This window comes from Bidens hawaiensis, unplaced genomic scaffold, assembly GCF_021521415.1.
Source record: "Bidens hawaiensis isolate Kalapana, Puna unplaced genomic scaffold, B.hawaiensis_p1.1 tig00010538_1, whole genome shotgun sequence".
Classification (NCBI taxonomy): Eukaryota; Viridiplantae; Streptophyta; class Magnoliopsida; order Asterales; family Asteraceae; genus Bidens; species Bidens hawaiensis.
In genome coordinates this window covers 398,196-470,284 of record NW_027491803.1, presented here as the reverse complement: position 1 = coordinate 470,284, position 72,089 = coordinate 398,196, and positions in this window count along the sequence as shown.

Genomic DNA, 72,089 nt, shown 5'->3' with positions numbered 1-72,089 from the left:
TCCGCGGTGGTCCTTGGTGCTCCCGTAATTGGAGGAGGCATCGGCAGCAAAGTTCTTGATGAGAGAGAAACTGAGGATGACATGATTGATGAAGCAGAGGTTGATTGTGAGGCTATTGATGGTGATATGGGTATGAAAAGTTAAATATTGATATGGTATTTTCTGGATTATAGCACCAATTGCCCCACGGTGGGCGCCAAATTGTTTTGGATAAAAATCACTCAAGGATAATGTATCCAAATTCGTTTAGTGAGGATTAGTGCTATGGTGATGAAAACAAGTATGTATCGATTGCAAACACAAACACACGGATTTGTTACGGGTAAAAGCCCTTGATCTGGTTCGGATCGACGGCACAAAAACCCCGGGTGATGACAAATCGTCTATCACCACTTTATTAATCAAAAAAGGGTGTTACAATTGTGGAGATTATGATAAGTTGTACAATAATTCTAAGTATGTGAGCTGTGATAGAGAGAATACTCAGGTGTGTGTGTATACAATGTGTCCTATAACTGATCATAATCTCAATTATATATAATAGATAATAACTCAATGGAGTTATTAATAATAAATGCTATTAACTAATTTTCCTAAAAATCCGCCTTTATCTTCAATATAAACGTAACAGCCACTTTGACCACGTGCTCCATCACTCAGGCTGCGAAATAAGGCGTAGATCAGGTCTTGGAGCCGTTACACTTGATAAATATCAACCTTCATATAAGAAATAACCGTTAATAGTACCAAATACCGAGGATCCATGATCCTGACATAGCTATGGAACTCTTCAGAAGGATAATTGATCCAGATACGTAAATATCTTCTTGACTACAAGTTAGTAGATAGACTGAGTCTTCTAATAGTTATACCTGCTAAATATTAGATTACACACGAGAACAACCGTTAGTAAATAATAAGTACCGTGGATCCTTGATCCTGACGGGATCTGGAACACACGCTAAGGATAACTGATCCAAAACATATGCCAGGATAACATATCCACAGTGTCAAATTTCTGTGCACTAACAATACTATTTCGATGCATGGTAGTGATTGAACCAAAGCATGCTCAACTTTAACAATGGCTTTACCTGATAACATATTTCATCAAGTTGGAAGTATCAAGATATGTGCTTCATTGTTCCAACATATTACAATGAGAAGTATGGGAAACAAAGAAGAAAGCAAGATAGTAATGTTAAAGTTTCAATTTCAAAACTTTAATTTATTGAAAGGTGAAAAATTTTAGGAGATGCTTATCCGATTTAACCATTTGATAGCCGAAATGTTCAAAATGAAGATGGAACCTACTGAATCGGATAAGATTGACACTGTGCAATATACTTTACTAAGTTCCTACTCAACATTTCTGAAGGTGTTAAAAGAAAAGAATTAATTCAAAAACGAAGATCTGTCTGCTTCAGAATTTATACAGAAAGTAAAAGCTAGAGAGTATGATTTAAAGTGTCAAAATTCCTCAAAAGAGATTCAAGATCTATATTTCTATGTAGGAAGTGTGCCCTTAAGTAGCACTACAGCTCTGATCATTGCATTTCTCACTCAAAATGCAAATGTGGGATCTTCAACTTATAGTGATCCAAATGTATGTTATATGGAATCTAGATACACGGGACACACTGAGAATTCTGGTGGATCTTCTTCTACAAACAACTTCACTCCACCACCAAACATGAACATGACAGAAGCAGAGCAAAAACTTCGTTTATGTGTGCTTTTATAACATCGTATGAGAATCTGGTGGGTAGAAAAATTGCAACGAGTGAATTAACCGATGAAGATTATGATCAAATAGATCCCGATAATCTGGAACTTATGGATCTTAAGTGGAACATGGCAATGATTGTAAGAAAAGTGAAGAAATCCATGCAAAGAATTGGTAAAGATTTACCAGCTTTAAACAAGAAAATTGGGTTCGATAATATGAAAGTCAAGTGCTTTAACTGTCAAGAATTTGGTCATTTCGCAAAAGAGAGTGATAAGACGATGAATGAATATAATGGACAGCGAAATTATGAAAGAAGTCATGCGAAAATGGGCAATGATGCTGACAAACCTTCTGGTGGTAAACCTTCTACTTTGGGATCACAAGCCTTGCTTTCGGCTGCTGATGGAACTGATTGGCCTCAACGATTATTGTGCAATGATAGTCAAGCTAACTTGGCTATGCTCGAGATAAATGACAGATTTCAAGATGCAAGTAGGAATGAGCTGTCATCTGACAATGAAACGGAATTAGATTCTGACTATTCGTTTCATATGCAACCAACTTCTTTCGCTTGCATGGCTAAGTTTGACGAGGTTAGTTCTTCTTCCTCTTCTTCTTTTAAATTATCTGCAACTGTGCCTTGTGTTGAATGTGATTGTTTTAAGCCTAATTTAGAATCGTTAAAAGAGCATAATGACACATTGGTAAAAGAAAATTGCTTCAATTAAGGATACATATAGACAATCACTAGAATCACAAATGAGATCTTGAGAGAAAATCGAAGCATTGTCTGTGAGTAACCATGACTTGAAAGCTGAATTGTTTGTCAAAATGAAAATTAACGATAAACAATTTTGAGAGATTTTGAAACATCGAACTAATATTACCGAACTAGAAATTGAGGTTCTTGATTTGAAAAGCAAGTTGGGAAAATTTAGAAATTCATCTTTTTCGCTTAATGAAATCATTGAAGTAACTGGCAAGTAAAAAGATTCCAAGAAAGGTGTAGATTTTGTTGAAGTACCAACACCATTTCATAATGATTACACTACAAATCATTTTACAGGAAAAGAGGACAATGTTGTTAATGAACTTGTTGTTGAGAAAAACTCTAAAATGGTTAAAAATGACAATTTGAATGCCCAATCCTCATGTAGTCAGGAATTGTGGACTGAAGAAATCACAAAATCTTCATCCATTTATCAAGGAACAATCTAAACCCGTTCCTGCGATTAAGGGGATTTTGAAAATACCGATGTCTTTTGATGATGAAACCCATATCATGTTTTCTGATGTGAATCCTCGAAAGGTGGTTCATGTTAATGAAAATTCAGGTAGTTTAAAGCCCATATTTGTTCCAACCGAACCTATTTACAAAAATGTTAATACAAAGTCGTTCAAGGTGCATACTTAAGACGAAAGTCTAAACGACCTATGGCTTATTCACAAGTGGCTAAACCACATTTGAATTCACTAAACTTTAAAACTTCAACTGAAACTCAAGAGGTTCCCAAGATTGAGGCCTGGGCTGCCTTTTTGAACTGATCATTTTTCATTCATGTGTAGAGTTCATCCAAGAATGTTTTAGGTGAAAACTGGATAATGGATAGTAGATGCTCTCGTCATATTACCGGAAATATTAACCTCTTAAAAATGTCAATAATATACAAGGAGGGTATGTAGCATTTGCACGTAATTCGGGTGGATTGATCACAAAATAAGGAGATGTGTCGAATGGAAGTATCACTTTTGAGAAAGTTAATTATTGTGATAAAGTTGATCATAATTTGTTAAATGTGTCACAAATTTGTGATAAGAAATACACAACCGTATTTAATAACAAGGAGTGCATAATACTAAAATCAGGATACGTCAATCCTTAGGATATGGTCGTTATGCGATTTCATCGATCGAATGATATTTATTTGCTAAACATGACTTCTAAGGTATCTACTTCTGTCGAGACGTGTTTTGTTTCTAAGGCAACTGAAAAGGACACGATTCTGTGGCACAGAAGGATGGGTCATATTCATGTTCGAAAAATAAATTATTTAATGGCAAATGATTTGGTTGATGGTGTTTCCTTGAAACATTTTAAATTAACTGACCACTATGTTGCTTGTAATAAAGGCAAACAAAAGAATAAGTCACACCCGTCTAAGTTAATCAATACCTTTGACACTCTACTAGAACGACTTCATATGGATTTGTTCGGCCTTGTGAATCGTGCGAGGTTCGCTGGTGATTAGTACTGTTTAGTGGTCAATAATGACTATTCAAGATATTCTTGGGTTTTATTTATGAGTTCAAAAGATCGAATACCCATTCTAGTTCAAAATTTAATCACGAAGATTGAATCACTATATAAACTGAAGGTGAGACATATTAGAAGTGATAATGGTACAGAGTTTATGAACAATGTATTGTATTTCTTTTGTATTCAGAAAGGAATTCATAGAGTATACAGTGCTCCTTATGTATCGCAACAGAATGGTGTGGCAGGGAGAAAGAATAGAACACTAATTGAAGTGGCTCGGACAATGCTTGCAGATTCTAAGCTTCCTGTTCAGTTCTGGAAAGAGGCTCGGACAATTAGATGAAGACATGATGCGTGCTTATCTTGAAGATCAATTCATACCTCTAGGATGTTCTGGTACTATTTATGTTGATGCTTCACAAGTTGATCTTCCTGATACGTCTAACGTGATGTATATCTCATCTGATGATGGTCATTTTGTTGATTCTTCCTCGGCTCCATTTCGTGAAACACATGAAATTGGTGGATCGTCTCATGATGTGTCTGGTCCCTTGGTTTCAGCTGGATCTTACTTAATCATGTCATAACTCACACAAATAGATGTGTCGACAAGAGAGTTAATGACGGGTTTCTATATTTAGAAAGACAACCGTTTGTTAAAGGCGGAATCAATAACAAACATACGGTTGCAAAATCAGTATTCAAAGGTAACCAACAAGAACAAGATTCACTCAAAAGATTTCTATTTATATAATATCAATCATACAAAGTGGATAATCGAATTAGGGTTTCTTGAAGGTTTATCCGTACTAAGACAGCCGTCACACACACAATATTCTATTCTTAATAAATGTGTCTGTCTGCCTTGTCCGTCTTGTCCCTCTCTCTGGCGGCGTGCCCTAAAACCTATTTATAGGCCTGCCACCCTAGGACAGCTTTCATTCCTTCTAGAAACCCCAAACGTATATACATATTTAAATTACATAATCAGAAAATAGTCTAAGTGTAAAACAAGTCTTCCGGGTAGGCTTTGCATCAAACTTCACATTCCGAGTACGCTGTGTACTCTGCCATCCTTTAGGACTTGGTAACATAGAAGTGTGCTCGGAATCAGTTTCCGGGTAGACTTTACTTGAAGAGTATTTTACCAAGTAAAATACTCACCGGGTAGACTTCAGTCTTCTTGAGTTTGCCAGACTTTTCCCAACAAACCCTTACGAGCAACCTTGTTCTTCAATGGTCCATTTCAACTCCTTGCTATAAAATAACTTAATAGAAAAGTGTACTCGGGAGTACTGTTACTTGCTTGAGTTGAACCTTTCCCGATGTTACTTAGTGATATTCCATTTCAATCATCAAGCTTGTTCGGACCACTATTATTAATGAATACCTTGTCCGGTCTTCCAATCACTTGGCTTCATGAGCTTGGTTAGCCAAAAGCTTACTTGGGAGTGAACTTTACTTGGCTTTGAAGAAAAGACTTGCTTGACAAAGTGAACCTTGCCCGGATTTACATAAATTAGTGAACCTTGCCTGGCAATGCACTAATTTGCAAACCCTTCTCGGATACCCACTAAAGAAGACTACTTGAAGATAACCTTGCCCGATAGACAAAATATCGTACCCGGCTAAGTAAAAGCTTGCTCGGATGTCTAAGGTGTGCCCGGATCCATACTTAGAGAATTATGAGGAGGTTGAGAAGATTCCAATCTTCCATGTACTTCATCTTGCTCAAATCTTTGACTCAACAATCTCCCCCTTAAGTCAATTGTTTGACTCAACAATCTCCCCCTAGATTGGAACACCTCAGCTGACCCAAAACATTTCTAAAGTTACTTACACTTAGTCAAAAATACACATCAAATTCAAAGTCAAATTTACATATTCAAATAACATAAACAAATTACATATTCAAAAGTTGTCCGAAGACATTACATCACAAAGCCTAAACTAGGAATTTTGTCTTTTCTATTCATTGTAGGCAGCTTGTCTTCTCATTGCCATTACAGATGCAACTCTTTCCCTAAAGATATTGAGAATTTGATAGTGAATGTGCCCTTCTGGAATCACCAAATCTCTTATATCCATCAAGTCTTCATTGTGCAAGTAGGTCAAATCTGCATCTTTCTTGATTATAGCCAGAACTTTTCCATCAGAATTTTTTAGTACATAGTGGCCAACATTTTCTTTGTATTCTATTTCAGCAATGATACCATTCCTTTGCAATGTGTAGTTGGGCTGTGTCATTCTTCTTTCAAGACTTATGCATGTGTTCATATTTGACAGTGGATTCCTATCTCTGACATTCATCACAAAATCTCTCTCAGCAATGTCCATTCCTTTAAATTTTTCTTTCCTCTTTGACTTGTGTAGCTGAATCAATTTCCAACTTCTCTTTTGACTTAGGAATGGGAATCCCTTCTTAGCCTCATCTAGTAAGAACTTTGACAGATTATTCATCTGTCTTCCAGCCATCCTACTTCTGTTTCAGTAATCATACAAGTTGAGGCTGGCCATTCTTTCTAGTTGTTCTTGAGTGTATTCATAGAAGTCACTCCTCACAACTATGTCTCTCAACGATCGGCTTTCCATAATTACTTTCAGCGACTCAGTAATAGAATCAAAGTAGAGTTCTCTTGGAAGATCCACATTGGATTGTGGTCTTGTTGTCCTTTCTTGCATAGATCTACTAGATTCACCTCTTCCCCCTTGTGGATACCTTCTTGAAATTGGTGGCCTGAATGGAATGGACTTCTTTGGTTTGCTAGGCCCCAAATTAAAAGTTTTTATGTAGATTGAAGTTACCATCTCAGGTGGGAGGTTGGCCAATTCAACAATATCTTATCCTGCCTGGTCTCTTAGAAGAAGCATCATCTTTTCTATACCAGGATTGTCAGACAATTCTGCAGGTATAAATCTTCCATCTATAAAGCTTCTGGGGTTTTCCCCTTCTCTTAGAGCCTTCCTCCACTCTGCCTTCTGAATGTAGAAAAGTTCTTTTAAATCTTCCTTTTCCAAGACATTGAAGTCTGCTTCACTCATTCCCCTTTGATTTATCATAATTTTCCTCAAAACATTTATCATTTCTTCATTTTCCCAAGGAATTATTCTTTCATCTTCAGATTCAGAATTTGGTTCCTTTGGGATGGATTTTTCAACAGTGGGCACTTCTTCTGATTTTTCCTTTTTAGCCTGTTTGTTTTGTTTTTCCTTTAAAGTTTGGATTCTTCTCTTCTTTGCTTGAGACTCATCAGTTGGTTCAGCCTGTTTGGTAGAGCTCTCAGTTTGGACTCTCTTCAATTTTTCTTTTCTTTTCAATTTGTTGTACTGGTCCAGTACTGATTCTCTGGATAGGTTCTCAACAATCTCAGGTTTCATACCTCTCTCCAGCAAATATCCACACATACCTCCAAACTTTTTCTTCAAAGATTCAATCTTTTCAAGTTTCTCATTTTCTTTAACACATTTTTCAATCACCTTCTCACTCTCAATGTTATAAAGATTTTGAAGTTGGTCAAAGTTGAAGTGAGACAGATTTTTCTCTGAATAGTTGTGCCTTCTGAGATATTCCCTGAATTTTTGACTTTCCCTGTTTTTATCTTCCATCTTTTTCTTCAAGGCATCTCTCTCTTTATCTAGTCTCTTTTGCAACTGATCATCATCAAGATCAGCCAAAGATTCAAAACTTATCCCATATCTTCTCAGCTTTACAACCAATGGATTATTCTTTTTGGCTTCTCTCATACTCAACTCAATGTTTGCCCTCTGTTCATCAGTCATTACAACTTGTGGGAACATAACATTAGTAGCTTTGACATTTTTCCCTTGATCATTCTCAGGATCATCATTATAATCCTCAGAATCCTCAGACTCATCCTCTCCTTCAGTTAAATCATTCATAGCATCAATCTTTGGTTCATCAGAGGGTGGATGATCTGGTTCACTTCTTATTGGCACATCAGGAACACCCTGAACCCTCTCACCTGGTTGCAATGTTTGTAGTGGGACAGCCCTTATAGGACTAGCATCATCTTCCGGAGTTTCAACAAAGTACTTGTTCTTGTCATCCCACTTTCCTCTCTTGGCAGATCTTTCATGCTCAGTCTGCTCGGATGCCCTCTTTCTTCTCATGTAGGTCTTAGCAAACCTATTGACTTTCTCAGCAAATTCTTCATGTAATTTTGAAAGTCTTTCTCTTTTCTGTTCAAGTGTTTCATGAGGTTCAGTCACATTCACCCTTTCTGACTAGCTGTCAGTTGGGTTCTTCTTCAAATCTTCTCTCACCTGTTCAGTCCATTTCTTGGTAGCCATTGAAGCAATGGACTCACCAATTTCTTCTTCAATCATTAGATCAGTATTCAATTTGGCAGGTTCAGCAGTTTCTGAGAACTTTCTTTCTTGTTGATTCTGGGATTGAAACATGCTAACCACCATAGCTAGGGAATTGTCAGCTTCCTCAGCTCTGTTCATCATAATCAATGTTTCAATTTCTTCTTGATCAGCCACATCATCAATAATTTCTTTTGCAAGTTTGGCTTGTTTAATCACGATTTCATGTTCTTCCGTTTCTTCAGGAGTTAGAGATTGAGCCAGTATCTCCCTATCCCTTGTTTCTCTCAAGATATTCTCTTGTTCTCTTAGGGAATCAGCAGCAGCAATAGCATCATCTTTAAATAGTACATCCTTTTCCGAATATGCTTTGACAGGCTCTTCTTCAGTGACTTTTGCTTTTCCCTTATCAATTCTTCTTCTCACATCCTCTTCATCTTCAGACTGTACATAGTCATCAATCTCCTTCTCAAGTGCTTCTAACTCAGGGTCATACTCTACCCTCTTGGAGCTTTCAGGTTGTTCAGTTTGATTGATAGGCTCCTCAGTAGCAGTATTCCTGTCATTCATCACTTCAGTTTCTACTCTAGTTTGAGTGTCAGTTAAGACATCAGTATCTATATCAGTAGCAGCTACATTCTCCTCAACATTGGTCTTTTCAATCACATCCTCTATCTCAACATTCTCTTCACTCCATACTACTCTCTCAATCTCATCATTCACATCATACTCCTGTTCTGCAACATCAGACATATATGCTTCATAATCAATCTCTTCAATTATCCTCTCCTCACTATCCTCATCCTCACTATCATACATATTCAAAATCAATTTTAAACTATCAGCAGTCTCCACAACTGTTACATTTTCTTCACCATTCACACCAGAGACAGTTGGCCCATACTCATTCTCCCCCTGTTTTGAGGCAGCTGAGGTCTTCTCAACCTCCTGCACCAGGGCTTGAATTTTCAAGTTTGCTTGTACCAACTTCTCTAACAGCATCACATTTTCATTAGTCACCTCCTCATTTCTTCTTCTCAACTCAGCATTTTCTATCATTAAGTCAAGATTTCTTTGAAATGTGTCTGTATGTGAGGTTGTAGGTGGTGATGTAGAAAAAGGTTCAAACACAGGTTGTTCTGTGGTGTGAGTTTGGAAAATGGGTGGTGGTGGTGATTGTGTATGAGGTGGGCTTGAAATGAATGGATCAGTATGAATTGGGCTTGTTGTTGATGGTGTTTGTGGTGGTGGAGATGTATGTGTTGATGATGGTATAATTGGTTGGTCAATGTGTGGTGGTGACTGTGGTGGTGTTGGAATAGGTTGTTCTATTTGCTCAAATTGCTCCCCCTGATCAGGTGCAGCAATATCCATAGCTACTCCATCTCCTCCTTCATCTCCATCTACATCATCATCTCCATCATCAGAGTCTCCATCATCATCACTCTCAACATCATCTCCTCCTTCCTCCTCTGAGCTTAACTTAGGCACTGGCATCACCTCCAAGTTATGATCTAACAGCCATGGCAAAATTTCAAATGGAACTTCAGAATTGAATCTGTTAGCCACACCCGGATTCTTAATTCTCTTGTATGTGTCAGGGTTCTGCAGTAGGTGTGTAATTCCCATAGTTGGTAAATCTTGTAATTCTCTGTTAAAGATTATCTGCAAGAACCTTGGGTATTGCAATAACCTATCCTTCTCAGCCTTTTTCAAGTTTGAAACTAATCCCTCAAAGATCATCTTTGAGAAATTAAAGGGCAAATCATAAATGATTCCAACAGTGGCATTTGCTAGACCACGACTCATCAAGGTCCATGATCCTTTCCTTGGAGCAACCCCTATATCACATGGTGAATGAGGAATCTATACAGCATTGGAAGCATCCCCTTTTGAAACTGCCCATCATGTACAGTTCCCTGATAACCCATCGTCTCTTCAAAGATCCTCATCAGGTGATCAGTGTTGAAATTAATATGATTATGATCATCATCATTCAACCGTAAACATCCTCTGATCATCCTTTCTGTCACATGTATCTCATGACCAGCAACAGATGCTTCAATTCTTTTCCCGTTGATATCTTCAACAAGTTCCGCAGATCTCCAGAAATCCAGTGAATGATTTCTGTAGATGACAGGATTATCAGTGAAGGCAAAACTGACATTTGACCGAGCCATCCATGTAATCATTATTTCCATCGGCTCGTTGTCAGGTGTGACTTGCAAGAGTGCACACATATTATACTTCTTCTCGAAGAAGTACTTAGGTTGGTCTTCTTCTGCTATATTTGAGCATCACGAACAAACATATTCAAAATGCAATTAGACATAAAGCTCATTACTTTAAGTAATTTCAAGTCATAAAAATAAATAAAAAAAATTAAAATCATCAAGAACCTGTTCTTCGACAAATTTATAACCTATACAAAGAAACAGAGTATTAGTAATCAGATACATAATCAAATCCCATTATAGTCTAATCGTGATCGGAAAACACATTAATGTTGCTTACCGAGTCGGGATCAGAGGGCTGATTCAAGTTAGGGTTTGGATTAAAGTTGAATGCGATAAGTCGGTTTAGGTTACTTTGCGAGTAAGCAGTTGCAGTGGAAGGAGAGAGAGGGAAAAGTAATGTTGAAAATTTTGCCTAACTCCCTCTTATATACCTTTTGAAAGTGGGTTTTAAATGCTTTTTGTCATTTAGTGAGTTATTAGCTATCACACAGTAACATTATCCACTTGATATATTAAAACATTTCTTTATACTTTTAGCAAACCTTACTCGGAAAATTTTAATATATCCAAAGTCTACTCGGTATACTTCCACTTACACAAAGCTTACCCGATTAAAATAAAAACATTAAACCTTGCTTGGTCAAGCTAAGTAATTTAAAAGTCAAGACACTATGAAGAAAGCTTACCCGAAACATTAGATTTCTTGAGAAATTAATCAAAATGCATATAATCAAGTATGAAATATCAAATAAGCATCCTTACTAGGAATCAATTAAGATCCCCATATAAATTTCTTGAATTCAAATTTAAAAGACCTGGTCTAGCATAAACCCTAATTAAATAAGAATCATAATCAATCAAACATACTAAAAACATATTAAATCAAGTATACTTGGAAGCATAGTGTGCTCGAGCAACCTTTCTGATGTATAGTGTGCCCGAACAATATTCTTATGCAAAGTATACCCGAATAACCATCCTATAGTACAAAGTGTGCCTGGAAAAGGACTTCTAACAGACAGTGTACTCGGAACGTCAAGTTTTGAAATTACCAAGTATATTGAGGTAACAGAAGTGTACCCGAAATATAAAGTGTGCCCGGAGAGCAAAGTTTGTCCGAAAACACTTGTAATTTCAAAGAAAACATAAACACAAATATCTCAAAGCATGCTAGGAATGCACATATTCAATCATCAGGTATGCCCGAGAACTAAACTAAACAGTTTAGCATACTCAAGAAACATCAACATATCAAACCATACTCGAAAATGACAAACTTAAATAATAATATCTAAGTGTGCCCGGAAAGGTTAACAAACCTTTCTTAACACATATTCACACAAATCACAGAGCTTACTCGGTGCACTAACTTAAGTTCACAAAGTTAGCTTGAAGTAACAATCAGCATATAAAATGCAAAGCTTGCCGGAACAAGAGTTTCTTGTTAAAAGCTAGCTATAACACATAATCATCTCAAGACTTCAAGCTTGCTCGGGAAAGTGTACTCTACCCGGAAAGTGTAAACACTTCAAAGCATGCCCCAAAATCATAAACTTAGTCAATAATGACTAAGCTTGCCTGGAAAGGTCATAAAGCATCAAACCTTACCCGAAAATACATATTCAAACATATTCAACTTTTTTCTACCCGGAAAAGTTATAAAACATCAAACCTTACCCGAACTTACATATTCAACCTACTAAAGGCAAAATGCAACACCTTTTTGACTTAAACCACTTTGTCAAAATATATTTTTCATTACAGATCGTAGTTTAAGAGCAAATGGTGCATTTAGAGATCAAATTTCAGTTGTATTTCTCTTCAAAACTGTTTCTTCCATTTTCTGAAAAGAACTCAAGAATGGGATCATATTGACTAAGTAGCTTTCTCAATACTTCATTCTCTGCATTATTATGACAACATAGATAGGTTAACAGCAGGTATAAACTTAGCATGAAGTTCATCTCTTTGGTGATACATTTAAGGTTCAATTAGAAGCATAATGCATTAATGGTCAACATTGTGCTATGATGCCTCATATCTCTTCTCAAAGCTTACTTGGCATTCCCCAGATCACCCCAATTTGACTCCAACCTCCTGTATTTGGTCAAAAAGCTTGTTTTTGTTTGACATAACTTATTGAATCTTTTTGTATTTTTGATTTTCAAACATATATAGAGGTTTTACTCCTAATGATTTTCGTCCCATCTCGTGCTACAACACTTTATATAAATGCATTACGAAGATTATCTCGGTTCGTATGATGAAGGGTTTGGAGTCGTTAATTGATATCAATCAGTCTGCGTTTGTTCCTCGGCGTAGAATTTCTGATAACATCCTTTTGACCCAAGAACTAATGCATAATTATCACATTAATAACGGTCCGCCTAGATGTGCTTTTAAAGTTGATATTCAGAAAGCTTACGATACGGTTAGTTGGGACTTCATTCGTGATATTCTATATGGGTATGGTTTCCACGATAGGATGATTCATTGGATAATGGAATGCATAACCACATCTTCTTTTTCGATATCCATAAATGGGAACTTACACGGGTTCTTTAGTGGTAAAAGAGGTCTAAGACAGGGTGATCCGATGTCTCCTTATATTTTCACGTTGGTTATGCAAGTTCTCACGTTAATTCCGCATCAAAAGGTACGGATTGAACGCTCGTTTCGTTTTCATCGTCATTGTGAAAAATTAAATATTATCAATATTTGCTTTGCGGATGATTTGTTCCTGTTTGCTCGAGGCGATGTGGATTCTGCTAAAACTATTATGGGGGCTCTGAATGATTTCAAAGATATGTCCGGGCTTACTCCTAGTGTACCGAAAAGTACCGCGTTTTTCTGTAATGTTTCGGATCGCGTTAAAAGTGGGATTTTGAATATTATGCCCTTCGTTGAAGGTAGGCTCCCGGTTAAATACTTGGGAGTTCCTCTTATTTCTACGAGGCTAAATTACCGTGATTGTAAGAGGTTGCTGGATCGTATGGATAATCGGATTGGAGATTGGAAGAATAAAACATTATCTTTTGCGGGTAAACTTCAGCTGGTCAGGTCTGTTCTGTCGTCCTTATATATTTACTGGTTTGCTGTTTTCTCACTTCCTTCTAGACTTATTGTTGATCTTGAAAAACGGATTAAAAATTTCCTTTGGGACTATGGACACAAAAAGGGAAAGCATAAAGTTTCTTGGGATATTGTTTGTCAGCCGAAAAGTGAAGGTGGTTTGGGTATCCGGCGTATCCGGGATGTCAATAACTCTCTTCTGGTTTATCATATAGGGAGTTTAATCAATGGTCGTAATTCGTTGTGGGTTAAATGGATGCATGAGTATAAAATGAAGGGGCGAAACTATTGGAGCTTGCAGATTCCTAACTCTTGTATTTGGGGGTGGAGGAAAATTCTTTAGATTCGTCCCCGTATTAGACATTTTATATGGCATGAAAACGGTAATGGGAGATCTACTTCAGTTTGGTATGATAAATGGGATGATTTATGTCCTTTAAGTGATTATATTAACCCGAGAGCAATACATGGGGCTGGTTTGACTTTAAAGACCTGTGTCAATGATGTTGTTCATCATAATAACTGGGGATGGCCGCCTGATTGGATTTCGAGATTCCCAATTCTTTTGAACTTAAAGGAGGTGAGTATTTATCCGGAAAAGAGGGACAAGATCGTGGTAATGGATGGGAATGGGACTTCAATGAATATTTCGGCTTCAGGAATATGGAAACTTCTTCGAATACCGGCTGATAAGGTTTCTTGGATGCATGTTATTTGGTTCTCTCAATGTGTTCCAAAACACTCCTTTATGTTGTGGATTGTGCTTCATGATAGATTGAGCACGCAGAATCGTATAATGGGGTGGAAAATTGGTGGGTATCCAAATCATAACCTGTATTGCTGCCTTTTATGAAATAGAGAGCCGGATTCTCGAAATCATCTCTTCTTTGAGTGTAAGTTCTCTTCTAAGGTTTGGAGTATTGTCAAACTGAAAGGTAGGTTTCAGGTTTGCATGAATGGTTGGGCGAATATTCTTCAATATGTGTCTCAATTTGGAATGTCCAACTCTATTGATAATGTTATTAATCGGCTGTTACTTGGGGCTTCGGTTTACGTAATTTAAAAGGAACGAAATAACCGGCTTTTCAGGAACTCTTTGAAGACTCCAAAGATTGTTGCTGATGAAATCATTAAGGGTACTCGCCTAAAGCTAATGACACTAAAGTTCAAGAATTCTGAACGGGTCAATCGGGTTCTCGAAGATTGGCACTTTCCGAGAGGAGTTTCCCACCAAATTGATGATAATGGTTGATGTGTTTTTGTTATGTTTGTTTTCTTTGGTTCTTGTTTAGGCTTTAGCCGTGTTTACCATTGTTTGGTGGTTTTGGTTTTGTTTACTCTTGTATGGCATTTCATACATGAGAACTAATATGGCACTTTGTCATATTACTTGTACTTTGTTGGTTGTGTGGAATGAATTTAACCGGGTAAAACCCTTTAGCCAAAAAAAAACATATATAGAGGTTGAACGTTGGACTTACAGTTAGATAACAGGCCTTTCATTCAAGATGAGACATATTTTGTCAACATCTTTGCAGTTCTTTGTTGTAACCCTCTTGTTTGATAAAATATTAAAAACACTTATCAACTTTTGGTTGATTTATTCATTCTTCCCTTGTTTTTGATATTTTCTCAAATTTTATAACACATGTTCTTTGTCATATTTAAAGATGTTTCATTTTTGGTTGACCAAATAACAACAGGCTTGTGTATGACTGGGTAATCACTTTTCTGCCTATCATGTGGAGAGATTTATCTTGAGACATGCAAAGACAACTATGTATCTCCACATAAAGATTAGCATATTTATTATGTTTATATCACCTTAGATTTTACATTATCATGAGAAAGCAACCATACATGTTAATGACTATACTATGGTCTTTTTAGCCTATTAATTCCATATGATTGGCTAAGTAGTCAATGTACTATCATTTCCCAGATAAATACAATTTAATATTCAATCACTCCAATATCTCTTCATTGGCAAGTAAAAGGCTATCTTATTTGATCACAAGTGATCAACAGGACCAAACATACATGTGAATATATGTCATTTCAAAGTCAGAGTTATTGACATAGTTTTAAGTGAAGGAATAAGAAAGAAGTCATGATTGCCCCAAATGCATTTAGTTTTCAGGTCAATGGCTATCCTTTGAATCTGTAGAGATTTAAGGACCAAACATACACAAGTGCATGTCCTTCCAACTGGGCAAATGACATAATTTTCAGCAAAAATAACCACTTGAGTCTTTTTTTAATACTCCTTCTTTTAAGCTTCTTTAAAGCTTGAACTAAATAATCTTATCATATCTCTACACCATTAACAACATGCTCATGTTTTGATCAAAATAAAGTACTTATGCAAAATTCATTGTAGAATTCATTTTATCACTTAATTTTGACATAAAACACATTTTGACATAAAAAGTTGTAACATAATCAAATCTTAATCAAACTTAATATTATCAGGACAAGTAGACAGTACTGTCATTCAAAGTCTAACCTATCTTAATAACATCAGAAGATCAGATAAAGCACATATTCAAACAATTAAATCTTAACAGAGAAACTTATACTAACATCACAAATGCACAACAACTGATAATCAAACAAGCATATCAATCAGATCAATCATTATCAGTTAAAGCACATATCAGTTTAAATATTCAGTAGCATAATCAGTAACATACTCAAGCATACTCACATAACATTCAATTTGTGAAACCTCTAAATAAAATAATCATTAGCACATAGAGGTACATAACCAGGCACACGTCCTTAATCAGATTTCATCAGTGTTGATCATTCTCTGGGCTTTCAAAAGAAAGTTGAACCTGGTTCTATCAAGTGGTTTGGTGAATAGGTCAGCCAAATTGTCACTTGTATCAACTCTTTGCATTTCAATCAAACCTTTTTCACTGCAATCCCTGATGAAGTGATGTCTGATTTCAATGTGCTTAGTTTTAGAATGTTGAACTGGATTCTTAACAGTAAAATATGCAGCATTATTATCAATAAGAATAGGGGTGTTCAGAAAATTCAAACCATAGTCCCGTATATGATTTTGAATCCATAGAACTTGTGCACAACAGGCAGATGCAGCAACATATTCAGCTTCTGCAGTAGAAATTGAGACTGTAGTCTGCTTTTTGCATTGCCATGACACTAGTCATTCACCCAAAAATTGACATCCTCCTGAGGTTGACTTTCTACTCATGTTAAATCCATCATAATCATTGTCTGTATATGCAATCAGATCAAAAGATTGGTTCTTTGGATACCAAATTCCTAAGTCTGGTTTTCCCTTTAAATATCTAAATATTCTCTTAACAACATTCACGTGGGAGACTTTTGGACTTGATTGAAATCTTAAACACACACACATACAGCAAACATGATATCTGGTCTTGTTGCAGTCAGATACATCAGAGATCCAATTTTGGCTCTATATTCATGTTCATCAACAGGCTCCCCCTTTTCATCTGCAATCATCTTTTCTTTGGTGTCCATTGGAGTTGAAGAAGTCTTGTACTCATGATAGTTGAACTTATTCAAGATGTCCTGCACATATTTGTTGTGGTGAATGATGATCCCTTCAGCTTTCTGTTGAACTTGCAATCCAAGAAAGAAGTTCATTTCTCCCATAGAACTCATGCTGTATTTGGACTTCATTACCCCTTCAAACTACATAAACTTGTAACAGAAGTAAGTCTGATCATTTTCTTTTGTAGAAGAGTGTCTTGTCAATGGCTCCTCTTGTAAAACCATTTTCAAGAAGATGATTTGACAGCTCATCATACCATGCTCTAGGAGCCTGATGCAATCCATAAAGGGCTTTGTTTAGCTTATACACCCTGTTGGGATACATTGGATCCTCAAAACCTGGAGGTTGAGCTACATACACCTCTTCATCAATCTTTCCATTTAGAAATGCAGACTTAACATAAAGCTAGAACACTTTAATGTTCTTTGAGGCAGCATATGCAAGAAAAATCCTGATAGTTTCAAGTCTTGCAACAGGAGCAAAAACTTCCTCAATGTCTATCCTTCTTCTTGAAGACATCCTAGTGCTACAAGTCTAGCTTTGTTCTTAATCACCAAACCCCTTTTATCTCTTTTGTTTCTAAAAACCCATTTGGTTCCTATTGCATATCTGTCTATTGGCCTATCAACAAGATCCCACACATGTAAGTCTCTGAACTGTGCCAATTCCTCTTGCATTGCTTCTACCCAACTATTGTCTTTTAGTGCTTGAGCAATGTTCTTTGGCTCTATTTGGGATAGAAAGCAGGAGTAAAGACAGATGTTTGAAATTTCAGAATGACTTCTTGTAACTCTTTCATGCAAATCTCCAATGATGTTTTCAGAAGGATGATTCTTTTCCACATAAGGAGTTTGTATAATCATATTTGTAGACAAATTTGTGTCAATATTTGTTTCATTGAGCTCTGGTTCTTAAATGATCAAATCAGTTTATGCATCATGAAATTCTGGTGCTTCATCATTTTGTCTTGAAGTAGATGCACCATTGTTTTCTAAGTTTAATCTTTGAAATAGATCTTGAAATATTGCTGTAGATGCAGCTTCTTCTCCACTTGCTTGGTTCCTTGTGTCATCCTCATTCTGAACTTGATCATATTGTACATCTTGATTGTCTTGATTGTTCTCAGTATAATCATGTTCAGGACTGTGATTATTTTCTTGATCTTGTTCACCAATGTCACATGAGGAACTCTTCACAAAAGTATACTCCTTTTCTTTTCTAGTAACATTCTTCCATAATTCTTCTAAGTCCAGTGGTTTCTTCTTTTTCTCTTCAATTTCACTGGTCTTGTAGAATGAATCATCAAAGTCTTCAGGATAAATCTTGGAAGACCTTATTAACTTTCCATGATCAAACAGCCATGCTGCACCATCAATTGTATTGAATTGATTCTCATTAAAGATGATGTCAGATGATTCTATGACACTCAAATGGTCTTTCACATAAACTCTGTAGGCTTTTAAGTGTGTAGAATATCCAACAAAGAAACAATCCGGGGATTTTGTTTGAAACTTGTTCAAATAGTCCATTGTGTTCAGAAGAAAACATTTGCATCCAAAGGGCTTGAAAAACTTAATGTAAGGCTTTCTGTTGTGAAATATTTCATATGGAGTTTTGTTATGCCTTTTGTTGACAAGTACCATGTTCTGAACATAGCAGGCTGTATTTATGGCTTCAGCCCAAAAGGTGACAGGCAGATTAGCATCTGCTAACATGGTTCTTGCTGCTTCAATTAAAGTTCTATTTCTTCTTTCTGCAACACCATTTTGTTTAGGAGTTCTAGGAGCTGAGAATTATTGTTGTATTCCTTTTACTTCACAAAATTCTTGCATAACTCCATTCTTGAACTCAGTGCCATTGTCACTTCTCATCATCTTGACTTTCTTATTCAATTTGTTCTCAATCATTGTTACACAACCTTTAATCAACTCAGCAGTCTCATCCTTGGTAGTTAGGAAATAAACCCAAGTGTATCTTGAATAGTCATCAATGATCACAAGACAATATCTTTTCTTCCCTATACTTGGCACACTCATAGGACCAAAGAGATCCATGTGAAGTAATTCAAGTACTTGATCAATTGAGTTGATGAGCTTTGGCTTATGAGTAAATTTGTGTTGCTTTCCTTTTTGGCATGAACTACAATGATCTTCCAATTTGAACTCTCTTGTAGGTAAGCCTATGACATGCTCACCTTTGACAAGTCTATTCATGTTCTTTAAGTTCACATGACAAAGTTTCTTATGCAACAATTTTTATTCATTTTCAGTGGCTTTGGAACCAAACCTGCACCTCCTCTTGAGATAGCTTCTTTCATATTCAATTCATACAAGTTACCATTTCTTGGTGCCATCATCATAATCATTTCAGGTGGAATCACAAACTCAGGCTTCAAGATGAAACAGTGGGAATCATCAAAACTGACTTTGTATCCCTTATCACATATTTGTGATATACTCAGTAGATTGTATTGAAGACTTCAACATGAAATACTTTATCAAATGAGACTTTCCCATTTGTTAAGATTTCTTTTCCAACAATCTTTCCACCATTTTCATCACTCCCAAAAGCTACAGGACCCTCATACTTTTCTTCGTAATTGACAAGAGACCTCTTGTCAAAAGTCATGTGCCTAGAACAACCACTATCCATGTACCATATGTCATTCAGAGGAGTGGACTGTTCCTGCGCATAAAAGGAAAGTTTGATTAGTTGAGTGATGAAGTGCAAGTCTTATCAACTTGAAGCTCATCAGATTCAGTTTCAGACACAGCTTGGGAAGTGAGTGTTGTTGGTTCAGGATCTTCATGAGTGAGTTCTAGATTGTCTGAATTGTCTGTTTCATAACCACACTCTCTTGGGGTTTTAACTAGTGAGGTTGAGTTCTGATACTCAGCTGAGTCAAAGGCATACTCCATTATCACATAGTCCTTCTTTTTAGAGTAGTCTCTCACATCAGGAACTTGCTCAACCTTTGTTTCTGTTTTAAGTTTCCAAAGAAAGCCTTGTGGTTCATATCCATGCTTCATCAGAAACTTTTCATCACTAGTGAGTTCTGTTGGTTTCTTTCTAGGATATGCATCTTTTCTTCTTGTTTTCTCACTGCTTGATAATCCTTGAGAACTATCAGAATTGACAGATTGAGTATCCCTTTTTGGGATTATTCTCAAGGGTTGAGAGCCCTTTTTAACATTTTTCACATGCTTCACTGGAGATTTACCCCTTTTAACATGTTTGTCCACATGTTTCTTGGCTTTTATTGAATGCCTTTGGCTCTCATTTTCCAGAACTTTCTCTTCACAAAACTTTCCCATACCCAAGTATTTTTCATACTTCATTTTGTAGGCCCCAATTTCTTGTCCATACTTTGTTTCATCTGGGACATGAAAAGGCTTGAATTTGAGCCTTTCATTACAGGAGTCTGTATGATGACCATACTCATCACACTTCTTGCACCAAACCTTTCCTTTGAATATTTCATGTTCTTTTGGTTTCTTGAACCTTTCAATTGGTCTTGGTGAATCAACTCCAATTGTCTTTTTAGATTTTAAACTGTCAAAATCAATTGAGAAGGGAACAAATTCAGCTATCCTAATGTCACTTCTTTCTACTTTCCCTTTAACAAAGACAATTTCCCTTAAACTCAAAGGTTCCTCCTCTATGTTTTCCCTTTGTCTTGATTTCCTCTTTTCATATTCCTCCATTGTTTCTACTTCTCCAATGTCAAAGTCTTCAATGCTTGAGAAAATAGGATAAACTGGAATAAAGTTTTCAACATTCACATCTTCTTTTACCCTTTTCTTGCCTTTTTGCTTTAACTTTTCCAATAATTCTTTGTTTGGAGGTCTCACTGCATTGTAATTTACCTTCTTCTTCTCACATATATCAAAGGACACATGTTCTCTCTTTGTTCTTTCATTATGTTTCTTCATTCTTGGTGTGACAGGTGGATACTTTGGAAGTTTGTCAATGGATTCTGGGTTCTTGTATCTTCTTCCTCTTTCAGCAGCTTTGAGTTCCTCTTCAGTAATTTGATCACTCAAATCACTCAAGTCATCTTGATTCAAATCAATTGACTCAAGGTCATCTTCAGAGACTTAAACTCCAATTGATTTTTCTTCTTTCAACTCTTTCTTCACAACAAACTCTCCTTCTTCACTCACCTCAACATTCTTGTACAAATCCACAAGTTCTTCTTTGTCTTGAAAGACATCTTTGAATTGTTGTAGATATGCATTTCTTTTCTCTTTATCAACTCTTGGCATAAAGTTGTTGTTGAAAGGTGGTGGTACTGCTTTGTACTTGTCTTCTTCTTTAACATGGTTTAAAATTCCACAGATGCTTCTAGTGGAGACCAAGTTCTTCAGGAATTCATTGTCAGCTTGCAGTTTTGTGTTTAGCACCTTCTCTTCTATAATCATTTTCTTCAACCCATCAATTTCAGTAGTGAATCTTTTCTGAGCTCTGTAACTGTTTACACAGTCTTCTTCCAAACTTTTCATTCTTTCTTCACTCACTAGTTCACTCGCCTCATATTCATTGATGATACTTTGTTTCTTAAAAACTCACTTTCCAGCTTGCCTACTTTCATTTTCAGTTCATTGATAACTTCAGTTAAATCAATAGTAGGAGCAGAATGTACCTGAGATGATGATCCAGCTTCTTTCTCAATTATAGCCATGAATGCCACATTTGCCCTCTTGATATCATCTGCTATATCTTCTTCATGATTGCTCCAATCAAAGTTACCTTCATGCTGTGTTGTTACAGCAACATTTCCTTGATTTCTGATCTGATTTTGATTGGCTGGAACAGTGTTGTTAGGAACATTTTGAAGGTTTTGGTTGTTGTTTCTCTGAAAACCTTGATTTTGAGGCATTCCTTGATCATCATTGTTTAATTGAGGTTGAAAGTTGTTGAAGTTGGGATTATAGTTGTTGTTGGGATTGTTGTTGAAGTTGTTGGTGTTGGGTCTTTGCTGATATTGAGTTTGTTGTTGATACTGAGGCTGGTTGGTTTTGAAATTGGTTCACTTGGAAATTTCTTGGCATGTTACATTCTCTTGCAAAATGAGCAAGCTGTTGGCAGTTGTAGCAGATGGCTTTTGACTTGTCAAAACCAATTCTTTCATTTGGTCCTGATAGGAGTGACCTACCAGTCCTGTTATCAAGCCTCTTGCTTCTAAGAGCCAACATGGCTGCTTGCCACTTCAAATCCATGTCCTCCAAATCATCAGCATCTATCTGCTCAAGATCATCTTGTACTACACTTGTGTGAATTAGATTCTTTGCAACAAATGCATTATATGACTCAGTGAACATTAAAAGCAAGGCTTGTGTATCACTGCCTTAACCATTTCCACCACTAGTGTGAGGAACATTCCCACTTTCCATAGAGGCAGAATCAGTGTCATCAATCAGCTGCACATTGAATCTGTGCTGGTTTCCTTGATTGCTAGCACCAACAAATGATTTTGGAGTATCAGAATTAAGTTCAACAGGTTCTTCAATGATAGGAATCTGTTGTTGATTCTTGGTAGTCAAATTACCCATAGGTGCAATCAATGCGTTTGAAACATTGAAGCAGGGTCTTTCCTCCTTAATCATTTCATTCTCTATCATCTCTATTTCTAAAGCTTGAATAAAGCACACTACATCATCCACTTTTAGCTCATTGAAGTTGTGCTTTGTAAGGATGAACTTGCAGGCAGTATACCATTCCTTTGGCATAGAGTTGAGCAGCTTGGTATTGAGGTCAAAGTCAGTCATGACATAATCTGTGGTTCTGAGATCATTCACAATTCCCATAAACCTCTCCAGAATTGATTTCAACCTTTCTCCTTCTTTATACTTGAATCTTTCTAGCTGCTGCTTCAATCTCTGCTTCTTGATGTTTTTTAGTTCAACATTTCCCTCAAACATTTCAAGTATTGCATCATACATTGCCTTGGCATTGGGATGATGTGCAACCTTCGTAAGTATTTCCCAAGACAGACCTAGCTTCAACATAGCTAAAGCCTTGTCATCTACCTTTCTCATCCTTTCTCTCACAGCAGCAGTTGCTTCCTGATTTGCTCCTTCGGCAACTTCCCCTTGTGGACCATTCTTGATGGAGTTCCACATATCAACATCATTATAGCAAACGGATGCTTCAAACAAGACCTTCCATTTAGTGAAATTTTCCTGTCCAGACAGTTTAGGAATCTTGTTAGTAGAGACTTCTTGTTCCTCGTAACCAGACATTTTGAGAAATCAAAAGTAGTTTCTTTGTAAAAACAGAGTTCAAAATAATCAGATCTGAAAACCGATTGTTCATATATGAGGTGTCTGATGCGATAAGAGCAAGATTTATATATAAAGATTAAAACTTTGATTAAAATAAGGAAGAGAAAACACCAAATGATTGTAGATCTGGAAGAAAAATGAAGAACAGAGCTGCTGACGTCACGTTTCAATGTAACAGTGGTCTGCTGACGTCATTCTTCTTCAAATCTTCAATCAGCAACAATCTTTCCAAAATAGCAGCAACTAGCTCTGCTACCACTTGTCTAGTCCCTTGATTTCAGCTGGATCTAACTTAATCATGTCATAACTCACACAAATAGATGTATCGACAAGAGAGTTAATGACGGGTTGCTATATTTAGAAAGACGACCGTTTGTTAAAGGCGGAATCAATAACAAACATACGGTTGCAAAATCAGTATTCAAAGGTAACCAACAAGAACAAGATTCACTCAAAAGATTTCCATTTATATAATATCAATCATACAAAGTGGATAATCGATTTAGGGTTTCTTGAAGGTTTATCTATACTAAGACAGCCGTCACACACACAATATTCTATTCTTAATAAATGTGTCTGTCTGCCTTGTCCGTCTTGTCCCTCTCTCTGGCGACGTGCCCTAAAACATTCTATTTATAGGCCTGCCACCCTTGGACAGCTATCATTCCTTCTAGAAACCCCAACCGTACATACATATTTAAATTATATAATCAGAAAATAGTCTAAGTGTAAAACAAGTCTTCCGGGTAGGCTTTGCATCAAACTTCACATTCTGAGTACGCTGTTTACTTTGCCATCCTTCAGGACTTGGTAACATAGAAGTGTGCACGGAATCAGTTTCCGAGTAGACTTTACTTGAAGAGTATTTTACCAAGTAAAAAACTCTCCGGGTAGACTTCAGTCTTCTTGACTTTGCCAGACTTTGCCCGACAAACCCTTACGAGCAACCTTGTTCTTCAATGGTCCATTTCAACTCCTTGCTATAAAATAACTTATTAGCAAAGTGTACTCGGGAGTACTATTCCTTGCTTGACTTGAACCTTGCCCGATGTTACTTAGTGATATTCCATTTCAATCATCAAGCTTGTTCGAACCACTATTATTAATGAATACCTTTCCCGGTCTTCCAATCACTTGGCTTCATGAGCTTGGTTAGCCAAAAGCTTACTTGGGAGTGAACTTTACTTGGCTTTGAAGAACAGACTTGCTTGACAAAGTAAACCTTGCCCGGATTTACATAAACTAGTGAACCTTACCCGGCAATGCACTAATTTGCAAACCCTGCTCGGATATCCACTAAAGAAGACTACTTGAAGATAACCTTGCCCGATAGACAAAATATCATACCCGGCTAAGTAAAAGCTTGATCGGATGTCTAAGGTGTGCCCGGATCCAAACTTAGCGTATTCTGAGGAGGTTGAGAAGATTCCAATCTTCCATGTACTTCATCTTGGTCAAATCTTTGACTCAACAATCTCCCCCTTAGGTCAATTGTTTGACTCAACATGATGCTGAGGAGAATCTAACCAATTTATCTGAAAATGTTGTTGTGCCTGAGAATCCAATTCTTCGAATTCATTCGTATCATCCACAGGACAACATTATTGGTGATCATGATGTAGGTATTCAAACACATCATCAAATTGCTAATTCTACTGATTCCATATTGTGTGTGTATGCTGATATGAATTCCTCGGGAATCATGAATCTCATGAAATACACTTGCTTTATATCTCAAGTAGAACCGACAAATGTTCGTTTGGCTCTTGCCGATCCATCTTGGGTAGAAGCGATGCAAGAAGAATTGCAATAGTTTAATCGACTGGGTGTATGGGATCTCATTGATAAATCTATTAGAGTTAAGAAACCAATTCCGACAAAGTTGGTATTTAAGTGCAAAAAGGACGATCGAGGGGCGATCGTAAGAAACAAAGCACGATTGGCTGTTCAAGGTTTTCATCAGAAAGAAGGCATAGATTACACGGAAGTGTATGCTCTTGTCGCACGATTGGAAGCGATACGAATATTTCTGGCCTATGCTGCTTTCAAAAACATTAAGGTTTATCAAATGGATGTCAAAAGCGCGTTTCTTAATGGGGAAGTACATCAAGAGGTGTTTGTTCTGCAGCTTCCTTGTTTTGAAGATCCACATTATCTGGACCGTGTTTACCGTTTGAAGAAGGCCCTGTATGGTTTACACCAAGCCTCGAGAGCTTGGTATGGCAAACTTGCTGACCTTCTTACCATTAATGGCTTCAAGCGAGGAACTGTGGATTGCACTTTATTTTATAAAAACGTTGGTGATGATCTGCTCCTTGTACAAATATATGTCGATGACATTATATTTGGCACAACAAATGACAAGCTTTGTAAGGATTTTGAGAAGTCGATGCAGACGAAGTTTGAAATGAGCTCGATGGGGGAGATGAATTTCTTCTTAGGGTTGCAGGTTCATCAGTCTGATAAGGGAATCTTCATTCATTAGACAAAAGACTTGAATGATATCTTAAGCCGATTCAAGATAACTGTCGGAAAAATCCCTTCGACAACTCTTCCCGTGGGTCACAATTTATCACCGGATAAATTGGAGGATACGATAGATCCTACCCTTTACCGAGCAATGATTGGTTCATTAATGTATTCAAGTTCTTCTCGTCCTGACATAATGTTCGCAGTTTATTTGTGTGATAGGTACCAATAAAGTCCCCGAGTGACTCACCTGGCGATGGTTAAACGTATACTTCAATATCTAAAGGGTAATCCTGACATCGGGTTATGGTATCCCAAAGACAATAGCTTTGAACTCACTGCATTTTCCGATTCTGATTACAGAGGATGCAAGATCAATTTTAAATCGACTACAGAGGGTTGTCAATTTTTAGGAAGCCAGCTTGTTTACTGGCAGTGTAAGAAGCAGACAATGGTCTCCACTTCAACAGCTGAGGCAAAATACGTGACAGCCTCGAGTTGCTGTTCACAGGTTTTATGGATCCAACAATCCTGTGCCACATTCGAAAACAAAGCATATTGAGATTCAACATCATTTAAATCGAGATTGTTTTGAAAAGAAATTAATTGATATTGTAAAGGTTCACACAGATTTTCAACGCGTTGACCTGTTTACCAAGACATTTGACAAAACTCATTTTAACTTTTTTTACTTGGTATAAACGGTCTCAAAACACTTGCTGAGATCCTTAAACAAGAATAATTATCTTTATTTCGTTTTTGTTTATTTTCTTGCATTTATTTTTATGTTTTGGGTTTTGGGGGTGAAAACTGAAAAATACAAAAATACTGTGATTTTTTTTGTATAGAGAAAAATCAAAAACATTTAAAAATGATAAAAAAAAGTACAAAAATGTTTGTGATTTTTTGTTTAAAAATTGAAAAAGTCAAAAAGACTTTTTTTTCGTACGTATTGAAAAATCCAAAAGGAAAAAAAATTGTGTTTTTATGTATGTAAAGAGAAAATCCAAAAAGACTTTTGCATACTTTCGCTGAAAATTAGGTCAATTACTCATATATAAAGGACATAGACTTGTATACGTTTGGTTCTGATATTTACTTGTTAATGTTCGGGATAGCCATTTACCTGATAATGGAAAGTAGTTGTGGCGATTGTTATGCGTTTTTATTTTATTCTCTCGCTGAAAATTATGTCGGTTATTTAAGTTTGTGAAACATGCTTGCATGTTTTGGCCTGTTATCTACTTGTAGATTGATATGATAGCCATTAATCTATAGACTGGAAAGTGACTGGGGGTTAAATTTATTTTTTTGCTCCTCAAATATGAATTTTGATGCAAAAAGAAAAAATGATAGTACATTGATCATCTGGTCCCATATTCGGAAAGAAATAAGCTTAAAAGACTGAGTGCTTAATTGCATTGGTGTATTGATAGGTCTTAAACAAGCTGTTAGAGTAACGTATGTGATATAAACATAAAGAAACGCCAAATTGAAAAATGTGTTAGTCTTTAACAAAAATCTTGGTAATGATGGCAGAAATGTAATTGCCTATCATACTCAAGCCTTATATTTGTCTGATCACCAAAAATAAAATAAAGCAAATAACAAGCATTAGGATTCTGGACACTGTGAGTCTTTATGCGACTTAATCATCAGTGTATTCATATGCATGAATATTTCAAACGCTTTTAGAGCAAACCCAAAGTCATTAAATTTGATCACTGTTGTACATCGTACAAATTAAACTACTGACTTGATCAAAATCCACTGTTAGTCATACATTTGTTCGTCCCATGTGCGCATCTTAATTCCAGTAAGAACCGAACCCCAGGGATACAATGAATATAAACCTGCAGATGGACTCGTGCATACTCACTCACAGTAAAAGAAACTTGGTGCATTGCTCAATAATTTCTATAAATTCAAATTTTGATCGACAATATAATGGTTTAAGTCAAGTTGGGGTGATACGGTAAAAATCAAATTAAGCTTGAACCGAGATTAGAGGCTGGTAGTTTCTGAAATTCTGCGCTCTAATTGAACATTTAATCATATCACAAAAATGCTTGAAAGTTTGTTATAAGCTTTAAGTGGACAACAATATCAATGACCGACTTAACGCCAATCATAATATCGCTGAAATATAAAACCGCGATGGAAGGGCAATTTGGTCTATATGATTCTCTGCTTAAACTCACCAATAATACAAATACATGTACAACTTTCGAAAAACATACAAAAAATACAAAAATATTATTTAAATTATTTATAAGTTAAGTGTTTTGAGCGTAAAACATGTTACGGTATTTCATCCTACCACTTTGTGTAAGGATCGTAAGGTATTAGGTCATCGGGACACGGGCTTCGCTGAGTTATTTATTCTTTCATTCAATCTTCATTTATTTAATTAATTTAATTATTTTGTTGTTTAATTATTTTAATATTTAATTTTAAATTGAATTGAATAAGAGTTAAATGGTCAATTCGTTATTTATGGATAAAGATTTGGGTTATACTGATAACGAACTACATCAATTCGTTATACTCTAATTTGCTTCCGCCACTCTGTAACGAATAACCCAATTCGTTATCTTATATTTAACGAATTAAGCACGAATTACTCCTAGTTCGTTATTAATTTGTGATAAGTTTTACCGAATTACTCATTCGTTGTCACTTATTACGAATGAGATAACGAATTTGCTAATTCGTTATTTTTGAAATAACGAATCACTTGATTCGTTGTTGTAATATTTAATATATTATTTCTTATGATAGACAAGTTTACGTGAGTTGGTAAATAAATAATAAAGATGGAAAGGGAGTAGGCTAATTAGATGGAATTAATTATGGACTAAAGAAAAAAGATGGGCCTTAGGTCCATGGGCTTAAGGGTGTATAAATACCCCCTTAAACCCTAATCCTTTTCATTTCCATCCATTCTACACCTTTCCCTACACCACAAAACACACACACCCTCCCATCAACAGCCGTGAGAGAAAGAGAGAGATTCAAGACCAAAACGAAGCCGAATACCGATAGATATTGGTTAAACAAGCTAGATACAAGGCTATTGTTGAACATCAAGCTAGCCGTGACATAACAAATGTCTAAAGGTATGTTCTTTACGTTTAAAGATTACGTTTTTAGGATCGGTTTGTTATGAAACTTAACCCTAGAGTAGATCGGGTCTAAATGTTTCATAAAAATACAAACTTGATGATTATAAAGGACTTAATGGACCAATGTTAGATACGGTCCATAAAGGAAACCCTAGATCTAGCCTTGAACATTTTAAATCCGTAAAGGTTTAAACATTATACCTAAAGAGGGTTGGATATTGATAAGGAAATACTAACGGATGTAAAATGGTTAGGATGAATGGAAAAGGTGGTTAAAACCAATGTTATGAACCATAAAACAGTTAACTAAGGTAGGGTTGAAATGATAAGATAGAAAAACGAGTTGAAAAAAACAGGTATGGGGTTCTCGGAGACCTGAGTTCTCGGTCACGAGTTCTAGTGAGTTCTCGGCCACGAGTCCCCACTAAGTTCTCGGTCAAACATGTTCTCTATCAAACTTGACGGTTCTCGGTCAAAACGCGAGTTCTAGGTCAAACCACAGGTTATCGGTCAACATGAGGGTTCTCTGCTTGGAGTTCTCGACCATCCCATTTTCTGTTGGGTTTGGGCCTGTTGAGTCAAGATTTGACCTAATATGATCATAAGTAAGATTGGAATCTTCTCAACCTCCTTGGAAATAGCTAAGTATGGAACCGGGCACACCTGAGACATCCGAGCAGGGTTTTACATAGTAGGGCATGATTTTGCCTATCGGGCAGAGTTACCTTCTTGAAGTCTTCTTTAGTGATAACCCGAGTAGGGTTCACTACATCTAGTAGAGTTGTTCTTACCGAGAAAGGTTTGATTAATAATATGGAATCCGAGCAAGCTTGTTGAAAGTTATCAAAATACTTACTTTCTGAGCAAGGTTCAAGTCAGAGCAAGCTACATTGTACCGAGCACACTATGGTTGCTTAATAAGTTATCTAACAAATGAGTTGGAGGGATTCTTGATGAACATTATGGTAGTAGGATCTTGTCGGGCAAAGTCTGATAAGGTCAAGAAGATTGAAGTCTACCCGGTGAGTAGTTTCCTTAGGGAAATACTCTTTAAGTGAAGTCTACCCGGAGAACTGTACCCGAGCACACTTCAAGGTTACCAAGTCTAAAGAAAGGCAGAGCACAAACTTCACTCGGAAAAGTTTACTACTACAAGGCCTACCCGGAAGACTTGTGTTACACTTAGTATAGTTTTGAATATGTTTTAATCATTAGGGTTTCTAAAAGAAATGACAGCTATCAGGAGGTGGCAGGCCTATAAAAGGAATAATTTAGGGCACGCCTCCAGACAGTGACAAGACGGAATACGGATTAGCCATTACACTTTTCAGATAAGATCGAATATTCCTTTCTGAGTGTGACGGCTGTCCAAGGTTTTCATTGATTATACATTCTGACAAGAAACCCTAATAGATTATCATTTGTATGAATTGCTTTATATAAATCGAAATCTTTTGAGTTATTGTTAGTGTCTGTTACCATTATTAACCTATTAGCAACAAAACTTGTTTGTTTCTGATTTCGCCATTAACAAACAAGAACCTTTCCTTATTTAGCAATCCGTCATTAACCTTCTTGTCGACACAATATGTGTGGGTTATAATGACATTGTTATTGATTATGGAGTGATTATTCGGGACCGACAAGTGGTATCAGAGCTTGTTGATTGCTTATTTGGAAGATTTGTTGCTGATTGAGGATCTGAAGAAGAACAATGACGTAAGCAAAGCGCTGTTCCATTGGAGAGTGACGTCGGTTTCTCTGGTTCTTCTTTTCCGTCCAGATCTACAAACATTCAGTGGTTTCTTTTCCTTATTTTAGTTAAAATTTTCTTATTTATTATCATTTCTTGTTCCAATCAGACCAGAGTCATCAGATCTGAGGATTTGCTAATCAGATCTGATTATTTGATTATATTCAACTGAAAACTTTATTTTTTCTCAGTTTCTGTTCTTTAAACCATTAAAATGGCTGGTCTTGAAGAACAAGAAGTGTCTACTAACAAAATACCTAGACTTTATGGACAGGAAAACTTCACCAAATGGAAAGTTCTATTTGAATCGGGTGTTTGATACAACGATGTAGACATGTGGGCATCAATCAAAAATGGACAACGGGCCGAAGATGGTGCAGCTACTGGTGTTGTTAGAGATAGGTTGAGGAAAGCGGATGACAGGGCCTTATCAATGATAAAGCTAGGACCGTCTTGGGAATACTTACCAAGGTTGCACATCATGCCACAGCAAAGGCAATGTATGATGCTATTCTTGAAATGTTTGAGGGCAACACTGAGCTCAAGAATATAAAGAAGCAAAGGCTTAAGCAACAGCTTGAGAGGTTTAAGTACAAAGATGGAGAAAGGTTGAAGTCCATCCTTGAGAGATTCTTGGCAATTGTGAATGACCTTCGAACAACTGATTATGTCATGATCGATTTTGATCTGAATACCAAGTTGCTCAACTCAATGCCTAGGGAATGGTACACTGCCTGCAAATTCATCCTCCAAAAGCCCAATTTCAATTATTTGAAAGTGGATGATGTAGTGTGCTTCCTTCAGGCTGCAGAAATTGAAATTATTGAAAATGAGATTATCAAAGAAGAAAAGCCCTGTTTCAATGTTTCTAATGCATTAATTGCACCCATGGGAAACTTTTCTACCAAGAACCAACAGCAAATTCCCATTATTGAGGAACCAACAGAAAATGTTAATGACACACCTAGGTCATTTGTTGGAGGTAGCTCAAGTCATGGAAATCAGATAAGGTTCAATGTCCAACTAATTGAAGAAACTGACACTGCCTCAATGGCAGGTGGACATGTGCCACACCATGGTGGAAACATTAGTGAATCTAATGACACTCAAGCACTATTCTCAATGTTCATTGAGTCATATAATGCATTTGTGGCTAAAAACCTAATCCACACAAGTGTCATCCAAGATGACTTGGAGCAAATAGATGCTGGTGAACTTGAGGATATAAATTTAAAGTGGCAAGCTGCAATGCTAGCGCTGAGAAGCAAGAGGCTATTCAATAGGACTGGTAGATCCTTGGCCTCTGGACCAAATGAATGGAATGGATTTGACAAGTCAAAGGCTATTTGTTACAACTGCCAACAGCCTGGACATTTTGCTAGAGAGTGTAACCAGCCCAGAAACTTTCAAGCCAATCAGTTTCAAAATCAACAGCCTAGAAACCAAATGCAATATCAACAGAATTATCAGCAGAATTAGAATAGAAACATAAACTTCAACAACAACAATCCCAACTATCAACAGCCTCAAATGTATAACCAACAAGTTGCTCCTCAAAATCAAAACCAAAACTACCAAAGAAACCAATTCCCTCAAGCTTCTCAAAACAACAGACCCAATCAAACTCAACAAATAAATCAAAGGAATGTAGCTCTTGCTGCACACCAAGATGGTGATTTTGACTAGAGTAATCATAAAGATGACATCAAAGCTGCAAATGTTGCATTCATTGCTAAGAGTAAGAATGAAGCAGGAACATCATCTTCTCAGGTACAATCATCTGTCACTGATTTAAATGAAACAATTACTGCTTTGAATATGAAAATAGGCATCATAAAAGGGTATGAAGCAAATGATGCTGTTAGTGAAGAGAAGATCAGAAGTTTAGAAGATGATTATGTGAGTAGCTACAGAGCACAACAAAGGTATTGCACTGAAATTGAAGGGTTAAAGAAGATGTTAATTGAAGAAAAGATGAAGAACACAAAGCTGGAAACTAATAATGAGTTTTTAAAGAATTTGGTATCCATAGGAAACATATGTGGGATTCTGAACCAAATTAGTGACAAAGACAAGTATAAAGCAGTTCCACCTCCATTCAATAACAACTTTTTACCTAAAGTTGACAAAGAAAAGAGGGATAGTTATCTTAAGCAGTTTAGAGTAGTATTTGAAGACAAAGAGGAGTTTGTTGATCTATATAAGAAGGTTGAGGTGAATGAAGAGGGAGAATATGTTGTGAAGGAAGAAGTAAAAGAAGACAAGTCAATTGGAATTCAAGTGTATGAAGATGATTTTGACTCTGATGATCTAAATGCTGAAGATTTAAGTGATTTGAGTGATCAAATCACTGATGAAAATATTAAAGCTGCTGAAAGAGGTAGAAGGTACAAGAAACCGTATTCAATTGAAAAGCTGCCACAACTACCACTAGTGACACCAAAGATGAAGAAAATTAATGAAAAACCTAGAAAAGATCATGTGTCTTTTGATATATGTGAAAGGTCTAAAGTAAGCTATAATACAGTAAGACCACCAACCAAGGCAATGCTGCAAAGAATCAAAGACAACAACAAGAAAAAAGTGGCTGAAACAGCTGTATGTGAAAACTTCATTCCAATTTACCCAATATTTTCAAGTTATGAAGTATTTGACATTGGGGAAGTGGAAACCATGGATGAGTATGAAAAGAGACAATCAATGCACAAAGGAAGCCTAGATGAAGAGCCCATGAATATGAAGAAGATTGTCTTTGTCAAGGGAAAGGTTGAAAGGAATGATATCAAGATTGATGAATTTGTTCCTTTCTCAATTCACTTTGATGGTCTGAAGACTCAAAAGACACTCGGAGATGATCCACCAAGACCAAGTGAAAGGTTCAAGAAAGGAGCTGACCATGATAAATTCAAAGGAAAACTGTGGTGCAAAAGATGTGATGAGTATGGTCATCACACTGACACATGCAATGATAGACTCAACTTCAAACATTTCCATGTTCCTAATGAAACAAAGTTTGGACAAAAATTTTTTCTTTATAAATTGAAATATGGAAAGGGGAAAGTAAGTGAAAAGGGGAAGAAGAATGAGTCTGATCAGTCAGTTGCAAAAGAGAAGAAAGCTAAAGTAAGATTGAGAAAACCATTTGATAAGTAAAACATGAGAAGTCAATCTCCCAAGAAGACTGAGTATGAAAAGAAAAGAATTTCTAACCTTTGAGAATCATTCCAAAAAATGACACAAAATCAGTAAAGTCTGATGGTTCTCAAGGATATTCAAACAGTTAAAAGAAGAGACACAAGGGTGTTCTTCCTAGAAAGAAACCTACAGAATTAACTGAAGATGAGAAATTTTTGCTGAAACATGGTTATGAACCTCAAGGTTTCCTATGGAAACCTAAAGTTGAAAACAGAGAGGAGACATGTATGGATGTGAGAGACTTTTCAAGCAAGAAAGACTATGTTATTCAAGAAAGTAACATTGAAGGATCTGAATATGAGGGAACAACTTCATTTGTGAAAAATCCAAAGGAGTGTGGATATGAAACTGACGATTCAGATTATATTGAAATTACTCATGAAGACCCTGAACCCATATCACTCACTCCTAGTGCTGCCATTGAAATTATAACTGATGATTTTCAAGTTGAAGTAGCTTGCACTTCATCATCAAACTAATCACTTTCTTTGTATTGTGCAGGAACAGTCCACTACATTGAATGAAGTATGGTATTTGGACAGTGGATGTTTTAGGCACATGACTTGTGACAAGAGGTCACTTGTCAACTAAGAAGAGAAGTTTGAGTTGCAAAACATACACTGACAATTTCCGAGCAAGCTTTGCTAAAATGTTATACTTGGAGTTGGATGTTTTCAAATGTTTAAAATGTTAAATGGATAAGGTTACTATTTACAGCTAATAACTCACTAAACGACAAAAAGCATTTAAAACCTACTGTCAAAAGGTATATAAGAGGGAGTGAGAGACCTTTTTCTACATTATTTTCCCTCTCTCTCTCTCTCCTTCCACTGATTACTCTAGGAAAAAACCTAACCGACTTATCGCATTCACTTTAATCCACACCCTAACTTTACTAGCCCTCTAATTCCCACTTGGTAAGCAATAATAACTTGTTTTCCGACCACGATTAGATAATTATGGCCTTTGATTATGCATTTTTGCTAACACTTTGTTTTGTGTGTAGGTTATAAATTTGTCGAAGAACAGCTTCTTAATGATATTTCTCTCTTTCTTCTTCAATTTTATAACTTGAAATTGCTTAAAGTAATGAACTTTTGGGCTAATTTCACTTTGAATATGTTTGATTGTGTTTTTCAGATATGGCAGACGAAAATGTTCCGAGATATTTCTTTGAGCAAAAGCACAATATGTGTGCTTTCTTACAGGTCACGCAAGACAATGAGGAGGTTGCCTCGATTATAAGTTGGTTACAAAGATCAAACATTCAATTTACAAAACGGTGACTCCAACTCCTAGATGCTTGTTTCAATCCATAGATTGATTTCTTTAACTTGCATACTTTATTAGGATGTTATGGATCGACAAAACCTTCAGGCTGAACCATATAGACATCTTCTACAAGCTGTCCATTTAGAAAAGCAGTTTTGACATCCATTTGCCATATCTCATAGTCATAATATGCGGCTATGGCAAACAATATCCTTATATACTTTAACATCGCCACGGGCGAGAAAGTTTCATCATAATCAACCCCTTGAGTATGAGTGAAACCCTTTGCTACAAGTCTAGCTTTATTAGTATCCAAGTTTCCATGCATATCAGTTTTCTTCTTGAAAATACACTTACTTCCAACCAATTTGGAATTAAGAGGTGGAGCAACCAGGTCCCATACTTGGTTGTCATGCATAGATTGCATCTCAACGTTCATGGCTTCCAGCCATTTATCACAATCAGATTGTGACATTGCATCTCGGTATGTGGTTGTTTCGTCGGAATCCACCACTTAGCATTCATCCATGAGAAATCCATATCTTTCAGGTGGGGCGCTAATTCTACCAGATTTGCGAACGTTTTGTGTGGGTTGATCAACCAATTGATCATTATCAACAACCTCTTGTTGATCGCTAGTGTCAACCAAACGTGTATCGGCTTGTGGTTCTCGATCCTCCTCGAGTTCCATAGTTCTATCAGTTCCTTCCATAAGAAATCTTCTTTCCATGAAATTATCCTTACGAGCTATAAACACTTTATGCTCATTTGGATTCTAGAATTAATATCCTATCGAATCTTCGGGATATCCTACAAATATCTACCAATCCTTGCTATATTCATACCCTATGAATATCTACCAATCCAAGTTCATAATAGTCTTACCTTCATACTTGTTCCCACAAATATAAACGACTACGGACATTTAGAATAATTAACTTATTCACGGATTTAAACATGCTAAAATGGAACATAACTCAAATGTCATAATCATAAACCATAATCATATGATTGAGTCAAAATAACAATTGTTCCGATATCCAAATACAAAATAGATCAAATCCAATCACTAGAATATCGAAGTCCTAAGGTGCAAGTATGACCCTCATGCTTCGGCCTTTCAAGGAGCTTCGTGAGTGGATCCGCAATGTTTTGATCAGTGTGAACTTTGCGAATACATATCTTTCCCTTTTCAACTCCATCCCTTATGTAGTTGAACCTCCGCTCAATATGCCTAGTCTTTTGATGTGCACGAGATTCCTTGATTTGAGCAATCGCACCCTCGTTGTCACAAAAGATCTCTAGAGGGTCCCGAATTGAATGGACTACCCCTAGAAAGGCCATGAATTTTCTAATCCATGCAGCTTCTTGAGCTGCCAATGAGGCGGCGATGTATTCAGATTCAGTGGTGGACAAGGCTACCACATCTTGATTTGCGCTCTTCCAAGAGACAGCACCACCATTCATAACGAAAACAAATCCTGATTGTGATCGAGAATCATCTCGATCAGTTTGGAAACTCGCATCCGTGTAACCCTTTACAACGAGTTCCTCCTCACCAGAGCCATATATTAGAAACATATCCTTAGTCCTTCTAAGGTATTTCAATATGCTCTTAACCGCCATCCAATGGCTACTTCCCGGATTTTGTTGGTATCGACTTGTCATGCTCAAAGCGCATGACACATCCGGTCTAGTGCATATCATGCATACATGATGGATCCTATGGCCGATGCATATGGAATTCCATTCATTTTTTCTTGCTCATCCTTTGAGCTTGGACATTGAGAAGCACTCAATATTGTTCCTCTTTGAATGGGTACGAAACCTTTCTTAGAGTTGTCCATCTTGAACCTTTTCAAGATTTTGTCAATGTATGCACTTTGATTCAAACCTATCAACCGCCTTGATCTATCCCTATAGATCCTTATTCCCAAAATATAGGCGGCTTCACCAAGATCTTTGATGGAAAAACAACTCCCAAGCCAGGCTTTTACACCTTCCATGGTTGGAATGTCATTCCCAAACAAAATTATGTCATCAAAATATAACACTAGGAAAGTAATGATAATCCCACTAGCTTTCTTGTACACACAAGCCTCATCAGCGTTCTTGAAGAATCCAAATTTCTTGACTTCTTCTTCAAAACGGTGATTCCAACTTCTAGATGCTTGTTTCAATCCATAGATTGATTTGTTTAACTTGCATACTTTGTTAGGATGTTGTGGATCGACAAAACCTTCGGGCTGAACCATATAGACATCCTCTTCAAGATGTCAATTTAGAAAAAGCGGTTTTGACATCCATTTGCCAAATCTCATAGTCATAATATGTGGCTATGGATAATAATATCCTAATAGACTTTAGCATCGCCACGGGCGAGAAAGTTTCATCATAATCAACCCCTTGAGTTTGAGTGAAACCCTTTGCTACGAGTCTAGCTTTATAAGTATCCAAGTTTCCATGCATATCAGTTTTCTTCTTGAAAACCCACTTGCTTCCAACCAGTTTGGAATTAAGAGGTGGAGCAACCAAGTCCCATACTTGGTTGTCATGCATGGATTGCATCTCAACTTTCATGGCTTCCAGTCATTTATCACAATCAGATTGCGATATTGCATATCGGTACGTGGTGGGTTCATTCGAATCTACCACGTAGCATCCATCCATGAAAAATCCATATCTTTCAGGTGGGGTGCTAATTCTACCAGTCTTGCGAACGCTTTGTGTGTTTCGATCAACCATTTGATCATCATCAACAACCTCTTGTTGATTGCTAGTGTCAACCAAACGTGTATCGGCTTGTGGTTCTCAATCTTCATCGAGTTCCATAGTTCTATCAGTTCCTTCCATAAGGAACCTTCTTTCCAAGAACTTAGCCTTGCGAGCTATAAACACTTTATGCTCATTTGGATTGTAGAAGTAATATCCCATCGAATATTCGGGATATCCTAAAAAGATACACTTAGTAGAACGGCTTTCAAGTTTATCAGGGGTGTAGATCTTAACATAAGCCTCACAGCCCCATACCCTTAAATATGATAATGACGGGACCTTTCCATGCCATATTTCAAAAGGTGTCCTTTCCACTTTCTTGGTTGGTGCCATATTTAAAATACAGGCAACAGAGATCAGTGCGAAACCCCAAAATAAATAGAGGTAATGTGCTTTTAGCCATCATGGATCGAACCATATCCAATCAAGTTCGATTCCTCCATTTAGACACACCATTATGTTGTGGTGTTCCAGGTGGAGTAAGTTGTGAGACAATCCCACACCTCTTAAGATGTTCTAGAAACGCATCATTAAGGTATTCACCTCCTCTATCGAAACATAGTACTTTGATTGTTTTGTTGAGTTGATTTTGTACTTCATTTTGGAAGACTTTGAACATTTCAAAGGCTTCATTTTTGTGTCTTAACAAGAACACATACCCATAGCGACTATAATCGTCGGTAAAGGTAATGAAGTATCTTTCACCATTCCTTGTCATTGTCCTAAAAGGAACACATACATCCGAATGTATGATACCTAATAAGTCTTTCGCCCTTTCATTAGTTCCATTAAAGGGTTCCTTGGTCATCTTTCCCAATAAACAAGATTCGCACTCATCAAATGAATCATCATTTGATTCCAAAAGACCATTCTTTTGAAGTGTACTTATGCGAACCTTGTTTTTGTGACCAAGGCGACAATGCCAAAGACAAGTCTTACTCAAATCCACTATTAGTTTCTTGGTGCTAGATTGGTACAACGTGTTATCAAAGGATGTGTTATCATGAACCAATTCATAAATGCCATTAGATGGCATCGCTTTAAAATAAAAGAAACACAAATACCATTGTCTACAAACTTTAAATCATAACCACATTGCCTTAAAAGAGAAACGGAGATAATGTTCCTAGTCAAACTAGGAGAATACAAAATGTTTTTCAATACAACTTCCAAACCATTTGGAAGCTTCAAAACATAATATCCTCGGGCTTGGACCTCAATCTCTGCTCCATTGCCCATGAAGAGAGTTGTATCTCCTTTCTTGAAATGTTTATTTCTTTTGAACTCTTGCAATAAGCTGCAAATATGAGTTCCACATCCGGTATCCAATACCCATGTGTTAGAAGAAATAACATTAAGATCAATATGGATCATGAAAGTTGTACCCGAGGTTTTCCCCGCATCCCTCTTGTTTTTCAACTCTTTGAGATAGGTTGGAAAATCCCCTTTCCAATGTCCTATCTCACCACAACCAAAGCACGAGTCGTTTAAGCTAACCTTTAGCTTCTTTTCTTTTGTTTTGGGTGGTTCCACTTTAGCTTTCCCTTTGACGTTACCCTTGACGTGTCCCATACCTCTAGCAACCTTTGCTTTAGGTTCCGGGTGATGCCTCTTCACCGATTGTGTTTCTTCCATATGACATGCATGAAACGCTTGACCCCTTTCAAAGTGTTCCACCCTAACTTGAATAAGGAACATTTCCTTAAGTTGGGTGATCATGTCATATGCCCCATGATTTTCAAAACCCTTTTGAATCTCGGAAATCATAGTTCGCAACATGAGACAAGAAACTTGCACCGAATCCTCGGTGTATTTTAACCAAATTGCATAGGCATCTAAATCGTCAATGTTTGGTTCATCGGGAATAGGATCGTCCAATATGTAGGACCTTTTTTCTTGTTTGAGAACAATTCTCAAATTTCGATACCAATCCATAAAATTATTATGGTTAAGACGATCCTTATCAAGTATAGCTCTTAGTGATAGGTTATGCATGGGTGGGATAATTTCGTTTGGTGGATTGCAGATTGCGGACATCTAGGCAATTTAACAAAGTTCACTTTTAGTATTTTCGATATCAATAAATTAATTTTAATCTTTAATACCCTTTATGTCTTCAAGACAATTAATGATTAAAATCTAGAATCCAACGTTTCATTAAGATAGTAGTTAGGTGATCTTTATCCTACTATTCAAATTAACAAGGTAGTCAACGTTTGACAATTGCAACCCTTTGCAACTTCTAGTTTTATGGGATCGGTTAAACATCATATGTTTAGTTGGCATGTTTAATCCCATCAACACCTTTGAACGCCATGTGCCGGTGACCCTATTCACATGGTTTCAAATCAAGTCGTCCTACTTACACACACGTGTGAGTTTACACATAAAAGTGGTTAGGTGACCCTCATTCCACAAGTATTGTAAAACCACCTCAAGATCACAAGTTTTCTTGAGTGTGGTTAGGTGACCCTTACCCCGCATCAAGTCTACAAGTGACTTAAGTTTTGTATAAAAGGATGGTGTTTAACTTGTTTTAAAAAGGGATTTAAGTTTTCTAAATTCTAGGTTGGAAAACTATGTACCTTGCATTTGCATGCATTCAAATGTATGGTACTTTATTTGAAAACCCATTTTCAAAGTTCCTTTTAATAAAACCCATTTTATTGTGAAATCATTATCTTTTAATAAAACCAATTTTATTACCTAATGATTTCTAAGGAACCAATTTTATGCAAGTTGTTGATATTAAGTCTGTTAATTATCCTTATCCAAATAAGATAAAACAAAATATATAAATCAACCATGCAAGCATAAATAAACAACCACAAGTTCATAACCTTAGCCACCTAATCTTGGCCACACTTGTTGACCGAAACAAGTGTGCCAAAAGGTCTCTCCTAAAGGACGAGAAATGACACAAGGCATGTGTCGGTGAACTCCCACTTCATCCCGCATCCAAATGCTTCAAGCGTCCACCTTGTGTTGTGACTCTTCAACTTTATTTGGGCTTCCAATGGGCTCCAACTTCAGCTCCTTGCTTCCTTGGGCCTCCACGTTTGGGCTTTGGCCTTTGGGCTAAAATCCCATTTTGGACTATAAGGTCCATTAAGGCCCAAAACCAAAACCATAACCTTGTTGCATCTTCTTTTACAAAAAAATATATCCTACTACATTTTTCTCTAGTAAAAGAAATACAACTAATCTACTTATTATTACAAACCAATATGAATGAATAAATAGATTATAAACCCAAATAAAATAATATTACAACCAAATTGAATATTGAATAAATCACAACACAAACACACATCCAAACATAAGGTCATGGCTAGGTTATGAACATCCAAATGTGTGACATTCGTGACAAAACAAGGCATACCTTATTCATTACATAGCAAGTAAACGATAAATCGGTTAATTCGTAGTGCTTAAACAAGTAACCGACCGATACTAATTATGACCCGTATATATACTGAGGGGTCATATACGAGTTATATATATATTATAGTGGCTAACATATTGATATTTAGGCCCCAGTACATTTAAAACCATTTAAACGAAAAAGGTTTCGTTTATTAATACGCTATGAGTTTAAACGCAATCGTTAACATCAAAACGAGCATTGTAGCATCCGTTAAGCCGAAAAAGATTTATAAAACACTTATATGACATGTTCTAAGCTATGCGTGAAAATATTTTGGATTTTTACAACGATTCAGTACGTTTTTCTTATTTTACAAAAATGGGGTGAAAAACACTCGTTTTCGCATTGTTTTTCGCACTCGAACTAGTTTTCTTGTGAAAAACAGGACCCGAACTAAATTTTGGACTGAGACCGAACCTTGGCACACAAAACAAGGCATCAATGGGCCAAAAAGAAGCACGATGGGCCCTCCCTTTTGGTCCGGCCGCCAAAGTGGACTTTTAACCCCGTTTTTGTTCTAGCTTGATACATAAGCTTTACACTTGATATTTTTGCACAAAAATTGTCAAACCAACTCACAAGCACCTGTGTTCTTCTGCTGTTCCAGCAAAACCCTATAGGTAACCTTCAATTCTCATTCATTTCATACTTAATTAACATGATTTAAACATGAAAAATTAGGTTTTGATTAGTATTAAACATGTTTAACCATCTAAAACCCTAAAAATCACCTAAAATAATTTTTTGATTTTAAACATGTTTACAAGTCAGTACCATGTGGATTTTTGGCCAAAAACACGGATTAGAACATGAATATGTTGTCTTTACGGTTCGAAAGTTCGGTTTGAAACCAAAACCGAAACCCTAATTAACAAGGCTGTTATATGGATTATTTATGCTTGGTTTGATGTTATATGATATGTAGATACACTTACTTTACGACCCAAGACCCGGAGAGCTGTTTAAACCATCGAAAACCTACCGAAAACCGACAAAGTAATACCGTATTACTCGTTTAGGGGCTGTTTAGTATTAGGTTGTGACATACTTGTTAGCTTGTGAAAATTTGCAGGGACATAAGGGATAATTTAAATGAGTCCCTGTTCACATTTGGTAATTTTTAGATAAACGGAGAATATTTGGCGAATTTATTACCGTTTATTGGCGTTTATTCTGGAAAAATAGGTAAACTTCATGAAAAATTATGAAATTTGGTTTGAAACCCGTAAATGCTATATTAAGATCACTGGTTTGAGAACATTTGATGATGTCTAAGTATTATTTGTGCAATTCTGTTTTAACCGAGTTTTAATAGCTGAAAAACACGCAAAAAGGCATTTTGGCCAAAGAATTAGATTCTGGAGATTTTTCAGGGGCTATGTAATGATATTGAGATCACTTGGAAAAATTATCGGATTTTTCGGATATCGTTTGGTATAAACGGGCTATTTATTACTCAATTATAGCACATTAAATGAATTTTTATAAATAGATAATTAATCATAAAATTTCTGAAAATATTTTTATAAAATTCTCCATATTTTAATTTATTTTTACAAAATTTTCCATAATTTATATATGAGTACATAATTAGTTATGATTAATCAAAGATTTAAACTATAATTGTTTTAACGAAACCAGCAGTTTTGTGTTTAACGGACTAACTGGTATGTCAAAATGTCAAAAGTGGTCAAATATCGTATTTTTGAATGACATTGATAAAAACAAACTTTTTACGAGAATTCCGGACAATTCGGGTGGATTGTACGCGTTTTGTATAATCAAACCCGTGTGAAAACGGAAACGAACCATGCGATCAATCCAGATACCGAAACCTCAAGATGCTTTCATAAATCAAATCATTTTAACAATAAACATGTTTACTTAAGTTTGTGTGATCTTACCTATTCCGTAAACGCGTAAACGATCAACTTGGCTAGGCTCGGAAAACGGTGAAACTGAGCCAAATCCAGTTTTAAACATTTCATAGTATACAACGTCACAATCTAAGACTATGGTCATGTTTTGGGCCTAACAACTATAACCAGACTAGTTATACAGTCCGATTTGGTTTAAACACTGTATTAGTATTAACAGTACGATACCGATTATAGGATACGAGTTATAATCGAGGCATAACACTTATTGACTTATATTACCTGCTCGAACTACAATAAGGTTAGTTTCACGACCCCACTTTCTAAACTGTTTTACGAACTTTTAGGGTGGAAAGCATGTTTACATATACTTATATACTTGAAAACGTGTGGTGATGTGAATTATCTAAGTACTAACACTTGAAAGTCCCCACAAACACAAGTGATTAACTTCGTGCCAGTGACGTGTGGATAGTACTATCGGTTTGACAAACCCAACTGAAGGCGCCGGTGGGGTATGCCGGATATACTTGTTTACGCAGTTGCACATTGTCATTTATACTGATTACATTCTGCTATGTGGTGTTAGACATAGTACATACTTGGGGAAAAGTGGCTGTTAAATGCCAACGGGAGTACATGGCCAAGAGTGGCCATGCAGTGCGAGCTATCTCGGTTTCACTTGTGGTTTAGTATAATACATCATACACATACTTATATACATACGTAATGTGAAATTTACGAACTCGTATACTGATTTTGTTCGTACTCGTGAAACTTGAAACTCACCAACTAGACGTAGTTGACCCGTTTTAACATGCTTTTCATGTAAGCCGAAGTTGGAATGATTTACTTACGTGCTTGATGTTAGAAGGAAAGTTGAATAGCTGTTAATAGATGAAAATACGTACTAATGAATAAGGAACCGAGAACTGGTTATGTGTTTTTCATCTAGTTTGTAAACTTAGTATCTACCAATGTAATATGATGTAAATTAGTTTGTTGAATTTCTTTATAAACAATGTGGTTGATACCAGTGTTATCTGTTACATTTCCGTATTACGCTTCCGCAACTACCTAGTCGGGGTGTGACAGAATTTGGTATCTGAGCCATTGGTTATAAAGAATTAGGATGTCACTTAGGATACCCTAATATAACCGTAGGCTCGATTTGCTCTAGGAATAAAATAATATTAAATAATATATACTGATGATTCTCGGGATGAATTCGAATGGACAAGTGGGTTATTATGGTCCGGAACGTAATAACGGACTTGTTTGTATGAGGGAATTCGAGAAGGAGTCGTTGAACAATCTAATAGGTATAAACTGCAACATATGTGTATAAAATATAATATTTAATAAATATATATCAATATAAAGGATTATCTGTGCTAATGTGTACGAATACGTGTAAGTACTAAACTGTATGTAATATTATACATTATTATAATTAATGTTATCAAGAATTGTTATTATTATAGTAACCTTTGTACAGAGGGATGTCGAGAACCAGATATGATGCAACTGATCAAGTACCAACACTATCTCTGGAGAAGGAAGAACAAGAAAAAGACTCAGATGAGAACATATATTGTATGTTCCCAGCCGGATCTACACGAGATATCGCGTACTACGCAGGTGCGGAATCCCTACGTAAGACGTTACGAGTATAGAAAACAATACGGTTAACACACGATACGAAAATCAAACACGTTGTATACCAACCGTAAACACGTGATACGAAGATCACTTGATTACAGACTCGCTCTCTCGAATACATAAACTCGTAATCTATTAACTTCTTGAATAAGCCGTAACCTAAACCTTATATAGACACGACAACTTCGCCTGGCATGTTCAGGCGAAGTTGTCACTAACTTCGCTTGTCTAACAAGTTCGCCCATATCAGCGAACTTGTTAGCAACTTCGCTTATACAAAACATAAAACATTACAAACACGATTACAGACACTAGACACTGAACTACTGACATCATGCACCAACAGACTCCCCCTTGGCAGTAGCTTCATCTCTTTAGCTTCAAACACGTGTCTTGTAATCTTCAATCTTCTATCTTCAAGCATGCACTCTTTCTCTAACACAAACCGTGACAACTCTTTGATATTTCCTCGCTTCGTCTTTCCAAGAAGGAATATAGAAGATTTTCTTCTCATTGAGCACCTGCAGATCAGCTTGCGATAAGTTTACCAAATGCATCGGATCGTAAACTCTTAGCACCTCTTGTTCATCCTCGTCTTCCATCACTGCCTCAGCTGTCTCACAATCTACAAACCACCACTTTAGGTCTTTAAGCACATCCTTGGGCATTAGTTTCATCGGTACTTCTTTAAGGCACCGGATCGGTTTATACTTCATAATCATCCAAGGTTTTCCATCAGCTCTCAAACCTCTATCCTTGTCTTCAACAAGTTTTCCCTTTTGTGGCTTCAACAGCTCAAATTTCTTCTCTTTTATACTTTCTTTCCACACAATTTTCCCAATGACTCTAGCCATATTATCGTCACTTCGATTGATTAACCCCAATCTGGCTAAGTCTTTCACTTCACATTCCGGCAGTGTATTCAACGATCTTAATAGTCTTTTAAAATACTGAACACCGTCATACCTTTTAATCATGAAGAGCTCAACTGCTCATCATAGATCCAGCAAATAATCCCTTTCTTCGCTTCAGCATAGCCTTTAATGTTGTAACTCTTCTTAAACATTGTAGGGACCGCCGGTTTCTTCGTTTTGACGAACCACTGAGCATAGCCTTCCTTCCACCTAGGCTGCTCTTCCCATTCAGACTCATCGCTTCCAATCTGTTCACTCAAATCTGCTTTCTCAACATCTGGAATGTCATGCTCAATATTTTCCTCAACTATCTCTCCCTCTTCTATCTCTGTATCAATCACAATATCTCCACCAATCTTTTCTATCACATCACTTGGCAATACATCATCATCACCAACCAAAACATCATCCATCTCCTCTACGTCCACCACCACCACATCATCACCACCAACTGCAGTTGTCGACTCCCCCTGAGTTGTGGAAGTTCCAAGAGCTTGAGTAGTTCTTGGTAGCTCACCACCTGCATCTTTCGACGCATTGGGATCATCGTCTCTATCATTCCTTCTCTTGGTCCTCAACTCATCGCCTTTACAGCTCGTCTCCCCCTGAGATGCCAAGAACTCCTTCAGAGCATCTATGATCTTTCCATGTTCTACCAGCAGGGACGACTGCATCTGATTCTTTGCAACTAGGCGTTGAATAGCCTGGGTCTGGATAAGATTCACCTTTGATTGTTCTGCCACGACCCGTTCAAGTGCTGCTATTCGTTCTGAGTCTGAGAGGGTTGCATCGAAATCGAACCTCATATGTGATATGTCTTGAGTGTACTGAGGAGGGATTTCCGATGTCACCGGGACCTCAGAAGTAGAAATAGACGTAACCGCAGGTGGTATCGTCATTGTTAACCCTGCAGTGGCCACAACAGTCGACTCGATAAAGCGTGCCACGACATCCGATGGAGTAACAGTCGGAGGCGGCAACGAAACTATTTCCAGAGCCGAAAGTTGGAAAGTAGTGGGTGGGAGGCCAAAAGTTGACGAGGTAGCCACCACGGGAACACCCGTAGCGCTTGGCCTTGTAACCTGTAGTGATGAGGGAACCATTGTCATACCGGATAGTGCTGGTGGAGTGAAACGTACCACCCTAGAGCTCTCACCGGCTCCTGATCCTGCACCTATCCGTTCCCTTCTTGACCTCCTTATCAACTGTTGTACCTCTTCCTCATAGTCTGACTCGTCATCATCATCTGTTCTCTTTCTTTTCCCATGTAGTCTTTCTCGAGTTACCATAATCCTTCTAGCCTCTGCCACTCAGGATCCATCTCCTCCAGATCATCAGCATCGATCTGGTCATAGTCTTCATCCAAAACTGCAGGATCAACGATCTTACCCTGAATGTAGTTCTCATACGAAGCAATAAAGGATGCATAGAGAGCAAACTGCTGTTCAGCAGATTTGACACTCATGGGCATCTTCGAGTAGTTGTTGTTTGAAACACTTGGGGAATAACTACTCTTGGTCGCTTGAGATTGAGAAGCATCTGACCCTCCAGCTACATAGCACACATCACCGTTCATGTTGAGAGATACGTGTCCCTCATGTGTTGAGCTCGCGCCTGACTCTTCCTTAGAGTAATAAGCAGATGATTCAGTTTTCGAACTTGATCCAGAGTTAACCTTTGCACCATACATACCCGGATGTTGAACCTGATCGGTAGGTGTCTCCTTTCGTACCATGTTCAGTTCAAACGTTCTTAGCTTGTTAACTGTATACATCTCCCATTTTGGTGGGAGAGCATCAAGAAGCTTCTTAACAATCTCATCTTCTTTGTATGCAATTGAATAGTTGCTGAGTTCAGTCATCAGATGATAATATCTAGTGATGATATCATCAAGTGATTCATTTTTCAGATACTTGAAGACCGAGAATTGGGTTTTTAGAAGTTTAATCTTCGAAGCACGAATTCCTACATTGCCCTCAAAACGGTTTTCAAGAGCTTCCCAAAGCTCTCTAGCAGTCTTATACTTTCTGAAAGTGTGCAGAATCTCTTGTGGAAGAGCCATTGTAATTGCTGCATGAGCTTTGCTTTCGGCTTCATACATTTTCTTCTCTTCATCTTCCATCTCTTTGTACTTCTTGATCTGATCACGACCCTCATACTCAGCAGTAGGTGGAATGTAACCATCTTGTATGCATACCCACATCTTGGCATCTTGATACTTGACATATTGTTCAAAACGATCTTTCCACGCTACATAATCAGTTTTCTTAAGCATCTTGGGTGCTTTTGTAGCCGAACCTGCTTCTACTTCCATCTTTACTAGTTCAGTAATGTTTATCGAATACATCTTTCACAAAACTCAAAGAAATCCGAAAATAAAAAATTTTATTTTCAAACAGCACTGTAGGCGAAGTTGAGGATAACTTCTCTTAAAACTTAACTTCGCATGAATCTGAAACTTCGCTCACTTTCTTAAATTCGCCGGGTTGGCGAACTTGAGAATAACTTCGCTTAAGTTGAGCGAACTTGGGAGGTAGGCGAAGTTGTGGGTAACTTCGCTTGAGGTAAGCGAACTTGAAGAGGTAGGCGAAGTTGTGGATAACTTCGCTTAACCTTATATCTTCGCCGAAACCCTAGTAACAGTGACGGCAACTTCGCCTGATGAACACGAAGTTTCTGCAGATTAGATTTCTGGGTTTTTCGAGGTTTGTGAAGGTGTTATGGGTTGTTTAAGATTGTAGGAGGAGAGTATAACACAAAAACTCAGAAAACTCGTCCCGAATAGTCGAACGGAACGATTTCTATACCCGCGTGATAATCCCGAACCACACAATCGAGCAAACGCTCTGATACCAATTGTATGTTCCCAGCCGGATCTACACGAGATATCGCGTACTACGCAGGTGCGGAATCCCTACGTAAGACGTTACGAGTATAGAAAACAATATGGTTAACACACGATACGAAAATCAAACACGTTGTATACCAACCGTAAACACGTGATACGAAGATCACTTGATTACAGACTCTCTCTCTCGAATACACAAACTCGTAATCTATTAACTTCTTGAATAAACCGTAACCTAAACCTTATATAGACACGACAACTTCGCCTGGCATGTTCAGGCGAAGTTGTCACTAACTTCGCTTGTCTAACAAGTTCGCCCATATCAGCGAACTTGTTAGCAACTTCGCTTATACAAAACATAAAACATTACAAACGCGATTACAGACACTAGACACTGAACTACTGACATCATGCACCAACATATATGTAGAAACAGATGGAAATGAGAGAAATGAGGTGATTCCATATGAGGCGCCATTGATAAGCCTTACTTATTAGGCTATAGATGAGACAGTTATTCCCCTAGAACATCACCTAAGCATGAGGTATGATTCACCAGTACATACCACTAGAACTCCTAGATCTCCCATACCATCATCACATCATACCCCGGTGACTGCATCCACTCATAGAGCTAGTCAGACTGATTGTACGAGAGTACCAACACCTGATAGTATGCCTTTCCCACCCAGATTGACTTGTCATAGGGGAAGAACCTTCCGTATCCTGGTTAACTTTCCCTACACGGAGTATACCTATACCCAATCAAGAACCTCCCCATTTAGCCGACCCAGCCTGGTTAGCTATATTGACTGATCAGATACTAGGGCACTTAATAGCTATAATTACCAACTTACAAAGAAGACGAGAGCTATATGATTACATGTTGGATATACAACAGGTAGTAATTAACTTACATTGATCCGATACTCAGTCTTAACGACTCTTGGACAGAGTGACAACCTAGTTATGGGGTTGTCAAGCAGTTATTGCAGCCTAATGGTTGTTTGTGTGTGGTTATTTTATTATATACATATGATTAAGCAGAAATAAAAATAGTCTGGTTGATTGTACGTAGTCTTTTGATACCCCATGCAGCACTGGCAGTAGTATATTGCGCTGATATGGAGGATGAAAATAATCTAGTATTATTACAAGCACTGACACCCTTACCGGGTTAAGTCTCTATATAGTGTTAAATTTTAGTATATCTATTTAAGCGCTGGCCTATACCAGGTTAAATCCATGCGCTGGGTTTGGATTACTTATGTACAGTAACAGTTATGTGTAATACAAATGTCTTCTTTGGCATAGTTGTGTGTTTCTGATTATTGTTATAAAATGGCCGCGGAGAAACTAATACTATATTTGAGGTGGAGGTGGGCGAAATGATTGCTTGCCACCTACAAGCAGTGATATTGACTATTGTAGTGCAAGTCACTGCTGGCATACATGCAAATACAACAGTTAACCAACCGTCGAGCGCTGATACAACTGCTAATACTACGCCTCCGCCGAACACTAATGCAGCTACGAATTCTACTTCCCCGTTGAATACTAATAATGCCACGAATATAACTCCCCCACTGTATACTAATATTTCTGGTAACACGAATTCCCCGCGGGAATGTTCGTATGAAAAGTTTATGTCGTGTAGACCTATAAATTTCAGTGGTACTGATGACCCAGCGGATTGGTGAAATGGATTGAGAAAACCGAGTCTGTAATCAACATTAGTGAATGTCCACCGGACCGTATAGGCAAATTCGCCATTACTATGTTTCTAGATCATTCCTTGATGTGGTGGAACACGGTGATACAATTAAGGGGACAAGATGCTATAAACCATATGTCCTGGACCAAACTTAAAGTATTAGAACATTTTTGCCCAAGAAATGAGATCCTGAAATTAGAATACGAACTTTGGAATTTGGAAATGAGAGACGCTGATCATTTAAGTTACACAAATCGTTTCAATGAATTGACTCGTTTAGTACCATGGTCAATTATTCCAGAATCCAAGCGCATTGAGCGTTATATTTGGGGACTGACCCCATCCGTGAGAAGTATAGTCAATTCCATAGCCAACCCAACTTTAGAAAGTGACGTGTCACAAGTCGGCGTCGTTAATTTTGACCTTACAAGAAACGTTGTATTAAGAGTAACAGGGGAATCGTCCGGTCTGAAACGAACTGATTGTACCTCTAGAGGACAAATGAAATCTCAGAATCAAAGAATCCGCCGTGCAACTCAGAATTATACTATAACCAGTTCCAACACGAAACAAGATACATACAAAGGGTCATTGCCGAAATGTGAAAAATGTAATTTACATCATACTGGCGAGTGTCGAACAGTTATGTGTCAAATATGTGGAAAATTGGGCATTGTGCCCCAAATTGTATAACAAAATGAATACTCCAAACCGACAATCTCAAACAACCCAACCCCGTTGTTCTCAACATCCACCTGGACCTCAACCAACCCGATCACAACTCAAACAACAAACCCCACCTACCATGAACCTTCGTACCTGCTACGAATGTGGTAGTATGGAACAGCTTCGAAGATACTGTTCCAAGTTGAATCAGAATGTAGTAATAGGAAGTTTTGATGTTATAGTCGGTATGGACTGGCTATCTAAGTATAAAGCTGAAATTGTTTGTAAAGATAAGACTGTTAGGATACCTCTTTGGAATGATGAGGCAATGGTTGTTCAAGGCGAGAAATCTGGTACTATGTTGCCTCTCGTATCCCAACTTAAGGCATTAAAATATTTGCGCCAAGGTTGTACATTATTCTTGGCGAGTATAACAGTTAGGGAACCCGATGAAGAGCTAATAGAAGACATCCTAGTGGTACACGAGTATTCATATGTATTTCTCGATGAGTTTCCTGGTTTACCACCGATCCGACAAGTTGAATTCCGTATTGATCTGATACCGGGAGCAACTCCAATTACTAAGGCCCCTTACCGACTTGCACCTTCTGAAATGCAAGAATTTTCCAACCAATTGCAAGAGTTACTAGACAGGGGATTTATCCAACCTATTTATTCACCATGGGGAGCACCAGTGTTATTTGTGAAAAAGAAAGATGGAAGTTTTCGGATGTGTATTGATTAACGGGAATTGAATAAAGTGACTATAAAGAATAGATACCCCTTACCTCGAACAGCTTCGGGGTACAAAATATTTTTCAAAAATTGATCTCAGATCGGGTTATCATCAAATAAGAATTCAGGAAGAAGACGTACCAAAAACAACTTTTTGAACCCGGTATGGTCACTATGAATTTTTGGTTATGCTGTTTGGGTTGACCAATGCGCCGGCATTATTTATGGATCTAATGAACCGGGTTTGCAAACCTTACCTTGATAAATTCGTAATAGTGTTTATCGACGAATTTTTGATATATTCGAAAAGTAAAGAAGAACACGAACAGCATCTGCGGGTAATCTTGGAGTTATTGAGGCAACAAAAGTTGTATGCTAAATTGTCCAAATGTGAATTCTGGTTACAAGAAGTACAATTTATAGGACACATTGTGAATCAACAAGGAATCCAAGTAGACCCCGGAAAAATTGAGGCTATCAAAGATTGGCAAGTATCTAAATCGCCGAAAGAAATTTGCCAATTTTTGGGATTAGTCGGGTATTACCGACGATTTATTGAAAACTTTTCAAGTATAGCTCAACCTTTAACCCTCCTAGCTCAGAAAGATCGAACGTATGATTGGGGAGAAGAACGTGAAATTTCCTTCCAAACGTTAAAACAAAAGTTATGTGAAGCTCCAATATTAAGTCTCCCAGATGGAACTGATGAATTGGTGGTCTATTGTGACGCGTCTCGTAAAGGTTTGGGATGCGTACTGATGTAACGAAAGAAAGTAATAGCGTATGCCTCTCCACAATTAAAGGTACACGAGAAGAATTATACAACCCACGACTTGGAATTGGGAGCAGTTATTTTTGCATTGAAGATCTGGAGACATTACTTGTATGGCACCAAATGTACCATCTATACCGATCACAAAAGCTTACAACACATATTTGATCAGAAGGAACTGAACATGAGACAAAGAAGATGGGTAAAACTGTAAAACGATTATGAATGTGAGATTAAATACCATCCGGGAAAGGCCAATATAGTAGCTGATGCTTTAAGTCGAAAGGACAGAGTTAAACCGTTGAGGGTACGAGCACTCGGAATGATTGTTCAAACTAGCCTAATCGAACAAGTTCATGTTGCACAAGACGAAGCCTTAAAAGCATATCAATTAGAGAAGGAAGAACTACACGGGAACAAAAAAAATTTTGAGAAGAAAATTGATGAAATATTCTATTATAAAAACCGGGTGTGGATTCCTACACTTCATAAACTCCGTGAACTGATTCTTGATGAAGCACAGAAATCCAAATATTCTATTCATCCAGGTACCGATAAGATGTATAAAGATGTTAAGGAATTTTACTGGTGGCCTGGTATGAAAAAGGATGTAGCCTTGTATGCAAGTGTGTAACATGTGCAAGGGTGAAAGCGGAATATCAAAAACCTTCGGGAATGTTACAACAACCCGAAATCCCACAGTGGAAATGGGAACAAATAACCATGGATTTCGTAACACATCTACCCAAAACCTCCCGAGGACATAATGCAATTTGGGTAATTGTGGATCGATTAAACAAATCCGCACACTTTATCCCAATCCATAACAATTACTCTACCGAAAAACTCGCCCAAATTTACATTGATTAAATTGTATCTCAACACGGAGTACCTCATTCAATTATTTCAGATCGAGACAGTCACTTTACTTCACATTTCTGGTAAGCAGTTCAAGAAGCTCTGGAAACCCGAATAGACTTGAGTACCGCTTACCATCCCCAAACAGATGGTCAATCCGAACGAACTATCCAAACCTTAGAAGATTTACTTCGTTCTTGTGTACTGGACATCAAAGGGAATTGGGATCAACACCCCCGCTCATTGAATTCTCTTACAATAATAGTTACCATAGCAGTATACGAGCAACACCTTATGAAGCCTTATACGGGCGAAAATGTAGAACACCACTTTGTTGGACAGAGGTGGGTGATACTCAAATATCAAGATCCGATTTGATTCAAGAAACAACCGATAAAATTTATAAGATTAAACGAAAGTGGAAAGCCTCCCGGGACGGACAGAAGAGTTATGCCGATATTCGTAGAAAAGCGTTATCTTTTGAAATAGGCGACAAGGTGTTTTTGAAAGTATCGCCGTGGAAAGGTGTTATAAGGTTTGGAAAGACCGGTAAATTAGCCCCGAGATACATTGGACCTTTTGAGATTATTGCAAAAATTGGTCCTGTAGCCTACCGATTAAAACTACCCTTAGAACTGAGCACTATTCACGATGTGTTTCATGTATCGAATCTGAAAAAGTGTTTGACTGATGAAACGGCAATAGTACCACTGGAAGATGTTCAGATCAATGAAAAGCTCAACTTCTTAGAGGAACCGATAGAAATTGTGGATGGGAAAACTAAACAGTTACGATACAATAAAATCTCATTAATAAATGTTCGGTGGAACTCACAACGAGTACCAAATTTACTGAGGACAAAATGATGAATTCTGAAAGAAATACCCTCACCTATTTCCTAAAAAAAAACCGATGACACATTAAATTTGAGAGACGAAATTTCTTAACGGGGCGAGAATGTGACATTCGTGACAAAACAAGGCATACCTTATTCATTACATAGCGAGTAAACGATAAATCGGTTAATTCGTAGTGCTTAAACGAGTAACCGACCGATATACTAATTATGACCCGTATATATACTGAGGGGTCATATACGAGTTATATATATATTATTGTGGCTAACATTTTGATATTTAGGCCCCAGTATGTTTAAAACTATTTAAACGAAAAATGTTTCGTTTATTGATACGCTATGAGTTTAAACGCAATCGTTAACATCAAAATGAGCATTGTAGCATCCATTAAGCCGAAAAAGATTTATGAAACACTTATATGACATGTTCTAAGCTATGCGAGAAAATATTTTGGATTTTTACATCGAGTCAGTACGTTTTTCTTATTTTACAAAAATGGGGTGAAAACACTCGTTTTCGTGTTGTTTTTCGCACTCGAACTAGTTTTCTTGCGAAAAAATGGACCCGAACTAAATTTTGGACTGAGACCGAACCTTGGCACACAAAACGAGGCATCAATGGGCCAAAAAGAGGCACGATGGGCCCTCCCTTTTGGTCCGGCCGCCAAAGTGGACTTTTACCCCCGTTTTTGTTCTAGCTTGTTACATAAGCTTTACACTTGATATTTTTGCACAAAAATTGTCAAACAAACTCACAAGCACCTGTGTTCTTCTGCTGTTCCAGCAAAACCCTATAGGTAACCTTCAATTCTCATTCATTTCATACTTAATTAACATGATTTAAACATGGAAAATTAGGTTTTGATTAATATTAAATATGTTTAACCATCTTAAAACCCTAAAAATCACCTAAAATAATTTTTTGATTTTAAACATGTTTACTAGTCAGTACCATGTGGATTTTTGGCCAAAAACACGGATTAGAACATGAATATGTCGTCTTTACGGTTCGAAAGTTCGGTTTGAAACCAAAACCGAAAACCTAATTAACAAGGCTGTTATATGGATGATTTAAGCTTTGTTTGATGCTATATGACATGTAGATACACTTACTTTGCTACCCAAGACCCGGAGAGCTGTTTAAACCATCGAAAACCTACCGAAAACCGACAAGGTAATACCTTATTACTCGTTTAGGGGCTGTTTAGTATTAGGTTGTGACATACTTGTTGTTAGCTTGTGAAAATTTTCAGGGATATGAGGGATCATATAAATGAGTCCCTGTTAAAATTTGGTAATTTTTTGATAAACGGAGAATATTTGGCGAATTTATTACCGTTTATTGGCGTTTATTCGGGAAAAATAGGTAAACTTCATGAAAAATTATGAAATTTGGTTTGGAACCCATAAATAATATATTAAGATCACTGGTAAAGTTTCTGAACTTTTGGAGATGTCTAAGTATTATTTGTGCAATTGTGTTTTAACCGAGTTTTAATAGCTGAAAAACGCGCAAAAAGGTATTTTGGCCAAAGATTTAGATTCTGGTGATTCTTCAGAGGCTATGAAATGATATTGAGATCACTTGGAAAAATTATCGGATTTTTCGGATATCGTTTGGTATAAACGGGCTATTTATTTCTCAATTATAGCACATTAAATGAATTTTTATAAATAGATAATTAATCATAAAAGTTCTGAAAATATTTTTATTAAATTGTCCATATTTTAATGTATTTTTACAAAAATTTACATAATTTATATGTAAGTACATATTTAGTTATGATTAATCAAAGATTTAAATTATTATTGTTTTAACGAAACCGGCAGTTTGATGTTTAACGGACTGACTGGTACGTCAAAATATCAAAAGTGGTCAAATATTGTATTTTTGGATGAAATTGATAAAAACGAACTTTTTACGAGAATTCCGGACAATTCGGGTGGATTGTACGCGTCTTGTATAATCAAACCCGTGTGAAAACGGAAACGAACCTTGCGATCAATCCAGATACCGAAACCTCAATATGCTTTCATAAATCAAATCATTTTAACAATCAACATGTTTACTTAAGTTTGTGTGATCTTACCTATTCCGTAAACGCGTAAACGATCAACTTGGCTAGGCTCGGAAAACAGTGAAACTGAGCCAAATCCAGTTTTAAACATTTCATTGTATACAACGTCACAATCTAAGACTATGGTCATGTTTTGGGCCTAACAGCTATAACCAGACTAGTTATACAGCCCGATTTGGTTTAAACACTGTATTAGTATTAACAGTACGATACCGATTATAGGATACGAGTTATAATCGAGGCATAACACTTATTGACGTATATTACCTGCTCGAACTACAATAAGGTGAGTTTCACGACCCCACTTTCTAAACTGTTTTACGAATTTTGGGGTGGAAAGCAAGTTTACATATACTTATATACTTGAAAACTTGTGGTGATGTGAATTATCTAAGTACTAACACTTGAAAGTCCCCACAAACACAAGTGATTAACTTCGTGCCAGTGACGTGTGGATAGTACTATCAGTTTGACAAACCCAACTGAAGGCGCCGGTGGGGTATGCCGGATATACTTGTTTACGCAGTTGCACATTGTCATTATACTGATTACATTCTGCTATGTGGTGTTAGACATAGTACATACTTGGGGCAAAGTGGCTGTTAAATGCCAACGGGGGTACATGGGCAAGGGTGGCCATGCAGTGCGAGCTGTCTCGGTTTCAATTGTGGCTTAGTATAATACATCATACACATACTTATATACATACGTACTGTGAAATTTACGAACTCGTATACTGATTTTGTTCGTACTCGTGAAACTTGAAACTCACCAACTAGACGTAGTTGACCCGTTTTAACATCCTTTTCAGGTAAGCCGAAGTTGGAATGATTTACTTACGTGCTTGGTGTTAGAAGGAAAGTTGAATAGCTGTTAATAGATGCAAATACGTACCAATGAATAAGGAACCGAGAACAGGTTATGTGTTTTTATCTAGTTTGTAAACTTAGTACCTACCAATATAATATGATCTAAATTAGTTTGTTGAATTTCTTTATAAACAATGTGGTTGATACCAGTGTTAACTGTTACATTCCCGTATTACGCTTCCGCAACTACCTAGTCGGGGTGTGACAAAATGCACATCCAAATATGCAAGTATTACATCTCTAAATGGTTCCCCTTGTGAACCTCAAACTTTCGGCAAAGGATAAGAAAAAACGAAAATTTCAGGTTTTGTCCAAACAAAACAACCAATCATCCAAATGACTTAATTCTTCAAGATTATCACATGCATGTAAAGTATAATCTTGAAGAACCTAGGGGTAACCAAAAGCCCCAAAAATTTCGGCCATATGGTGAACCACACCATAAAACCCGAAAATGTTTTAGATCTATTGATGCATGTATCCGTATAAGCGGCTCTTGATGCCATTGTTGGGTTTTAACAAGATTATCAAAGCCATATAAACCCATTTATATGAAAAATGCAGCAGATTAAAATGTTTTAAATCTTGTTATATTGATTGATATAAAACCCGTTTTATATGTAAAACCGAAGCCCCGGATCCATATACGAATTACATGCACACCAAAACTATCAACCATAGGGGGTTTATGTAATACAACCTTTCAAGAGGCAAGAAGATGAAGGAGATGACGGTTTGAATGGCTAGCCTTCAATGGAAAAGAGCATCAAGCTTGTATACTCTCCAAGCCTTCAACAAACACCTTGCTTGCTAGGATTTAATGACTCTTGCACTTGAAAGATTAACCCTCTTGTGTTCTTCTTCCTTGAACCGATTTTGGAGAGAAGAGAGAGAGGAAAGAGATTACCAATTGCATGTAATGTGGTTGGTGTTAGTATGTTGTGTCCCAAGGTAGATATTAATAAGAGAAAATATTTCAAACAAATGGGAGGGAAATTTCCCTGGGCTGGTCCTACCATATACTATTTTCTCTTTCTCCCTGGAACAGACTAATACTCCATATACTAGTCTCAGCTTTAATACTCCATGTATCAGTCGCATTACTAATACTCCATGTATTAGTTCACATGACTAATACTCCATGTATTAGTCATATGTCTATTGAAACTTTGTGACCTTTAACACTTTTAATATGCCACAAGTTTCGAGCAACATACCTCAACCATTATCATATATATATATATATATATATATATATATTATTTAACCAACTTAAATAATATCATAAGATAATCTCTCTTAATAATTTATCCTTATAATTTATCAATTTCTCAAGTGCAAATATTTAGAAACCCATTTTCTAAATATCATGAGTGCTAATATTTACTTGTTAGATCATATCTACAATAAATATTATGGTGTTTGTTTAGCTTGTTATTGGGTATGACCCGACTTGGATCATAACATACTAGCCACATCAACTCTAATATGTGTCTTGGGCAGACCGATTCCTACACCAAACACAAGGTCATGGCTAGGTTATGAACATCCAAATGCACTTCCAAATATGCAAGTGTTAAATGTCTAAAATGGTTCCCCTTGTGAACCTCAAACTTTCGGCCAAGGATAAGAAAAACCGAAAGTTTCTGGTTTTGTCCAAACAAAACAACCAATCATCCAAATGACTTAATTCTTCAAGATTATCACATGCATGTAAAGTATAATCTTGAAGAACCAAGGGGTAACCAAAAGCCCCAAAATTTCGGCCATATGGTGAACCACAACGTAAAACCCGAAAATTTTTAGATCTATTGATGCATGTATCCGTATAAGCGGCTCATGATGTCATTGTTGGGTTTTAACAAGATTATCAAAGCCATATAAACCCATTTATATGAAAAACGCAGCGGATTAATTAGTTTAAAATCTTGTTATATTGATTAATATAAAACCCGTTTTATATGTAAAACCCAAGCCCCGGATCCGTATACGAATTTGCATGCATACAAAAACAACATCCATAGGGGGTTTATGTGATACAAACTTTCAAGATGCAAGAAGATGAAGGAGATGACGGTTTGAATAGCAAACCTTCAATGGAGAAGTGCCTCAAGCTTGTATACCCTCCAAGTCTTCAACAAACACCTTGTATGCTAGGATTTGTACTTAGATAGCCTCTCCTTGTTCTTGTTCTTCCTATGGCTGAAATCAAAGGAGAAGAGAAAGAGAGAGTTCTTGTGTGTGTGAGAGAGAAAGTGTTGTTGAATAATAACTCTCAACCAACAACATTACTTGCATGTCCTAGTAAATAACAAAACAATAAAGGGATGAGAGGGGGGGAGGGGGTGGCCCACCCTTTGTTTCCCACCAACAATTTCAAATCTTCAAGTATTATTATTTGTTACTTATGACTAGCAAGGTTTTGTAACATGTCTTTTATGTTTGTTGTTTAACCAATTTAAACAACAACATAAAATACTTTCTTTCAAAATATAAATTAACCATAGAATTTATATATTACACAAGTGCAATATCAAGAAACCCATTTCTAAATATTCTAAGTGTTGATATTTATTTATTAGATCATATCTTAAATAAATCATGGTGTTTGTCTAGCTTGTTATTGGGTATGACCCGACTTGGATCATAACGTACTAGCCACATCAACTCTAATATGTGTCTTGGGCAGACTGATTCCTACAAAAAGCATGATAGATTGCTCGTCAATACGTGAACGATCTTCGGATATTACACATAATGTTAAGTTGTAATGCTATGTATAATGTATGTATGACATATGTATGAATGTGAAATGATGTATGGTTGTATGGTAACAAAGAGGGAATCGAACCCCTAATAATATTCGAGGCAAGAGGGAACCGGGCCCTAATAATACTCGAGGTAAGAGGGGACCGAGCCCTAATAATATTCGAGCTAAGAGGGACCAATCCCTAATAAATCTCGAGGCAAGAAGGGACCGAGCCCTAATAATACTCGAGGTAAGAGGGAACCGGGCCCTAATAATACTCGAGGAAAGTAGGGCTTAATGCTCTTTATGACGTAAGATATGAAGTTAAGTAAGTATGAAATAAAAATATGAAAGTATGATTGAAAGTATGTAAGTATGAATGTATTGTATGTTGTATAATTAACTAGAACTCACTCAGCGTAGCTGACTTTTAGTATGCGCGCAGGTAAGTAGGATGAGGCAGCTAGCTTGAGGAGAACAAGTGGAAATTGAATAAGAGGCTGGCATCTGAAGACTCAAGATGTTTATGTTTAATTACTTATTTTTGAAAGACAAGGTGTTTGTTTAAGGCAAGTTATGAACTGATAATTAATATTTTATGAAAGTTTTTATATTCCGTGAATGTTTTTTATTAACTCTGATGATTAGAACTTGTAGGTTCCCAGCCGGATCTACACAGGAGTATCTCGTAACACGAGGGTGCGGAATCCCCACGTAATACAATACGAGCGTAAGATATAAAATACGTTAAGACCATACACAAACACACGTTACAATACTAATAAACACGTTTGTATTGCAACACCTAAACACGTGATTTCAATTATCACAAATACACGTTCTTTAAAAACTATTTGAAAACAAGCCGAAGTTGAGGTTTATATAACCTCGACAACTTCGCCTAACATACTAGGCGAAGTTGTCATAACTTCGCTTGACTACAAGTTCGCCTACATCCCAGGCGAACTTGTGTAAAACCATATTCAAACCCAAAACAAACAATCTAACACGATTACAGACACATACAAAATACAAGATACTGAACTACTGACACTATGCACCAACAGACCCCCCCTTGGCAGTAGCTTCATATCTCTATCTTCATTCTAGTGTCTAGTAATCCCAAAAATCTCATGTCACCCGTCTTCAAGCATGAACGCCCTCTCTTACACAGACAGAGACCACCCTCTGGTACTTCTTGGCTTCATCTTTCCATGCAGGAATATAGAATATCTTCTTATCGTTTAGCACTTGCAAGTCAGTTTGAGACAAATTTACCAAGTGCATGGGATCATACACTCTCAGAACTTCTTGTTCATCTTCATCTTCCATAACCGCTTCAGCTGTTTGGCTATCAACGTACCACCACTTGAGACTCTTTAAAACATCCTTGGGCATTGTCTTCATCGGCACTTCTTTCAAACACCGAACCGGCTTATACTTCATCACCATCCAAGGTTTGCCATCAGCTAGCATTACTCTTTCCTTATCTTCAACTAGCTTCCCTTTCTGAGGCTTTAACAGCTCAAACTTCTTCTCTTTCACACTTTCTTTCCACACAATCTTCTCAATTATTCTGGCCATATTGTCATCACTCCTATTAATCAGTCCCAACTTGGCCAAATCCTTCACCTCACACTCAGGCAAGGTATTGAGAGATCTCACCATCCTCTTAAAATACTAAATCCCATCAAAGCGTTTAATCACAAACAACTTCAACTGCTCATCATACAGCCAACAAATAATACCCTTCTTCGGCTCAGCATACCCTTTGATATTGTAACTCTTTTTGAACATTGTAGGAACCGTTGGCTTCTTTGTCTTCACAAACCATTGAGCGTAGCCTTCTTTCCATCTCGGCTGCTCTTCCCACTTAGACTCATCTAACACATCCACATCTTGACTCACATTCACCTTATCAACGTCTGGAATATCATGTTCTACACTGTCATCCACAATCTCTCCTTCTTCTATCTCACTATCAATCTCAATCTGTTCTCTTATCTTTTCAATCTCCTCAACAGTTAACACATCATCATCACCCACATCATCATCATCCAACATTTCCTCATCATCCACAACCACAACATTCTCACCACCTGATCCACCTGAAGTACCAGCTGACTCCCCCTATGATGTGGAAGTCCCAAGAGTTTGTTCAGTTCTTGGCAACTCACCACCTGCACCTTTCGATGCATTGGGATCATCGTCTCTATCATGACTCTTCTTACCGTGCTCAACAAGGAGGGGCGATTGGATCTGATTTTCTGCAACAAGGCGTTGGATAGCTTGATTCTGAATTAGATTGATTCTTGAATGTTCAACAACCACCCTTTCAAGAGCCGCTATCTTTTCAGAACCGGATAAGGTAGCATCAAAATCAAAACGCATGTGAGAAATGTCTTAAGCATACGGTGGAGGTATTCCCAAACTGGCTGAAGTATCAGAAGCAGGCTGAATAGTAACCGTGGGTGGTATTGTGACAGATAACCCCGCAGTTGAAACCAACGTTGACTCAACAAATCTTGCTACAACCTCCGATGGAGTAACAGTAGGAGGTGGAAAGGAAACTATCTCTGGAGTCGAAAACTGAAACGTGGTTGGTGGACTACCAAATGATGATGACGTTGTCACCACGGGAACACTGGAGGTTATCGAAACTGGCACTGACATAGAAGCAGGAACCATAGTCATACCAGATAACGAGGGTGGAGAGAAACGAACCACCCTTGAGCTTTCACCCGCTCCCGAACCCTCACCAGTTTTTACTCTCTTCGAAAGTCGTATCAACTGGTCTAACTCCTTCTCGAAGTCAGATTCATTTTCATCCGAGTCTTTCTTTCTCTTGCCATATATTCTTTCTTGTCTCACCAGAATTTGTTGTGCTTCAGCGATATCATCAGCGGAGGAGTCAGAGTCGGTTCTCTCAGAATACGCTACAGACGTAGCTACCATCGAAACATTCACACCGATGCCTCAGCTTCTGGGGCTCGAACCTCAGTAGCTGGATCAATTTGTTCCATATCAAAGAACCCTTGGCCACCAAAGGCAGCTTCAAGATCGACCTGTTCCTCCGGAGCTGCAACAGGATCAGCAGGCAGTGCTTGCTGTACCACAGGTGGAGGTGGTTGAGGAACATTTTCCTGTTGCGGTGCCGGGTCTCGAAATTCATCTCCTTGAGGAGCAATATAATCAGGGTTCACCAAATAACCGAACAATGCAGTGTGCCGCGGACGAAGCTCTGGTTTACTGCGAGCACTTGACGACCTGCATTGCGCAAAGATTCTCTTACTTACACTCTCAACATAACGGATAGGACGTCGTTGAGGTAGCATAGGTGCTACATGATTCAAAATCATCTGTAAAAATCTCGGGTACATAAAAAATCTTTCCCTGGCGACCGCGCGTCTCTGACGATCAATTTCATAAAACACCATTTGACTAAAGCTGTAGGGCTTGTTGTAAGTCAGGGCTGTCATAGCAGATTGCATCGTTGCCCCCATACCGTCAGTACCAGCTTTACGACCCGACATGCACACAATCATTACGTGCATCAGAAAATGCCATTGATCCAATAAAAATCCCTTTCGCCTTTGAGTGTTACCCAATGGACCCGAATAGCCCATGCGTAGAAACGCACCATCTCTGAATGGAGCAGGAAAATCTGTTGGATCATCTGTAGTTTTAGCCCCGAACTGCAACGCGACCCTTATTTGATTTGCTGAGAACTGTACGACCTGATTGTTTACTGTAGCGCGCATAACCGGAGGATCAACTCTACAGTCATATTCTACCGTTCGCCAGAAATCTTCAATATTCGGTAGAGAAATGGGGAGAGTTGTAGTGATGGCATGAAAAATACATGAGCGAACGTGGAAGGAGATGATCTCGCGATAGTCGTCGACACCACTAGCATCCAGATCCAGAGTGATATACATGTTGTGACCCGGAAAGAACTGTCGGTTGTTGTCACCACCTTCGTCACCACCAGCGCCTGCTACAGCAGCCATATCTGCACAACAAACGGTCCAAGTTAGGACATCGACGTAGCAGATCATAACGTCGCCTATTACCATGAGCGAAGTTATGATAACATGTAGTGTGCAGGCGAAGTTAGCCATATGGCGAAGTTGAGTACAACTTCGCCCTAAACATTAACTTCGCCTGAGAACAGACCAGTACTTGTAAAATAATATAAGGTTGAGCAGGCGAAGTTAACTTCGCCTAGCACTAACTTCGCCTGAGAACAAACCAGAACACCTGATTAAAGTAATCTTGAACAGGCGAAGTTGAGAATAACTTCGCCTGAATCTGAAGCGGCATATTATTATTAACTGATCAAGGTTTAGTTTGAAGTATTTGAGAAACCGAACATGAAGGGATAGTCCAATCGAGATCTTAGAGGACGAAATGGGTTACAAACATCGTAAAAACAAATAGTTTATCGAGTGTTTAAAGGTTAGCACAAACGATGTCACAAATCGGATCACCAAGACCTCTGATTATCACCATTAGTATGAATTACATGTTATACCAAGCCTACACACCTTTAACACGGATTGGAAACAGATAATAATGAGGTTCGATTCGAGTTTTAAGTTCGTCGAGGGTTATTTGTGATATAAGTTCGTTGGGTGTTTGAAAATTTGTGAAGTGTTTGACCAAGATGACACCTTATATAGGGTTGAAAATACTCAGGCGAAGTTAAGGTTAACTTCACTTACCCTTAACTTCGCCCCTGAACAACTTCGCCCTTTTACTTTACCAGTAACTTCGCCTATTTTATTTACAAAACAGGCCCTTATAATTTGATCAAAATGCAACAGTCTTTTAAAAATCTCCGATAAAGATTTAAACTTTACGATCAAATATCCAAGTAACCAAGTTTTAAACCATAAAACAAAATATGCAATGAAAATGTTAGTAATTAACTAAACGGGATCAAATTTCAGTCTTGACGAGAACCTGCATGTTTTAGAAAAGATCCGAACAGGAATCATACTAATTAAGTGGCTGTCACATAGATCCATGTTCAGCGGTATTATGACAAAAAGAAACAGGTTGTAAGCAGGTATAAAACTTAGTATAGTTTTCATCGCTTCTGTGATACGGATTAGGTTCAATTTGGCTCAAAATTTAGATGGACATCACATGAGAGATTGTGATGCCTCCTATCTATTCTCAAAGCTTATTTGGCTTTCCCCAAGTCACCCCGAGTTGACCTCGACCCGTAGTGTCTGATTAAACAGTAAGTATATATAGATCTTTAGATTCTTCTTCCCGTTCTCTTTCTTGCCTCTTGATTGATATTGGACACAACATAAGCTTTAGAAGGCTTAACAACACTCTATTTTTTTAATAATAAATATATTAATACAACTTCAAATAGTAGACAACTGCAAGTCCCGAATCTGGATCACTGCAAGAACTTGACACACCATCTTCTCGGGAATCAGAACACTCACGGGCTCGTGTATGACTGGGTAATCACTTTTCTGCCTATCATTCGGAAAGATGTATATGGAGACATACACAACTCAGAATGATTCTCCACATCAAATGGATGAGATTTAGTTTGTATCACTTCTACTTTTACGCACCATATAAAGCTACCATAACTTACAATGGCTGTTCTAGAGTCTTTTAGGCCTAATAACTTCACCAGTTAGGCACACAGAATTAGTTTTTCTATCACTTTCCAAGGTTAGATCAATTTTCTTTTAAACATAGTATTGACACTTCTTACGAAGTTATAGACTTGAAAAATTATATCATCTCCCAAAAAAAATTTTAAATTCTATCGCCCCGATCAAGTCAAAGTCTTCAGGTAAACGGCTATCCTGAAGATCCAATGGATCAGCTGGACCGACCACATACGAGTATGTGTTCTTCTAACTAAGTATGAACGACTATTTTTCAGCGAAAGAATAAAAACCCATCATAAACCGCCCCGATCACTTTTAGTCAGCTGGTTAATGGCTATCCTCATAATCTACTAGTAGAAGTAAGGACCAAACATATCCGAAGATGTGTCCTTCAAACTGAAATAACCGACATAATTCTAAGCGATAGCAATGTTTTTTTTTTTTTTTTTTTTTTTTAAAAAAAAAACGAAAAACAAGGTTACTCGGGATTGATTATCCCATTAAGTTCAACAAGGTTTTGAAAACGGGATCGGTCAAACGCTTTAGTAAAAAGATCGGCGAAATTATCCAAAGAATCAACCTTTTCAAGCACAATTAATTTCTTCTCAGCACAATCCCGTATAAAATGATGACGAATGTCAATGTGTTTAGTTTTGCTGTGTTTTACGGGATTGTTAGTTACTGAGATTGCAGCAGTGTTATCAATGCAAATAGGAGTTTGAGTGAAATTCAGACCGTAATCGCGCAATTGCTGTTGTATCCAAAGAACCTGGGAGCAGCAGTTCGATGCTGCCATGTACTCTGCTTCGCAGGTGGAAATGGCTACAGAGGTATGCTTTTTGCACTGCCACGACACCAATCTTCCTCCCAGAAACTGACATCCACCGGTTGTTGACTTCCTGTTCTGATTGCAACCTCCATAGTCAGAATCTGTGTAAGCTACCAAATCCAGTTCTCCCCCTTTTGTGTACCACAATCCCAACTTAGGCTTGCCTTTGAGATACCGCAATATTCTCTTTACTCCCTTCATGTGAGATTCCTTCGGGCTTGCCTGAAAACGAGCACAAAGACAAACTGCAAACATAATATCAGGTCTAGATGCAGTTAAATACATTAAAGAACCTATGATTGCTCGATATTGGGTGGGATCCACGTCTTCATCACTGTCAGAATCAGCACCCAGTTTGTGGTTGACGCAAACTGGTGTATCAAATGGGGTGCTATCTTCCATCTTGAAGCGCTTGAGCACATCATGGACATATTTTGTTTGATGAATAAACATCCCATCTTTCTTCTGATCTACCTGCAATCCTAAAAAGAAAGTTAATTCGCCCATGGCGCTCATTTCAAACCTCTTTTTCATGACCGCTTCAAATTCCTGACACATGGAGACTTTTGATGCAGCAAAAATGATGTCGTCCACATAGACTTGAACTAGTAGAAAATCTCCCCCTTTTCTCTTGACAAACAGCGTGCTATCGATCTTTCCTCTTTCGAACCCATTCTCAAGAAAGTAATCGGACAAGGTTGCGTACCAGGCTCGAGGTGCCTGATGTTGCCCATATAAAGCTTTACTCAGTTTGTACACATGATCAGGAAAATCAGGGTCAGGGAATCCCGGAGGTTGTTCAACATACACCACCTCATCGACTTTACCATTAAGAAAGGCACTTTTCACATCTAACTGGAATACTTTCACCTCTTTGTGTGCAGCAAATGCCAAAAATAGTCGAATTGCCTCCAATCTTGCCACAGGAGCAAACACTTCGTTGTAGCCGATTCCTTCTTGCTGATTAAACCCTTTTACTACCAGGCTTGCCTTGTTCCGTATGATTATCCCCTTCTCATCTCTCTTACATTTAAAAACCCACTTTGTACCAATAGCTTTTACATTCTTTGGTTTTTCAACTAATTTCCATACTTCCATCTTCTCGAACTGTGCTAACTCTTTTTGCATGGCTTCGACCCACGAGCTATCCTTTAGAGCCATTTGATAATTCTTCGGTTCAATCTGGCTGATGAAGCAGGTGTACAAGCATTCATTTATGATACTCGTGTATTTAATGCTTGCGTAAACACATGTGTGTTCATCCAAACTTCTTCTTGTTTGAACAACGTCAGACAGATTACCTATCACGTTCTCCAAAGGGTGATTTTTGTGAATTTCAGTAGTCTGAACCGGACCGACTTCCAGATTGTTTTTTAAATTCGAAGAGAGTTCATCAATGGGTGATTGATTTTGAGAGTGAAATGGATTGTAGAATTCTTCCTCAGTAGAGGCAGCAGGAGTATCAACGGCACTTGACGAGGAAGGTTGACTTTCATCGTATCGCGGACGTTGTACAATATTTTCCTCCACTTCATACAGAATCTGTGAAGCAATTTTCTCATCAACTTCTGCAAAATCCAAGTAAGGCATATTAAAAGATTTGAACAGTTTATCATAGTCGAAAGCTTCAGCGGGTCCCATGCTAGGCTTTGGTGATTTGTAACTCGTAATGTCAGTGTTACATACCACCTCAACCTTGCTGTTCGATAAATTAAAGACTCTTCTGTTGGGTGTCCCAACAACATATCCGACTAAGATACCTTCGTCGGCTTTTTCACCAAATTTTGAGTTTGTCTTTAATATCGTACATGGGAACCCGAAAGGTTCAAAGACCATTCAGGTTTGGCTTTCTACCATGTATGAGTTCATAACAAGTTTTATTTAATCTTTTAATAGTTAAAACACGATTAAGGATATAACAGGCTGTGGCAACAGCTTCAGCCCAGAACACCACGGGAAGTTTAGCATCTGCCAGCATGGTTCTGGCTCCTTCGATTAGCGTTCTATTCTTCCTCTCAGCAACCCCATTTTGTTGCGGAGTATACGGGGCGCTGTACTGATGTTATATCCCTTTCTGTAAGCAGAACAACTCCATATGATAGTTCTTGAACTCTGTACCATTATCACTCCTGATGTACTTAACCTTTCTCCCAACAATATTTTCAACCTTGGTAATCAAGTTAATTACCAACTGAACTGTCTCATCTTTTTCCTTCAGAAAGTATACCCAAGAGTATCGAGAGTAATCATCGGTTACAACCAAGCAGTATGACGTTCCACCTAGACTCTTTACATTCACGGGACCAAAGAGATCCATGTGAAGTAGGTCTAGGGTACTAACAATTGAGTTAACCTTCTTGGAGTGATGAGGTTTTTTGTGTTGTTTTCCCTTCCTGCACGAGAAGCATTGATCTTCAAAGTTAAAATTCTTCAAGGGAACGCCAAGCACCACCCCATTCTTGACAATGTAATTCATTTTGCGAAGATGTATATGTCCCATTCTTCTATGCCATAACTCTGACTCAGACTCAGTTGCCTTTGACAGAAGACATGATTCTTCTGTTGTCGTCTCAGTTGACCTCATATCCATTACATACGTGTTCTTTTCTCTTGGAGCTCTCATTACCACCTATGCCTCTGGTATCTTGAAACCAGGATAAAGGACGATTGCCTCGTTTTTAGTAAAATGCACCGTGTATTCTTTGTCACAAATCTGAGATACACTCAGCAAGTTATGCTTCAGCTCTTCCACAAAATTCACCTTTTCTAACTTCATTCTTCCATTTGTCATTGTTTCTATACCACTGATTCTACCTCCACTTTCTCCAGCAAAACTAACCCTTCCTCCTTGAACAGGTTTCCAGTCACGTAACAAATTCTTGTTACCAGTCATGTGCCGGGAACAGCCACTATCCACAACCCACATATTGTTTATAGCCCTGTTAGACTGTTCCTGCACAATTGAAGAAAAAGATTAAAATCTGGGGACCCAAGACCTACTGATCTTGGGTCGATTAAATCTGTTGACCGGCATCCAGTACTTTGGTTGCCCAAAGTCAGTTTGAGGATGATTTCTGTAAGTTCTGAAAGGAAACCTTCTCGAGGATTGACTATGAGGCCATCCAAACCTTAGTGAATTAACTGAATTATAATTGTTGGTTTGGTAGTTAACTGGGGAAAGATGAGACCGATTTCTTTGAAATCTTGGATTAGTCCAATGTCTGAAATTTGGTGAGTTTGCATTCTTACCAGTATCATAATTAATATTCCTTTTATTCTCAGTTTTCGGAGGCCTCATAACTCTAAATTTTCTCTGGTTTAGAGGACAATTAGCAATAAGGTGTCCTACTTGATTGCATCTGAAACAACTTCTGTGTTCAACTTTCGTCTCAACAGTTGTTGTAGATGTTGAGGTTGCATTACTTTGTCTAACATATGGTGGGACGAACGGGTTTAGGGAAGAATTCTTTTCATCAGGCTTATATTCCTCCCCACATTTTAGTAACACTACCTCTTCTTTTATCTCACCCGATTCGGATGACTTGTCCGAATTTGATGAGACAGAGCTAGGGACAGAAATCTCAACCTTAGAAATTGACTTACTCGTTTCGCTCTTATTAACTTCAGGTTCTTTAGTCGAAATTTTGACTGGAACTGTCTGACTAATCTCAACATTAGCAGATTGCTGATTACTAGGATTATAAGTATAGTTATTGTTATACGGTGGTGGAACTTCAGAAAATCCAATTCCCCCTTTGTTAACTGGGGAACGTTGAACACTTATGATGTGATCAAGCATTGCTGAAGAATTTCTAAATTGTTCAATTTTTCTGTTTAGTTTCACCATTTTTACTTGGTAATCAGCTATCTGTTTATCTTTTTCAGCAATTAGTTTGGTTTTTTCTTCTAACACTTCATAACTAAGATCAATTACTTGTATTTTATCAGCTAGACTAGCTTTAAGACTTCTGATATCCTTTTCACTAGCTTTTATTTTTACCGAGTAACTGTTTTCTCTAGTTTTAGTATAGTGATGATCTTCTTTTAATGTGTTAAATTGTGCGTCCAAACTAACAAACTGATCAGTTATTGTTTTCAATTGTTCAGACAGATTTTCACATTTTATACAATGAAGTTTAGAACTTACCTCGGAGAGCTGATCGTTCACTTCTACCATATATGCTTGATTTTCTCCCGTCTCCCTCTCACTTCCTCCAGTTTCGATGTTTACCAAATTAGCCTGTTCGAACACTTCCTCAACTTGTATATTCCAGTTGTATCCACCATTCTGTCTAGATACCATAGCCCTATTCTTACTACCTCCCCCATTCTGTTGAGCATGCCTATTTTGACTTCGTTCGACTCTCTCATTTGTACATTCCTTAGCAAAGTGACCATTCTGTTGACAGTTGTAACATCGAACCTTTGACTTATCAAACCCTGGTCTTTCTCCAACGAACTTTCTACCCGTTTTCTTCATGAATCTCTTTACCCTTCTTACTATCATAGCCATCTGCCAGTGCAGGTCCATCTCTTCCAAATCATCAGCATCGATCTGATCATAGTCTTCATCCAAAGTTGCAGGGTCGACTCTTTTACCTTTGATGTAGTTCTCATAAGATGCAATGAAGGATGCATATAGAGCAAACTGCTGTTCAGCTGATTTAACACTCATGGGCATCTGTGAGTAGTTGTAACTTGGAACATTTGACGAGAAATTTCCAGTTGTGGCTTGAGGTTTTGAAGGATTACTACCTCCAGCTACGAAACACACGTCGCCATCCATATTGAGAATCACATGACCATCCCGAGTTGAGTTTGAGTTTGATTCTCCCTTTGAGTAGTAGGCAGAGGATTCTGATTTTGAACTTGAACTTGGAGTGACTTTCGCACCATACATTCCCGGATCCTGAACCTGATCAGTTGGTGTCTCCTTCTGAACCATGTTAAGTTCAAAATTTTGTAACTTATTGATTGCTGTTTCCAAATCAATATTGGCAAAGTCTTTATCCTCTCTCATCAAAACCATGTACATTTCCCACTTCAGTGGAAGATCATCAAGAAGTTTCTCTACTATCTCTTCTTCTTTGTATTCAATGGAGTAATTACTAAGTTCGGTCATCAGGTGATAATATCTTGTGATGATATCGTCAAGTGATTTATTTTTCAAATACTTGAATACAGAGAATTGGGTTTTTAGTAGCTTTGTCTTGGAAGCATGTATCCCCACATTACCTTCATATCTATTTTCTAGGGCTTCCCATAGCTCTCTAGCAGTTTTGTACTTCTTGAAGGTATGAAGAATCTCTTGTTCAAGAGCCATTGTTATTGCTGCATGAGCTTTACTCTCTGCCTTATACATTTTCTTTCCCCCCTCTTCCATCTTACTGTACTTCTTAATTTGGTCACGACCTTCAAACAAGGATGTTGGTGGAATGTATCCGTCTTGAATGCAAACCCACATCTTAGCATCTTGATATTTCACATACTGTTCAAACCGATCTTTCCATGCAATGAAATCAGTACCCTTAAGCATTTTTGGAGCT